General features: G+C 32.9%; 4 protein-coding genes across 7 annotated transcripts; 3 read left to right on the top strand and 1 right to left on the bottom strand.

Annotated features, from left to right (window-relative positions):
• Nucleotides 1-17796: 17796 nt before the first annotated feature.
• On the top strand, nucleotides 17797-24422 carry LOC107910383 (aldehyde dehydrogenase family 3 member H1). The gene is made up of 10 exons (XM_016838210.2): nucleotides 17797-18248; nucleotides 20117-20185; nucleotides 20284-20380; nucleotides 20486-20692; nucleotides 22167-22282; nucleotides 22361-22465; nucleotides 22541-22713; nucleotides 22808-22898; nucleotides 23148-23297; nucleotides 24025-24422. Exons 1-10 carry the CDS (start codon nucleotides 18024-18026, stop codon nucleotides 24262-24264), a joined length of 1473 nt encoding a protein of 490 aa, XP_016693699.1. The 5' UTR covers nucleotides 17797-18023; the 3' UTR covers nucleotides 24265-24422.
• A 25639-nt stretch (nucleotides 24423-50061) lies between these two features.
• On the top strand, nucleotides 50062-52723 carry LOC107910382 (aspartic proteinase Asp1). 3 transcript variants are annotated; one of them, XM_016838208.2, is made up of 9 exons: nucleotides 50084-50312; nucleotides 50473-50612; nucleotides 50985-51102; nucleotides 51186-51415; nucleotides 51498-51728; nucleotides 51840-51978; nucleotides 52063-52254; nucleotides 52350-52422; nucleotides 52499-52723. In XM_016838208.2, the coding sequence occupies exons 1-9, from the start codon at nucleotides 50310-50312 to the stop codon at nucleotides 52594-52596; spliced, it is 1224 nt and encodes a 407-aa protein (XP_016693697.1). In that variant the 5' UTR covers nucleotides 50084-50309; the 3' UTR covers nucleotides 52597-52723. The 3 variants fall into 3 exon arrangements, with proteins under 3 accessions (XP_016693695.1, XP_016693697.1, XP_016693696.1); XM_016838207.2 differs by having other exon boundaries at nucleotides 50084-50318; XM_016838206.2 differs by having other exon boundaries at nucleotides 50062-50612.
• An 825-nt stretch (nucleotides 52724-53548) lies between these two features.
• Nucleotides 53549-56454, top strand: LOC107910380 (aspartic proteinase Asp1). 2 transcript variants are annotated; one of them, XM_016838204.2, is made up of 9 exons: nucleotides 53549-53948; nucleotides 54432-54549; nucleotides 54621-54850; nucleotides 54986-55207; nucleotides 55291-55429; nucleotides 55513-55704; nucleotides 55789-55861; nucleotides 55949-56033; nucleotides 56115-56454. In XM_016838204.2, exons 1-9 carry the CDS (start codon nucleotides 53755-53757, stop codon nucleotides 56248-56250), a joined length of 1389 nt encoding a protein of 462 aa, XP_016693693.1. In that variant the 5' UTR covers nucleotides 53549-53754; the 3' UTR covers nucleotides 56251-56454. The 2 variants fall into 2 exon arrangements, with proteins under 2 accessions (XP_016693693.1, XP_016693694.1); XM_016838205.2 differs by having other exon boundaries at nucleotides 53560-53948; nucleotides 56121-56454.
• A 1971-nt stretch (nucleotides 56455-58425) lies between these two features.
• Nucleotides 58426-60045, bottom strand: LOC107910379 (NAC domain-containing protein 2-like). Its single transcript, NM_001327036.1, is given in 3 exon segments — nucleotides 58426-59152; nucleotides 59411-59685; nucleotides 59772-60045. Coding segments are annotated over 3 exon segments (897 nt in total). The 5' UTR covers nucleotides 59941-60045; the 3' UTR covers nucleotides 58426-58699.
• Between the last annotated feature and the right edge of the window lie 12044 nt (nucleotides 60046-72089).

Below are 72089 nucleotides of genomic sequence, written 5' to 3'. Positions count from 1 at the left end.
AACAGTTTCACTTAGCTAAGGAGATGATACAAGCCCAACAGCAGCAAACTGCATATTAGGCTTATGTGAAAAGTAGGGATTTAGCTCTAAGGAAATCCCTGCAAAAGAATTTTACAAAGACAATACCAGAATTTCCTATCTTCCCACCACATTACTTCCGTTTGATGATGCTGTTAAGGAGCCCACTCAAGCTATTGCTGAAGCACCCACTCAACCTGCTACCGAGGCACTTACTTAAATTGCTGCAGAAGAGCCCAAAAAGATGGCTCCCTAAATGCTGAGAATGAAGAAGAAGGAGAAAAAAGATGATACTGCCACCAATGTCACCACCAAAGGGAAAGACCTTGTTCAACCTTCACCACCATCTCCTGTATCTGCACAGGACAGTGACATTGATTGTTTGATCAATGAACTCACGAAAACTGACAAGGAAAGGGAAGAGATGACCCCTAAAAATAGGAAGTGACAGTAAAAAGTGAGCAGCCGAAAATCCATTCGTCGGGAAGAATGAAGTATCTACATGCTAGTTCAAGCCAGCTAAGTTCTTTTTTCTTTCTTTCTTCTATGCATCTTGCATTTCATTTATTTTGCTATAGTATTTGTTGTAAAAATTTCTCTTTTCATTTTTCTCTTATATATCTGATCATGCATTAAGGACAATACATCCCTTAGGTTTAGGGGTGTGTTGTGCATTTAGGTTGCATGTTATATTTAGTATGTATGATCATTTTAGTATAGTCATTTTAGTTTAGTTGAATCTATTTTTCCACGACAATGTAACTATTATGTATTGTTTTCCTATGATGAGTACAATTTGTACTTATGATATTCGATGATGAGCTAATCTCTACTTATGATATTCGATGATGAGCTTAGATTCTTCAATACACCTAGAACACGTGACATTGGATTAGGTGAATTTAGCCTAGGATTTGTTGCTTAAAAATTAATTTCTAAAATTGAAATGTCTTATACTCAGTTTTTTTAGGTTGTAGTGAGTATCTTCCAATGAACTTAGGGACTTTTGAAGCCAAAATTCAGTCGTTTTTCCTTGGCATTATTAAATAAAGGACAGTAGGCACTCCAATGCTTACAATTGTTGAGTAAGTCAGCACCATTTTGTTAGTAAGAGTGTGTAATAAAAAGTAAATAAATTAGGGGCACTCCACTATAGTAATGTGTTAAATAACTAAGAAGGTAGTTGTTTGCTCCATCTATCTTCTAAGTCAAAAGCTTAGCTTCAAGAGTGATTTCTATTTAAATTGTGATATGATTGAGTACTAGCTAATTCGGTGTATGCTCCATTGTGATTATCAAGTTGAAGAATCTTGTGACATGCTAAATCCCCTAATATACATATATTTGACTTAAAAAACACAAATGTAAATAGTTTATACAAGTATGATTAGAGCAAGAGTGACTTGAGTTTAGGTAACAATTGAATTGAGTAAGCTAGGGGAAATTTTGTTATGGCCAAAACATAAATTGAACTTAGAAAATCTTTTTTTAGGGAGTAATTTTTTGTACTACCTTTGTTAAATCAAACCTTTGAAGCTCGAACATGTTTTTAATGAGAGAAGATAGCTGAAAACTAATGTATATATTAGTCTTTGAATAGATTGACAGTACAAGATGGGTACATGCACTGGCAATGCTACTACATACATGCATTTATGCATATTTTGCTTGAGGACAAGAAATAACATAGGTTTGGGGTGTGACAACTTTTGAAAAGAATTATATTTTATTCTTTTAGACCTAGCTAATTGCTTGTACTTGGGTACATTTAGTGGTGTGTTAGGACATTTTAATAGTATTTCTATCATTTGTATTAGGAGCATGGATTGTGTTTACATGTTAGATACTTTTAATTGTGTATGGAAAAGTTGTGTTTGGTGGTTTGGTAGGTTTAGGATGTGAAGGAAAAAATAAATGAGCGAAGGTTTGCCAGGGCAAAATGTTGGACAGTTTTCCACCTTGTATGCCGTGGCAATTCTGGAAGATGGTCGAGTCAATACTCAACACATACCAGTCTCAGCCCAACTCTACTTGCACCAGAAAAATCTGCCTAAAAAAGAAGAGAGGATATCGTGGGCTGTTAGAGCTATCCTAGGAAGAAATGCTTATAAAAAGCCAATGGAGGAAACCCTAAAGGGTGTGGAGATCCGAAGGCAACAATATAGGGTAGTGACTGAGTATAGATGGAAAGAGGAAGTTGAAGGCAGTCCCTCTCAGGCACCACAGGACACTGTGCTGCTGGATTGTGGATTGGTTTGGCAATAGTTATCTTCCTAAGTTCTTCCATTATTTCTTAATTTGTTCTCCCTTAAATTGGATTGATCAAAACAATGTTGGATGTTATTTTGAACTTGAATTTTAATCATCAACCCATGAATTAAATCTCATAGGGTGAGGATTACATGATGAAACTTTTATTTTCTTTAAAGGTTGAAGCATATATTTGATTTAATCTACTATTGCATTCAATTTTTTTTATTTCCTAATTGTATGCGTACATTCTCTAGAAATAAATGAGTTTGCAGTATGCCCATAAACTAAATCTAATTCTGAAACGGTTGGATTAGTTGGACTGAAATTGAATGATACAAGTGAGTATTTGACGAAATACCTGCAGCAAACTCTAGACATAAAGCAGCGTTTGTATATAATGAAGACAAAATAGTGCAGGGTGTCGTGCTAAGGCCTATAGACATAGGCCAGGTAACTTGAGATCTTGCTCTCGAAAGAAGCAGTTTACTTTAGGTCTCTTCTAAGCAGTAGTTTTAGTATGATTTTACTGAGGCATTATTGAAAGCAAGGACAGATTCTTAGTAATCCCAACCTTCCAATCAACATCGTAGACCTTCTATCATTTGACGTAGTATCTTTACCATAGCATTCTTAGTTATTTATTTATTCGCTCGCATTTGATTCACGTAATTATTCTCATAGTTGCCATTACATTTTTACTCTTGCTTTGCCTTAAAATTTTCCAAAATTAGTCAGTATACATTTTGCATTTATCCTTATTATTTTAATTTACCACTGCGCACTTAACTCAGTTTTTTCATAACATTAATCATTATCATAACTTGACCATTTCTATACCTAATTTGATCACTATATAGACGATCTCACTTATCACTTTATTACTTATTTTGACGTGTATACTTGCACAATTCACATATCATATTCACACGCGACAATTACCCATTGGTTCAATTGTCTGACTTGAAAATTAATTTCTAAAAATATCACATTAATTTTAATTAATTTAATTTTACTTGATCAAATTTAATTTTCCCAAAAATCACTTAAATTTTTTAAATTAATTTTTCACGAAAATTCTTTAATCAAATTCTCTAGTTGAACAAATCTTACAACCACCTAATTTAACTCCACATCAAATAAATTGACTCAAGTAAATTATTTCCAAATTTGTAAAAAAAAAATTTAATTCAAATGCAGTCCGATCGAGATCGTTGAGCTAGCGGAGGGACCAATCAAACTTATATAATTAGGCTCTAGTAATTGCAATTATGTCCAGAAGCACCAGTCCAATAATTTGCAATTACTTAATCATGGAGTTAGTTTACAAGAAGTACCATGATTGAAAACTCCTTATTATATAATCTTTATGAAAGTAATTCATCCAACTGCTTTGTCTAATGACCTTGGCATGTGTGTGTTAATCCACACCATGAATGTCACCAGTGAAGTAATCCATAAACGAATTCAGAATTAATTCGTCTTGGGTCCAGTCTAATGAATCATTTTGCCAATGAATACATCTATCTCTCTACCCGTGGAGTCAACTACTCCGATAGCCAAGACTAGCAATCTCAATTGGAATTGTAGATGACATACTAATCCTTTTAAGTATTTGAACCAAATGCTCATTTTAATTCTTTTTCGAGATTACGGACTCATTTAAATTATCTATTGAAGTAAGTTGTCTTTCTCGCAATGTAAACGTTCTTACAATGTTACTTATCATCAATTTGAACTTAGACAATCAATTAGCTAATATTTTCTTGTCACAATTTCACTATGCATGCAAAATATGAAAGACAGAAATACAAAAGATATAACAGTGAAATGTGAAATTTATTTATTCATCGTTCAAATACATAGAAAACATTTACATGTTTACTATAATATGGGCACATTTCTCAATATTCCATTCAGACAAAGTCTCATCTCAAGTACCAGAAAAGTAATAACAAATCTTGTAAGTTCATGAGTACATAGGGGGCTTAACACAACGATACCTTGATAGATACTTGTAATCTTATACGAACTATTGTGTCAACCATTATTCTGCATCATTGATTTTAGCAGATACCACTACAGTTTTATCATATTTTGATACGCCAGTTATCATACTTGTATCATGTTTAATCTTCCTATCTAGTTAACTGAGGAATCCTTCCAAAGCTACCATAAATCTCTTATCACATAGTAAATTCTTTATAGACATACCCTTTGAGTCCACTTCCAACAACCATGCCTTAGCACATACTCTTATTTCAAATAGTTGTTCAATAACATTTATCATGGGAAAATACATAATGTTTGGCAAATACCTATGTAGAACTAGATACCATTAATTTTATCTTTAGACATATCTTAGTTCAACACTACATATACTTGTTTTGAAGAGTACTGCTTAGACCATTCAGATAAATTTCATGGCGTATTGTATCATAATCCCATAACTCAAGATAGCAATAATTTAGATTCAGAATAATTCTAGAAGAAGAGTCAATACCCCTCAATTTTTATATTTATAGATCATCATAACAGATACCCTTCTTAATATACAGATACACATCTCTTTTTCATGGAAACTTTTAATACTTATTCACTCTTAACTCAAAACATATCAATATATCCTCTTAACCATACTTATTACAGAACTAAAAGAATTTACTCCTATCTTACCATAAAGATAGACATTCAAACTCAAATCGTACTAGAAATTCCTGACAATTCACACCATGTAGACCTAACAAAGCACGCCATATAGGCAACCATATAGAATCCTTTGTTTACTGTCCCAGCAAGCTTCACAAAACACATTAGAGGCAAACGAATGATATACTGAACACATCATAAGTCCTTATTATAGAATACGCTCTAAAGCAATCTATACAGAGTATGCCACAAAGGCGATTCATTCATAGTACGCCACAAAGGCGATTCATTCATAGTACGCCACAAAGGTGATTCTTTCAGAGTATGCCACAAAAGCTGACAAGATGCCACATAAGTATCCCAAATTGTAATGTTTGTGATATGGATTTGCCTAAACTCACATTAATTGAGGTTTACCCATCACGTCCCTGGGATACATAAAGAACCCTATTAGATAAAATGTCGTTCAACAGTTCTTTTTCAGAGTATGCCATGGCCATGGACTTTTTTCCTTCATAGCTTCATATCAAAGTTCATGTTTACTGTCCCGATGATCTATCGTAATTCGGTGTAGCAGATTAAACTAGTTTTCATACTTAAGGAGCTTGAATACAAGCATTTTTATTATATTTTAGTTAATTTTCTTATTTTAGTTTTAATTCAATAAAAAGTGTAAAATGAGTCTTTTTATGACCTTGGGGGCCAAATGAGGCCTAAAGGTGAGCTAACGTACTTAGTGAGTATGCAGGATACCATTCAAAGCCATAAGAACTCAAGGTTGGCTGCTGTGTTACAACACGGGAAGTTCAATGTCGTAACATAGAGAGAAGAATACAAGAATTGCTAGACTGCCTTTGGTGTCACGACACACCCTTGAAACCAAACTTGAACTAGAGTATACTACCTTCGATGTCGTGACACAAGCACTGGGTGTCGTGACACTGACCCTATGCGAGAAGAATTACGAGCGAGGGGTACTTTGATCTACACAAAGAAAATTAACACGAAATCGTCAACAAACCTAGGGTTAATGATGAAGACCGACCCTAACTCTATAAAGAGGCTTAGTTAACACTTGTTAAGGACAAATTTTCAAATTCTTACACTATGTTTGGTTGGGTGTATTGGCTATGCCAATACACCCTTAATCGGTGGGCCCCACCTAATACATCTCTATTCCATCGTTTGGTTGAATGTGTTTCTAATACCCGTGTAATACAATACAGATTTAATCGGTGAAAACCACCGATTTGTAATACATCCCTTTTGCTCAGATTAGGTGCTGCATCCAAATCCCTCCCTGTTTTACCCTTCCAATTGGCTTCCCCATTCCGTCGCATCTTCCTTCGTTCTACCTTCGTTCTACCTTCGCCTCCCGATTGGCTTTCCCATTCCTTCGCCTCTTCCTCTGTTTGTCAACCTCTTCTTCTTTTTTTCTTTACAACCAGTCATTTTTTTTATTTGCCTTCTCAACCAGTCCACCTTTTTCTTTTCTTTTTCTCTGTGTCAGTCATTCGATTGCTCTCAATTGGTGTTATTGCTACTGAAAGGTAAAGGTTTCTCTCTTTTGCTCTCAATTATCCTGTAATTTAGTGTCTTGTTAGTGTTACTGCTCTCAATTGGTGTTACTGCTGTCTTGTTAATGTCTTCTTCATTGCACTTTCAGGGCTTGATCTCTGTTTCTTCTTTCTCAGTTGATGTGCAACTTTACATAAACAAGACTGAGCCCCCCATTGTTTTACCCTTTTTTCTTTCTATGTTAGGGCATAAGACATTGGCATGCAATCTGCTGCAAAATTCATTTTCGCCTAAACTTCCTAGCATGTTTCAATCCGTGTTTGTCATTAACTGTGATTATGTAATTTGGAACTTAGGTTGAGCATCTCCATAAATGGCGTCTCCCATTTGTTCTCTTTTCCTCTTGTTTTCTTTTCTGACTTTCTAGTTAGCCACCTAATTAAGATACTTCCATATTAAAATTTCATGTAAAAACGGTTGAGTTTATTCATGTTTTATTCTTTGTAGTCTCACTGTCTACATTAATTTGTGCAGTTGTTGGTTTACTCCATCTATTTTGAGTGGTTAATGTTTCTTTGAATCTTTTGAGCTGAGGTGATTAACTTAAAATTCCATATTTCAATCAGCTATTCTTTTTCTCAACTTTTAGGTGTTAAAGGAATTTACTCTTCAAAAACAATTGATCGTGCAACTCATTTTTTGCATCACTATTCAAGCTACTTGGGTGCAAGGTATGAATTATAGGTCTGATTTTATTTAATTAATTAGTTTTTAATATTGTAGAATGCAACTTGTAGAAAACTGTAAAACTTTTTCATTCTAATTGATGTTGTCTTTGACATGCATATTAGTTGGTCCAATCCTTCGAGGATGATAATATTCTATGCACTTCTTCCATGTCCTGCTTGTTGAATGCATTTGAAAGGGAGTGCACTTGGTCCTGTCTCTATAATGTTGTCATGTCCTGCTTGTTGAATGCATTTGAAAGGGAGTGACTGGTTAGTGAAATATATAATTTCAACCTCTTCCGCATTTGCTTTACTTTTTCAACATTATCCGTCTCTCTGCTCCTCTCCATGCAAGATACAACCAAACAAAATATCTCATCTCGAATACCTATCTTTGCCTCCTTCATTTCGAATAAAACCCGAAAAATTTCATCTGTCCTTCCAACTTTTCCAAGCTCCTTAATGAATACTAAATATGCTTTCCAAGTAGGTCAGATGCCCCTCTCTTCCATCGAATTGAATACTTTCCATGCTTCGGATATACGGTTTTGGCCAACATGACCAGCAACCATGGCCATAATAGCAACAGTTTCAGGCTCAACACCTTTCTCCATCATCTCATTGTATAAATCACAGCCTTTTTATACTCTTTCAATCTACAAAGGCATTGCATTAGATCAGTGTAAGTAGAAGCCGTTGGTAAGTACCCGGATTCCTTAATGCTTTAGAAAATATCAAGTGCCTTGGAAAGGTCATTTCTTCTTAAGTGCCCATTGATGATAATCTCATAAACCTTCTCACTAACCAGTTGTCTTGTCTTCAAAATATCGAGGATTTCCAAGGCATCGGCAATCCTATCGGCCCTGCACAGTCCTTTGATCAGAATCTCAAAATAACGGGGGTCCAAAGACAACCCTTTATTCTGAAGGCCCCGAATCAATTCTAAAGCTTCCTTAATTCTTCCAGAAATACATAAACAAACCATGTTGATGGAAATACTGCTCCATACAAAATCAATGAGAAATAGTATATTTTATATCAATATATAAAGCTAATTGCTGTAGAAAACATTTGTTATGGCGAAACCAAATATTGCCTAGCAGAAGTCAGAATGTAGGAACTAAGAAGAGAGGTTGGTTTCGTTACACATATGTTGTAGCTCAGGCAGGTTCCAAGATGTGTTAAGACGACTCCCTCTTTAAGATATATCACTTCTCGGCCCCCTTGGTATTTAATCAAGTGACTAAGCTGTGCTTCTCTTGCTTCTAAAGTTTTCCTTCAGTAATGCAAATTTTTTCTTGCATTGGTTTACAGTCTTCCCGGGAACAGCAGTGGCTACTCGTTCCCAATGCTGACTGGTTTCCTTTGGGAATGTCTTCAGAGCCTGAATCAGTGCTCTTTCTTGTACAGCAGACCATACATCTTGTTCTGAACTTGATGAAACACCATTTCCAGAAACCACATCAACAGGATTACTTTAATAATTCTTCCTTAATTCAAATCAAGGCTGATTTCCTTCTCAACCATCTCCTTGTAAAATTCCATAGCTAAGTGAGGCATTTTGACAAACACCTGGCCTTCTAGCCAAAGATTGTTCTATAAACTCAAGCTCCTTGGCATTGGTTCGTGGGGTTATCGAAAACCCAAATTTGGTTTCATCTGAGGTTACATTAACAACACCTAAAATGTCAGTTATTTCTTGGAAGAGTGATGGGATGGTACCAGTTTCAGCTTGGCTCTTCAAGTTAGCTTGTGAGGCTTTCTTCGTTGGTTTGGATGATTTGGAGAGTGTTGAAATCGAAGGGGACGAAGCTTAAGTCTCGAGAAATGGAGGCGAATCACTGATTGTGAAAGAAAGTGCTGGAATTTGACTAAGTACCTCATATTTGAAGCAAATTTTTTGATCATCTCAGCTTATTGTTGCGCATAAACCATAGCTTCTTATTAATGGAAGTTTGTTGAGTGAAGTTATAGTCCTACTGAGCTTCGAATACTTTTTTTTGGGGGTAAACAACGTTACCAGTTTACCAGTGACTTAAAAAATAATCACTTAACTCTAAAATAATTAGACGACTGGGAAAGAAAAATAAAACATAATTGAGTGACCAAAAAAACTTGGGTGATTATTAATGTAGTTTACCCTTTTCTCTTTACGTCATTAACAGTAATAGTTAAATTTCAATTCTAGCCCCTCTAATTTTTTATTATATTAAATTATATATTTCAATTTCATGTTCATATTTGGAGTCTGTTTGATTCACTGAAAATATTTTCCAAAAAAAAATTTCTAAAATAGAATGGTTTTTTTGAAAATGTGATGTTTTTTGGTATTTGGATGATTTTAGGTAAAACATTTTCCACAGTTTGATAAACTGTCTTCAACTCATTTTCCGAAAATTATTTTCAATGTAGGAAAATTAATTTTGAAAACTATTGTAAAATAATGTGTAATATAATGTAACATTAATGGGAAATATTTATGAGCTAAATATCTTTCAATTTAAAGAGCATAAACTTTGGCATTAATGTGCTCCAAAAATTGTCTTCTTTCTTTGAATCTATAAATTTTCTTCTTTTAACGACACAATGAATATTTGAGTGTTATGTAAACATTTTATTGGTCATGCCAGAATGAACTAACTTCATAAACTAATAAATTTTTTTAAATAATAATATAAAATATAAATAAATATGTATGATTAATACAATCAACTAAATTCGTAAAGTACTATTTAGCGAAAGCATGTTTAAAAATAAAATTGGTTTTACTTTCTTTGATAGCAGTGGCACTAATAATGGTTCAGTTTGTTTTAAAGTGTCGATGTTTTATTGATGCTGTCTTATAATTTGTTTATGTTGCAGTAATGGCCCGTCTGCCTTTAATTGCACTACGTGAGAGGTGTAGAAGAATTGGTATTGCATTGACACTATGGTTGGAAATCTGTAGAATTGCGATTTGGTTCTTATTTAGAATGGGTGCCAACCTTAGCCTACAGACTTATAGACCAAGGATTAGGTCCTATACCTTAGATTTTTATGCAAACCGGGATTATGTGAATAGGCTTGTATATGCTAGTGATGAGACCTGTATTGAACAAGTTAGGATGAATAGAACTGCCTTTTCTAAACTATGTGAGATGTTAGAATCGATAGGGGGACTGAAGTCGTCAAGGGTCATGCTTGTTGATGAGCAAGTAGCAATGTTTTTACATATTATCTCCCATCACCTTAAAAATCGAGTTATCAAGCATCACTTTAGAAGGTCTGGGGAAACTGTTAGCAGAGCATTCCATAGTGTTTTAAATGCTGTCATACGCTTACAAGATGTATTATTTAAAAAGCCAGAGCCAATTACAGCCGAGTCTTCTGACACAAGGTGGAAATGGTTTAAGGTATTAGACTGACTTTTATATAGCTTGTACAACATTTAGTTGACTTAGATTTAAATTAGTATTCTAACTCAAGGTTTTATATCACGTGAAATAGAATTGCTTAGGTGCTCTTGATGGAACCCACATCAAGATTAGGGTGCCAACAGCTGATAAACCTAGATATCGAACCCGAAAAGGTGACATAGCAACAAATATGCTAGGTGTTTGTACACCTGAGATGCAATTTGTTTATGTTCTTCCTGGTTGGGAAGGTTCAGTTGCCGATGGACGGGTGCTTCGAGATGCCATTAGTAGAAGGCATGGACTAAAAGTTCCTCATGGTACAGTGTATAGTTAGAGGAATTTTAATTATTTTAATTATAAAATAAAACTTTGTTTGCTGAATTAATCATTTTAAAAAAAATTATTTTATAGGTTGTTATTATTTAGTTGATGCTGGATACACAAATTGTGAGGGATTTCTTGCACCATTTAGAGGACAGCGATATCATCTGAACGAGTGGCGTCAGGTTTATCAGCCAAGTTCTCCGCAAGAGTTTTTTAATATGAAACATGCCTCAGCACGTAATGTCATTGAAAGATGCTTTGGCTTATTAAAACTTAGATGGGGAATACTTAGAAGTCCATCGTTTTATCCTGTACGGATGCACAATAGAATTATTGTTGTTTGCTCCATACTTTTATTCGAACCCATATGAGTATTGATCCCATTGAAGCGGAGGTGGGAGAAGGATTACCTACTAATGTGGTGGATGACGATGAACCGAATATCACAAATATTCATCCATCGGATGCTTGGGCAACTTGGAGGATGGAACTAGCCAACCAAATGTTCGATGAATGGCAAGCATCTAGAAATTAGTTAGGTTTAGGGACAAATTCAGTTTGAATTAATTTGTTGATGTTATTTTATGTAACTAGTTTATGAAACTTTGGTGGTCTTTGATTAAAATTCTGTATTGTACTAAACTTTGTTGAATTATAATTTAATTATCTTTTCATTCAGCATGTGTTATAAATTTAAATTTAGTATTGAACTACCGATATAATATTATAAACTGTTCACCCAACAATTAAATTATATTCAAAATAGTAAATAATGTTAATTTTTTTTTCTTAAGAACAATATGTCAGGTGTTCCAGCAACGGGTGCTTCTTCTCAAGCTTCTCGAGGAAGCAAAAGAAAATGGGTTCCAGAGGAGGATGCAGCCTTGGTTTCTTGCATGGTGGATTTGCACAATGTAGGAACATTTAATGCTGATACCGGGTTCAAAGCCGGTTATTTGAACGAGCTAGAGAAAATGCTAGAAAAGGCTTTACCAAGAGCAATGTTGAAGGCGAAACCAAATATTGAATCTCGGATTAGGTGCCTAAAAAGGGAATGGTCAGTCGTCTACGACATGCTTAATGGCCAAAACAACAGTGGTTTTGGTTGGGACGAGCATAGGCAGCTTGTTGTTGCTGAAGATGCAGTTTGGGAATCATATGTAAAGGTAAAATGTATTTCAAGTATTAATTTGTTTTTTACAAAACTTATAACTAATATGATTTCCTCATTTTTTTTAGAGTCACAAAGAAGCCTCTCAGTTCAGACATTGTTCTTTCCCTTACTACAACCAGCTTACTGTGATATACGCAAGAGATCGGGCGACTGGGAAAGACGCTCAAACAGCTGCTGATGTTCTTGAAGAAATACACACTGAGGATGAACGTACTACAGAAATGAATGAAGAGAGAAACACATTCTATGACTGCAAAGCTGACGTCTGTTTAGACGACATGGATGTCTCTGGTACAGATCCGCGAGGAGATAGAGACCAATGGGGTTCCTCATCTTCAAACAAGAGAAAGAAGAAATCTGATGCTCGTGATAATGTGTATGCTTCATTTGAGGAGGCTGCCACCTTGTTGGGGGAAAAAATCCAGGCCATTGGCGATAGAATCAGTATGAGTATTGCCTCCGAGGTGGTAGTTCAGCAGAAGTCTGAAGAAAAGATGGAAGAGAAAGCTTCAAATTTATATTCAGCCTTATGGTCAATTGAAGGTTTAAGCGACGATCAGCGGTATGATGCTTTGAGTAAAATTCCCGATCATCCAACTCAAATGATCGTTTTCTTTAGTTTACCTTCTGTTGCCCGATTGGAATGGGTCAGAAGATTTCTTTCTCACCATTAAATATCAATGTTCAAACTTTTTGATGTTGTAAAACTTTTGAACATATGGATTATGATGTACAATTTCATTTTCATCTAACTTTTTCTTAGTATAAGTTAATTATGTTTATGCAGAATATAATTTTCAAGTTATATATTTAATAATAATTATGTTAATTTATATTTTACAGTATCATGTATTATGATTTGAGTAAATTAATATAAGAATATTAATTATTAAGAATTTTATTAAATTATATAGTTTAATTAAAAATATATTTAATAATAATTATGTTAATTTATATTTTACAGTATCATATATTATGATTTGAGTAAATTAATATAAGAATATTAATTATTAAGAATTTTATTAAATTATATAGTATAATTAAAATATATTTAATAATAATTATGTTAATTTATATTTTACAGTATCATATATTATGATTTGAGTAAATTAATATAAGAATATTAATTATTAATAATTTTTTTAAATCAAATATTTTAATTAAAATATATTTAATAATAATTATGTTAATTTATATTTTACAGTATCATATAGTATGATTTCAGTAATTTAATATAAGAATATTAATTATTAAGAATTTTACAGTATCATATATTTTAATTAAAATATATTTAATAATAATTATGTTTAAATATGATTAAAATATTTATTACTGATAATAATAATCTTATTAAAATTTAAATAACAATAACAATAATCATTTACCAAAATAATTTTATGCTAAGGGTATTCTAGTCATTTTAGTTTTTTCCATTATGCTATTACACCTCTATTCCATTCAACCAAACACAAGATTACTATTACGCCTCTATTCCATTACATTCAACCAAACAGTGGATTAGCTATTACACCTCTAATCCAATACACCTCTAATCCAATACATCTCTAATCCAATACACCTCTAATCCAATACAGCGAACCAAACGCATTCTTAGTTTTTTCCCTGTAATTTAGGTTTCAGCTTTTCTTTCTTTTAGGCTTTAGATTTCTTTTCAAGTTATTTTCAATTCGTGTTCTTCGGGGAACTTGATTGGTAAACGTAATCAAATGCTTGTGGATTTATGCACTTCATCAATCAAATACAATCAGGACTTTCTTAAAATCTATTCTTGTTTTGTTCTTCATGTTTTATTTATTGTTCAAGTTTATTATGTTTATGGATTTCATGAGGAACTAATCCTCTTATGGGGGTTAGTGAGTGAAAGTGTGACTAACTAATTACTATGTAGGGTTTTCTTAGCGGATCAGCTATTTGGGAAAGGAAGAACTTAAACTCTAGGCTTAGTGATCCTAGAAATTCATTTAGGTGAGAATTAACCCAAAATTGGTATGACTTATCCGTGAACATCTTAGCCCCAAACCAGTCTAGACTGGGAGGTCGAGAGATAAGTTGTTCTTCTCGACTCATTAGCTTAGTGTAAGATCAAGAGATCTAACTAGGGTAACGACTAGTTGATTGAATGAAAACATGAAATAGGATTTAGTTATGACCACTGAAGCGAGCTAGTCACCCATGTTTAGATTTGGTTAAGTTTAGATTTTAGTCATCCGAAGTTCACTTTATTTTTATGCAAGTTTTTTTATTTCTTTATTATAAAAAAATCCTTTATTTATATTTAATTGTAATATTATTTATTTAAAGTACTAATTAGATCTATATTCGTTTAGGTTAAAGTTGATTTAGTACTCGCCTCCCTTGGGTGACATTGTAAACTACCTAAATTGTAAAGTTTAACGGATAGTTTTGTACTTTAATGACTTAACTAAACCAAATGTAAAATTTACTATAAAAATTAGATATAGGAGGTCCCTAATGGGTAATGGTGAAATCATATTTCAAATTGGAGTTTTAAATTGAAAATTAGATTAGTCTCGGTTTTAGAGACTAAATTGAATAAATTGAAAATTTTGTATAAATTGATAATTGGCTGTAAATTGATTTTTTATTGATAGTTCTATATGTTTATATTAATCGTAGCTAACGTTGACCCGGATTCATTGAGTGGGAAAGGAAAATCCAAAGTTGTCAATGAGTAGCTTGGAATTTTTTATTTGTAATTCTATGATTCTAGAATCTTTTAATTGCTACATATTTATATCATTCTTCATTATAAAGAGTTGGATGTGAGTATCGATGACTTCTTGAACTAAAATGATGCGATTCAGATTGAATATTAAAACAGGGACTAAATTGACTAGAATAGAGAATTTCGTGACTTGTTTGATATATGCAATTGATATGAGATTTTGTTGGAACATAATAAATTATGTATTAAATTGATGAATTGTTAATGAATTTTGTATGATAAAACATAAATGGAATTGTATATGAAATTTTAAATTTGGTTACCTTATTAGCTACTCGGACTATGACAAATATAGTTGGCATGCCATAGGATTAGAGTATTGAGTAAAGCCATCGTTGTCAGGCAATCCGGGGTGATAGATATTATACATTGAGTCATTGTTACTAGGAAAACCGGGGTGACAAATTTATTTAGTTGAGTAAACCATTATTGTCGGGCAATTCGAAATGGTATTATATATCATTATAGCGTCATTGTTGCCAGGCAACCTTGGGTGATGGATCTGTCTATCTGTACCTAGTGTCAAGTTAATGGCGTTATAAACACATGAATTGGTAAATGGTAAAGTAATGAAATGTGATGGAATTATGAAATGTGATATTATTTTATTTTATTTGAAAATAAGCCCCGGGGTCCGAGCATGTATAAAAGAGCCATTAGGCTTAAAAATAGTTGAAACATCAATATGAAAGGGATATATTTACTTAATTGATGAGGTTGAACACTAAACTAGTTGTTTATAAATTGAATGATAAATGTTATATTAATTTGCATATGCATATACAGCGGATTCTATGTTAACATGAATATAGGTATAATTGCTTTGAATTGGCAATTGAAGTATGGAATTGTGCAAAGTAATACTCATGCTTTGATTTTGAATTGAATAGGTTCAATTAGCTTATACTTGTAATCCAATATCTTGAATCATAAATTTACCATTAAGCGATTTGCACAACATAGGTTTTGTTTTTTCGTGCGTAGGTAACTTAGATTCACAGTAGATCATGATAAGGTCTTCTTAGCATCCAGAATTCGAACCCGGCTTAGCAATGTTTGTGCATTTTTTATGTTTATAGTTGGCATGCACCTAATAGGTTAAGTTTTGTTGGGATAGAATGGTATTTATAATTAAATGTTGCATTTTGATGTTTTAAAAGTGATATATATGGTTGATGTGTATATGCGTATATGTGTATGCAACTTAGAATTCTCATAGTGTGATTAATGCATGAGATATGTGATGGTACCGTGATTGAAATGTATGAATGGACCTAATAAATGGTTGATATGTCATATGTCATGATGTGCAATTTGGATTTGCTATGGTAGTATCAGGGAATGATACATCAAATGGCAGTTTAATTACAAAGTGAAGAATTAATATGTATAGGTTTGCATCTAGAATAATAAGAATACTAGGTAAGTTAGTGAGAATGATTGGATGATTGGAAGTAATAGGTAGTTAGAACATGATGTTGATATGAATTGAAAGTGTTATGGCTTATTATGGAACCTATTTTTACTGTACATTTGGTCAAAAAGAAGAAAATAATAAGGTTAAATTGAATATGCATTGGTGTATCTTAAAATTGCAGGTTGTGAGTTGGTATTGCAGAAATAGTATGTGACGTCGTGACGTCAAACGCATGTCGTTGCGATAAGAAATGGCCTATAATGTCACGTTGAGACGAGAAACACTGTCGTCTCAATGAGGCCAAACAGTGAGTGATGTCACGCAAACTGACGTTGTGACGTGATAAATTGTTTGGTGACATTACGATATGGTAATGATGACGTCACGGCATCAACCCTGTATTTTGAAAATTTTACAATTCAGTCTTGATTTGATCTCGAGTTAAATTAAAAGCTTTCGTAAGCTCGTTTAGGACCCAAGAATGATTCTATATTGTATTGTTTGTTTATAATTCTTATGAATAATAGCTTGATGATGTGAATTCATATTTAATTTGACCGTAGTTGCTCCGGCAACGAATGTGGCACATTGTAGCTCGGACCCGGCAATTGGGTCAAGTATAGGGTGTTACAGACGAACCCTAATCAGAGAGTCATGTCGCGATAATGAACTCCCCAAAGTCGTGACATCAATTCAAAATTTTGTATCATTTACAATTTGATCCATTTCGATCTTGGGTTAATAAAAGAGCTTTTGTAGGCTCATTTAAGGCCCGAAAATGATAATGCATTGTTTAATTAGCATGAATTACTTATATTTAAAGTTATATTGACATTGAATTGGATGTTATTGATTGTAGTTGCTCCGGCAATGAATGTAACACCTTGTAACTCAGACTCGTCGATCAGGTCGGGTATTGGGGTGTTACAAATAAAATGCTGACGTGTTAAGTAAAGACACTATCGACTTGTCATCATTTTAAACACGCCACATAAAATTATTTCTGAAGACCTTTTAAAATAATATATGATATTTCTTCAAAAAATATATAATATATGATATGATATAATTAGTGATGAAATTGAAAGTTTTTTAGCTTAATGTAATATTTATTTAAAATTAAATTAAATTATTAAAATATGTAAATATTGAAAACTAAATATATTATTATAATAATTAAAAAATATGACATTATCATATCCAAAAACATTTTACATCAGAACAATATTAGCGGTGAAATTGAAAGTCTTTATAATTTAGTTACCAAAAGAAAAATACACTAATAATTATATAACTAAAGATGGAATTTACCATTATTTTTCTTTTTTATATTTTTAAATCTTGCTTTCTTATAAGGACAAGAATTATATTGAAATTCACGTCAACTTAACATTCCAGGTATGATTTATTTACATTTTTAAATTCAAAATTAAATCTGAAAGTCCAAAGTTAAAAGGAAAAATTAATTTATTTATCTTTTTAATCGGTTGTATAGGTCCCCATCAGAAAGTGAAGGTTTACCTTAATAGATCACAGCTGAGGAAAACGCCAGAGGTATGGCCCGGGTCACGGGGTCTTGTGCTATATATCTATATACGATTATACGCAGTTTCGTTGTTTTTGAGTATATTGGCAGGAAAAAGAAAAGGTGACGTAAGACATCATCATTATCAACGCCGGCAGAGTCCAATCAATTCAAAATCCTCATTTTGATTTCTTGTTCTCGGCGGTTCCTTTTAAGATTCATAGTTGGAGCGTAATTTGATTGATTATTTGGACGATAATGACGAGCGAAGTGGAGAACAAGCCGGTATTTTGTACGGAGTCGGCGAAGGAGTTGGTGAAGGAGTTGAGAGCTAGCTTCGCAACCGGAAAGACTAAAAGCTACGAATGGAGATTGACTCAGTTGAATGCCATGGTGAAGATGATGGAAGAGAAGGAGCCGCAAATCGTTGCCGCTCTTCACGATGATCTTTCCAAGCCGGAACTCGAATCCTCCATCTATGAGGTCAAACCTTTTTATTTCTTTTTAATTTTGAAAATTTATTTTCCTGTTATTCTTTCTTTTTAAAAAAAAATTGATTTCGGATTAGTTTTTTAGTTAATTAATTAAAATGGATGAGAAGTAGAATTCAATGAAGTTATTTCACGTACTAAATTATAGTATTAGTCGTTTAGTGCAGAGTCTATAGGCGGCTGTAAGTCAGCTCTGGACAATTCTTGATTGGCATTTAATTATATCTAATAATAAAAACTTTACTGTTGGACTTGGTTATTGAATGAATCTGAATTTCAATTTTAAATTATTAAAACTTTGTTATTAATTATTGACCAGTCTCCAGATTATAATATTCATAAAATAGATTTGATGGGTTTATTTGGTTACTGATAAACAACTTCAACTACTTTGTCTTTAAAGCTAACGGTGCTGTTTGGGGGGTTTATTTAGTTTTTCATAAATCTAGATATACATTTGTATTAATATTATAAAATTTTATGAGAGGCCCTGTTTCGTGTCAAGCTCCAACTCGAGAATCGTGAAATACATGAAGAGAACAGTTGGGAAGTTTTAGGAATCCTCTCTCTATTGTTGCTGGTGTGCAAAGGTTTTAGAAGTGTTTAAATACGTGACAGAATTGAAATCTTGATGGGCACAAGTAGCATTTATGGCATGCTAACAGTTAACTTTGTCATGAAAACGGTTGATCATTTTTCTGACTTTAAATGATTGCTAGATATATGCAGTGTTCCAAACTACTAGAACTCAAATACTTGAATATTTATTGCTAATCCAACTTGCTCACTTGGTTAAAATCTCCAGCCACATGATGTAAATATCGTAAGAAATATTTCTTTTTTGGCCTTTTTTTTTTGTTCAGCCTCTATAGTTATTGTGGATATACTTTTATCAGTGAAGATTCCTCAAAATTATTAATTATTTGGAATATGTCTGGGCTTTGGGGTAGATAGTCCCTGCGCTTTCCCATATTTAGTAGAGATCAGGATTAAGTATAATAAGTAACGGTTAAACTTCAATGCAGGAATGTATATCAGTAGGTGGACAGGATTTAGGAAAAAGAAAGAGATAGAGAGATGTCTTGCTATTTACTGTTATTTTGAATAATTATAAGTTGGTGATTGGAGCTTTGACTGAGATAGACTACTGCTGTGAGGATAATTGTAGTTTTGATTAATTAATGTGGGGATACTTAATAATGGTATGAAAGCTAGATGAACCTTGATTGTCGCCAATGAATACTTAAGGAGGTTTTTGAAAATTTTCATCTGTTTATAGTCACAGGTGTTTGCCACTTGTTTGAAAGAAACATTATTTGAGCCAAATGCCTAAATTATATATATTCAGTCTCTGGATTTAAATGTGGAGGCTAGTGTGGTTTACTTTAAGATAGTTATATGCATCATTTAAGTCAACCTTTTGTGTTATGTTGATTAGATTTAAGAGCTAATGATAATGAATGTTGGACAGTAAGCAAATTTTCTTTTGAGGTTTCCTAAGTGGTAGTTCTTGGTGTAAGTGTCACTATTTGGCTGAAGATAAAAGTCGGTTACTTTTAGGTTTTTAACTTGGAAAATTAATATATTAGTTTACTATTGTTCTGGAGCAATTTATTTTTGTCATACAGGCAAGTTTGTTTTGAGATGTCATCCTCTTGTTAAGTTTGTGTAATTCTTGATAGTTGATATCTTTGTTTTAACCCTAAATGTCACACTAATTAGAAAACAAGAACTATGGAGAAGGCAACAATATTTGAGTTATTTATATTTGGCCTCCCGAGTGTGCTCTTCGTTTCTATGGAACTCCCACATAAAATAAGTAATCTTTTTCCTCTGATATTGACATGGTTGACACTTCAGATAGCGATGCTAAAGAACTCATGTAGATTGGCAGTCAAGAACATGAAGCATTGGATGATGCCAGAAAAGGTAAATATTTTGGATACCTCTCAAATGGGTGGAAGCTTTCATTGAGTTTTCTTTTTGGCATTAAAGAGTTGAATATGATTAACCTGCCTTTCTTGCAGGCAAAAACTTCATTGGTTACATTTCCTTCCTCTGCTGAAATTGTATCTGAACCATTGGGTGTGGTGTTAGTAATCTCAACTTGGAATTATCCTTTTTGTATGTTAAACTCCCTGGTGAACTTGTTTACAGTCATGTTTTCCTTTTTCTTTTAATTCCTAAATTTTGTCGGAATGATGACTATAATTGTATATCTTCTTTCAGTGTTGTCTCTAGATCCAATTGTTGGAGCTATTGCAGCCGGTAATGCTATAGTCTTAAAGCCGTCAGAAATTGCTCCAGCCACATCATTGTTGCTTGCAAGGCTAGTAGCTGAATATTTGGACAGCTCTTGCATAAAGGTTGTTGAAGGGGCTGTTCCTGAAACAGCAGCACTACTTGAGCAAAAGTGGGACAAAATACTGTATACAGGTCCTTGCTTATTATTGTCCTTCTCCTCCAGTTCAATCTTTTATGTCTTAATACATTTGGGCAACTTTATTTAAGGTTCATATGTGTATGCTTCGAGAAGTTTGTGATCAAAGTGGATGTTATCTTTCTATTACTTGTTTTCAAACCACAGTTTGGGTCCTATTATTTAATTTAATATTATTAAATATTGTATTAGATTAAAAATAGGAACTTTGAATCTTTTTCTATTTACTTTATGTATATCAGAAAAAGATTCGAAGTGGATTTCTCAACCAGTGAAATGAAAAAATAGCCTCTGGAGTTTTTCTTCTTTTTTTTTTATATTCATCTGAAGGAAATATGAGAAAGAAAACAATAAATAAAAGAAATAAAATGAAGGAAATATATATATATCAGACTATAGTAATTTAATACACATAGAAATTATAAAAATACATAAAAATATTGATTTTTATCAATTTCACAAACAAGATCCAAGAATAAGATTAGTTGATGGAGGAGGAGGGGTAGATCTGGGGATCAAGCTTTGAAATCTTAAATGTCTTCTGTGTGGATTCGAGACTCTTTATCTATCATAGATTCATGGTGAGAGCCATATGGTGTCATGGTGACATAGATCATTCAAGATTGTTTCCTTTTAAGCATTCAGTGTAGATGTTTACCTGTAGCTTTGATCTAGTTTAGATGACTCTATGAATGAATGCAGTGTTAGATGCAAAATCAGGTCTTATTCATTTTTGGCCAGTATATAACTCGGAAATCTTTTTCAATGGCTTATCTTATAAACATTCGTTCTAGATTCTCCTGGCTAGCTTTTTCTCTCTCTAGGAGTTATAGTGATGATTTCAACACTGGCTCCCTGGTCAACATACTGTAACTTTTATCCCTTTTCTGGTTTGGAACCTGTATGAAGCAGAAAACATCAGGGCTTAGTGAATTTGGCTCTTTCCACTGAAATCTCTCTTCAACATGAACATTTTCAGATCCTTGGTTAGTTGATTAGACGCACACACAAACGGAAATTAATGGACATTTATAAGATAGTTGTATTGACCCTTGGTTGGCAAAAGCTACTGTGTTCCCCTGATGGTTGTATAGAGAAGTGTCATTGAGACTATCTAGACTTTATTGGAACATGTAATTCTTCACTATGGAATATGGAAAGAACTGAAGCAGGTTTTGAGGGATTTATCTGGGGTTTGCTTTGGTATTTTAATTGGATCCTCTATTGTTATGCTGTCTTCAGATTCTTTTCTCAGCCATGTAATTTCACAATGTCTTAAATTGATTTTTTTTTCCTGTTTTTCATAAAGATGAAACATATTGCAAAGTTTTAGTGCTCTCCCCAAAGTTCTAATTTTTCAGTGCGTGGTTATTAATAGATGCTTTAGACATTGTCACACTGATGGTATTTCTGTTCTCATCTCAGATCTGATAAAAAGTCTTATGAACTAAAACATACTTGAATCTTTAGGCAATGGAAGAGTTGCACGCATTGTGATGGCAGCTGCTGCAAAGCACTTAACACCAGTTGTTATGGAACTTGGAGGAAAGTGTCCGGTCATTGTTGATTCAGACATAAATTTACAGGTAAGCATAGCGATATAGCATTTAGTTTGCTACCAGGTCTGTTGACTTGCTTACTGACATGTTTTCGTGTATTGTTAGGTTGCAACTAGGCGGATAATTGCAGGAAAGTGGGGGTGTAATAATGGGCAAGCATGTATTTCCCCTGATTACATTATTACAATGAAAGATTATGCTCAGAAGCTGGTAAGGTTGCCTGTATATGTTGACATTTGTTATCCTTTTATTCTCAATCATTCCTAAGCATTTTTCATCCTACAGATAGATTCTTTCAAGTATGAATTGGAGCGGTTTTATGGAAAGAATCCGTTGGAGTCAAAAGACTTGTCTCGCATAGTGAATTCTAACCACTTTGCTCGCTTGTCAAAGCTCTTGGATGAGGATAAGGTTTCTAGTAAGATCGTCCATGGAGGTGAAAGAGACAAAGAAAACTTGTGAGTTCCTTCTGACAAGGGTCTTGCTTCTTTGCATTTCAAGTTCCCTGAGCGTTTTACATTGTTAATATGCATTTCTTTCTTCCAATGGCAGGAAGATCACTCCCACTATCTTGCTTGATGTCCCACGAGATTCTCTAATCATGAATGAAGAGATATTTGGTCCGTTGCTTCCAGTTTTCCTGGTAGGAACTAAAAGGAACAACATTTCGCTATTTACTTTTTAATTTTCTATTGTTCCTGTTTGTAGCGTTGTCCTTGAAAACCCAGTTTATGAATGTTCTAGATGAAAAATTGCCTAGCAGAAACAAACGAAAGCATTTATTCCATCCGGGAAATCAAAATGAATAATTAGCTCGGTACCCTTCTACTTCAATTCTAGAGATTAAATATAGGACATTTACTATAACTTTCTTGTGGTTGGTTTATAACAGGTTGACAAAGTGGAAGACAGCTTTGATGTGATAAATTCAGGAACAAAGCCACTAGCAGCATATCTATTTACCAATAAGAAGAAGCTGAAAGAGAAGTTTGTTGCAACAGTCTCCGCAGGGGGTTTGGTCATTAACGACACTACTGTACATGTAATATACTACTAACTTATTGCCTTGATATCCACATGCATGCATTATTACAGTTTAAATTTTAGACATATTTTACGTATGTTGCTCCAACTTTTTTATTTTCTTATTTGCTGGTCAAAAGCATTGATTCATGGAAAGTTGTTTCTTTTGATACTTGTACCTTTCATAAGCTCATACATGGATTTGGTGCTCTTGAGCATTGTATTTGGCATTAGCTGATAGGTTGTACGTATGGGTTTTGGACTATATTACTTGGACTGAATGTGAGTCTCAGATACAAGTATGCTCATTTTTTTCCTAATTTTTTCATATATTTGGAAAATTATACCCCTATGCCTATGTTGGATTATGTGTCAAATACTAAGTGTTGAGCACGGGTAATTTCTATGGGACTTGTGTCTAACAGTGTCCTACTCATATTCAGATTTGGATACAAGAGCATGTTCTTCTAAATGTATATATAAAAAAAATTATACATAATAGTATTTGACGCTTATCACAAATCCGGGTATCTTTAACTAGATTTTGATTTCAAGAATTAATGAATGTTCTAATGAAGTTCTATTAGCAGTAATTACTAATTTCTTCTTTTTGATTACTCAACAATGTTGAAATCAGTTGAACACATATGGTATGTTCCTACTTGTTGAAAAATGCACTCTGACAAATTCATTTTTATTTAATATGAGAAGTTACATATTGTGATACGTACCTGATATCATTTCAGCTGGCTGAACCCACACTACCATTCGGAGGAGTCGGGGACAGTGGAATGGGTGCATACCACGGGAAGTTCTCCTTCGATGCTTTTAGCCATAAGAAAGCTGTTCTTTATAGAGGTTTCGCTTGTGATGCATTTGTCAGATACCCACCATACACGAGGGGAAAGCTGGGATTGTTGCGGGCTCTTTTTGATGGCAGCATCTTAGGCATCATCCGCGCTTTGCTGGGATGGTCCAAGGCTTGAATGACAATAGGTATGGGTTGTTTTTGTCGTAGATTTTCATGATGTGATTTAAGGCACTCAATTTCAATGTATTATATATATAAGCATCAAATCAGCTTTATCAAGGTAGGTTGTTTACAGGACAGGAAAATAAGTAAATGACCTTTTTTTTTTAAAAATCAGTGTTTATGAAGGGTCTATGGATCAGATTGGGTTTAGCGGGTTTGGGACTGTATTGTTTGAATTGGATCGGATTGGTCAGTCGGATCGGTTGGACCGGGAACTAGTTGAGGTATCGGTTCAAAGAGTGACTTTGAACTGGTTTGATCCGAAATTGTTCGAACCAGTTAAACCAACAGTTAAACCGGGTTTTTTTTATTTTTTTAAAATTTTTAATAATTTTTTAATTGTACCAATCGAATTGGTGACTTGACCAGTTCAACCACCAGTCCACTTTAAAAACATTGGTTTGGGATTGAACTTCAAGTTTTGTATAAATGGTTACTGTTGGATATTAACGAGGTCCGAGCTACAATTTAACAAACGAGACAATGGATACAGTGAATTAATATCCATTGACGAGTAGAAAAATATATTTTATATCTAAAGTTTGATTGTTAGTGTTGAATATCAAAGAAAAAAAGTTATTTGAATTTTAATTCACAGATTTGTGATGTTTAAAACTATTTCATAAAAAAATTTGAATTGTAGAAAAGAAGTGAAAAGGGAGAGCTTTCAATTAGTATAGGCGATGTGAATAGAGATGATTATATAGCAACGATTTAACCGTCCAATAATTTAAATGAAAACATTCTTATGATGTGTAAGTGCACACAATCCGTAGCAAGTAATATAATAGTGAATACTAGAGTTATTATCTCCGCAAGGATTTATTTTAGAACATAAATTGCAAAATTATCAAATGGCAACTTAGAAAGTAAATAAAAATTCGATTGAATGCAAAGCAATTTAAAAACAGTAATACAAATTAATAGTAATGAAATGAAGAGCAAGAATAATTATTTCCCCTTAATATGCAACTACTGGTAGCAATGTTGCAATGATGTTGCAGCATTATGACAATTTATTAATTCAGAATTGACAGTTTATAGGCTTCTTTCGAAGTCACTATGTTCAATTCTTTAACTAATTTAACATATGTCTATGCCGATTAATTGGCAACAATCCAATTGCAAGCATATTCCTATAAGATTATGCTCAATAACAATAGATGTCTATATTATTACACATTTAAAATCAAGAAATTAAACATGTACTATTCAAGTTTTACGCCCATTAATCATAACCTTTTCAGAATTTGCAATTAGCTCAATTACCCACTAATGTTGATCAAGAGATAGCAAGCATTAAACATGAATAACACTTGAATGAATATGTAACACCTTCATACCCGACCCGATCGCAAAGTCCAAGCTACGGGATGCTACATTCGTTGTCAGAGCAACTACGATCAGATACATTCAATTTATAACATTAAAAGGGCTATATTCTAACAAAACACACATTAAACATGGTATTCAATAGTTATCGTGTCTTGCTCAAGCTTATGAAAGCTCAAAAATCAACACGAGAATGAATAGGGACAAAAATGTAAAAATTTCAAATTTGCAAAACTAACGCCACGACGTGAGGGTGTTCCTCTTCGCAATGTGACAAACTGACTTGGCCTCATTGTCATGGCTCAGTCCCATCTCGATGACAACCATACAACATCGCAATGTGAAACTCCGGTGGTGACATCTTTAGAACGACGTCGCAATGTCACATACTATTTCTGCAAAAATCCTACAATCTTCACAAGTAACAAACCATAAGCTTCAAGTAATTAATATACTCATTAGATACCAATCCTACCTAAGTTAAAGCTCACTAAAACATGTCAATCTAGATCATTTACTCATTTCAATTTAAACCATTCCAAATCGTCACATACAACTCAGTCTTTTATCAAAGTTCACACCATAATTCCAAACATTTCCATTTGACCAACACACCATATCATGAAACACTTTTATACTAATCCAATCACAAGTAAACATACATATTCAAGACTTAAGACAACTAAGATACCAATTTCATACCTAAACATTATACATAACATCTAACTAGCTTACATACCAACCCATCTACTTAACAAACTTACATATCAAATAAGGTGACAAGCTTACACCTAAGGTTACTACCAATAATACCAAGCATAACTTATTAAACATTGCATACAATAGCTTCACATATATGTATGCAAAATGAAGTTCTCATAGTAACATTCATATTCGACGCCATTGTCAACAAAATACCAAAATGACTTCACTAGGTACATGCTGATTTGACCAACAAAATGAGTTCACAAACTTTATAGAGCCTGGGGTCTCAATTGGATGTTGAAGTCGATACTCGAAACTTTGCTTTAAACTGAACTTGCGCACAAGAAATAAATTGTATGACGAGTATATCACTCAAAAATATTCCTATAAATCCGAAACAAAATAAGGATACGATATAATTCACAACACATAGAGTTGTTATCTAAGAATCTTTTTATTTATATCTCAAGCATGAATTCATCGTTCAATATACATTTCTAATACGTAAAATCTCAAACTATGTTATCTTCTCGACGATATTCCGAGCTCACAAGCTCATTTTCAACTCATTTATATCTATTATCCTATATTGCTCGGCAACGATGATCTACTACCCCAGATTGCCTGGCAATGATGGCTTACCACCCTAGATTGCCCGGCTATGATGGTTTTCTCATTCAATTCTGTCATCCTGGGTTGCTCGAAATAGTGACTTACCCACCTCGGATTGCCGGGTTACGATGGTTTTCTCATTCAATTTTACCATCCTGGATTGATTGGCAATGATGACATACGACCCCGGATTGCCTTACAATGATGGTTTACCACCCTGGATTGCCCAACAATGATGGTTTTCACTATTTATTTTAATTGGTCCAATCGCCTTCTTTAACTTTTAAATTCCCATCATCAAATAATCAACCTTTATCAAATCTAAATTACGCCAAGTCAATTCAAATTATTCTTACTAACTTGCCTCAACAATGCACAATATAGACTAACATGAAAATGCGAAAATTATATAGGTTTTAAATCATAAAAATACATACTGGAAACTTCGAGTTATTCGTCAACGGCTTTAACTTTTCCTTCCCTCTCGAGGAATCTAGACCAACATTAGCTACGAATTAATATAAACACATAAAACCATCAATATACAACCAAATTCATACTCAATTGTCATTTTATACAAAATTTTCATTTTATTCAATTTAGTCCCTAAAATCAAAATTGTCATACCTTTTGAATTTGAGCTTCAATTTCAAAATTGATCTCAATTTCATCCTTCTACAGCCCAATATTATCTATAATTACAGAAATTTCATACCAATTTCTAAATATTTACACTTTAGTTTCTATGTTCAAAATTAACAATTTTCATTTTACAAATTAGTCTTTTTTTCATATTTAATCTTAAAATGTAACCATTTAGCACCAAGAACTTCAAGAAATCAACAATGGAAACTTTTGAAAATTTTAATAGTTTTACGAATTAATGCACGGGTTAGCTAAATCAAACTCCCAGAACCTCAAAATCATAAAAATTACAAGAAACGAGGTAGAAATTGCTTACCACTCAAAGGACTAAAGTTTGGAAAGTTTCAAAATCTTTCTCCTCTTTTGTTTCGTGAAAATGGAAGATGAACATAAGAATGGTCATGTTTTTTTTTAAATTAATATATATGCTTTAATTAAAATTAGTTAATCATGTTGTAACTTAATTAAACTTAGTTAATTAAAGCTTAATCATACTTACCCAAGTTAGTGGATGTCAACATCCATTTCCACCATCCACTTAATTGAAATTGGCCTATTTTTTCTTTTGGTCCTTTAGCCATTTAAAAATCTATAATAATTAGACTTTTACAATTTAGTCCTTGTATCTTAATTAATCACTAATTCGGCTAAATTGTCTATCCAAAATTCAATTCACTAATATAATAGCTCCGTAAATATTTTTGTTAAATATTAACGAACTCGATTTATGAAAATGGAGTCTCAAAATTACATTTTTCGATACTATTGACTTTCGGGTTGTTACAGAATAAACATTATATTATAACAAGCATCCTTGGTAAAATACCAATAATCCTATATTAGTGTTCCATAATTATTCTAGCTAATAAACATTTAGCCCATAATCACCAAATTAAAAACGATTAAAAACAACTCAGTCATGGTTCAAAATAGCAAAAGAAAAAAAACAAAAAGCAAAGAGAAAAGTGAAGAGATTTCAAGTCAAATAAGGTGGTTCTCCTCAATTCGTTCTTCTCTTTCTTCCTCTTCTTCTCTCATTCTTTTCCAACTTGCTTTCTTCTGAAAATTGATGTTTTTATTTATGCACCAGACGACCCTCTCTCTCTATGTTCTGAAAGTGTGGTCTTTATATCCTCCAAAAGATTGTAGGCTAGGTCAACTCCCCTTTCTATTCTATTTTTTTCATATTGGGATTATTTAGGTCTTTACATTTTTGCATAGTCCTAATCATTTTGATTCTTGGTCATCTTCAACACTTGCTTAAGAGAAGGGTTAAGCCCAAAAGCTAATGTGGCATTCTTTAAACGTGAGGTCTCCAATCTATTCTCATCAGGCTCGATGTTTCACTTTTGCTACAACATGGGAGCTTTAAATGTCGAAATTTAACATCTTCTTTTCTCTACATTTCCAATTTTCCATTATCCCCACCTTCAAGAATAAATTTCACATTTTCAGTGTCTCATTTGACAGAAATACATTGTTAAAATAAAAATTTTCAAAAGTAGACTACTTAATATAAACATAATTAAAACAACTATAAAAACACTTTAAACCACTCTAACTTGATTGAAATATAAGCTTAAAAGTAATAAAATAACTCTATATCCTAGAGTTGTCACACCCCAAACTCAATTCATTGCTCGTCCCGAGTGATGACCTTATCTAACCTAAGAAACACAACCCAAATAACAAATTACACCCAAGAAACACACCGAGACTCAAAAATAAAACGAACAAGAGTAGCCAATCATAATCAACTCTCCTAAATAGTCATGCAACAATTATATAATGCTCTCAATTCAACTTTTCAAATATCTAACTCATATATACTTATAAGTCAAATTCCTCAAGAATTAAAATGCTAACAAACCCATGGTTTGAATGCGTTCCCTGTAAGTGTATGAATAGTTTTTCCCAATCAATCTTTATTCCTTAGATTAAGCTAAGCATCAATTCTAAGGATCAATTCATGTCTTCATAGTTGAACTCAATAACCCCTCTCCACTAATGTAGTTGGCATAGCGATATAGATTAATAGGTCTTCACATGGTTGTAAAGTGGCTAGGTTCAAGTTATGGATTAAGATGGAAATTTATAGGCTAAAAACCTTAGAACTTAGCTTACCTTGGAGCTCATGAATAGTTATGCGCAAACCCTTTACAAATGGAGATATCTTTCAAAGTTATCTAATTCTTCCTAATTTTCCCAATTACAATTATATGCTCAATAGTAACAATACAAAACAAACTGTTCACAATTTCTTTTCTTTTTTCTTTGTTTTCTTCTTTTGTTTTTCTTTTTTTGAAATAACTAAAAATAGTCAAAATTAAAGCTAAGATAATTTGAGCATACACTAGCATATGATTTAACACTAGGAACATTCAATGAGAAAAAGATATCTCTCTCTAAACTCCTTCAAATCTTTAACAAAATGATATCCAAGACAAACTAAGTGTAAGATTTGGTAGAAAATAAACAGGAATACTCAAAAAAGGGGGAATAACTACTTAATGTATGGTTAAGTCAATAAAAATAGGTCATTAAGCTCAAATTGGGGTTTATAGGGGTTTATGGGCATATCCGAGGCCGTGTGAATACTAGGTTTGGAATTTTGAATCGCACATGGGTTGAGAAGGATCCACACGGGCGTATGACACAGCCGTATGTCCCAATACGATCCCTTACACGACTGTGTCACCCTTTTTAACCCAAACCCTAATCTCCTTTTCTTTTTACTTTGTCTTTTTCTCACCCCAACACCCTAGCTATGCCGAACCCCCCATTACCCGTCCGGCCAAGTTCCCCTCTATAGCCCTCGACATCACCGCCGAACCACTCCCTCACCAAATCGGCCACCTCCTATACCCCTATTGCACGAACCCCTCGCCCCCATCCACTTTCCCTTTCCTCTTTTTCCTTCCCCATCTCCTCTTCCTTTCCCTTTCAATTTCCCTTTCTCCCTTCCTTCACCTTTTCATTTCCCTCCTCCGACGCCCTTCTCCATCATTGAGCAACCCACCCGCACAAATCGCCCCGTACCACTATCTTCGAGTCGCAACCCCACACGGCCCCTCTCTCTTCCACCCCAATCTTTCCCCCCTTACCAACCAAGCCCCTCTCCTTTTCAACCACCCCTCAATACCTATCACAATCCTTACCCCTATCGACCATCGTCTCATCGCCAGCCAGTCGTGTTCGCCACATATGCCACCACTTTGCCCTTTCCCTCTTTATTTAGTTATTTTATTTATTTATTTATTTTATTCTTATGCCTAGATTTATTTTTATTTTATTTTATTTATTCTAGTTAGTAATTTTATTCTTATTAGTTTTAGTATTTTTATTTATTTTTATTTTTATTATTCTTATTATTTCTATGTTTATTTTAATTATAGTAGTATTGTTTTGGTGACTTGAATTAGTATGTTCTTTCTTTTTTCTTTTAGTTTTTTTTATTTTATTACTTTTATTTATTATTATTAATTTTTATTATTACCTAGTTTGATTATTGTTATGATTTTGATGACTTATTGTTTATTCTGTTAGAGTTTTGTTTTTTTATTATTCTTCTTTTTATTATTATTTTATTAGTATTATTATTACTCTTTCTATGGTATTGTTACTTATTTCATGTGCCGTTTGGATTCAAGTATTTAGTTGTGTGTTCGATCTTGTGACTGTGGATTTTCACGCAATACGACTTTCATTTTATGATTATTTGAACTAATCAATTGTGTCGATTCATTTTTTTACCTTGAATATTGAAATTTTTATTTGGTCCTCTTTTATTGCAGATACACCAAGACCAACACACGCAGCAAATCTAAGGTTGCCATCCGCGTTTCAAAAAATAGAAGACTCCAGGCACGACCTCTTCCTCTGGCGCTTCCGCCGATACTCATCATCCATTTTTACGATTTCCACAAGGTCCCCAGGAGTACCTATTTCAGCAGCTCCGACAGCGGCCGTTTAAATTAGGCCGATGTATTGATTGGGCCACTTTAGAGTAGGTCTAGTTAGCTGATCAAGTCTGCGCCATCACTGCTAAACCTCCTTGGGACTGATTCTTCTCCATCATAGAGCCCACTTACTCGGAGCTTACTCTCTAGTTTTGTTCGACATTCCTCTTACAACAGATGAAGTCGACCCATAAAAAGTCGAGCACTATTACCTTCAAACTCGGCGATACGACACATCATATGAGCATCCCATAGTTCGGAGCTAAATTAGGACTATGCACTACGGAGTTCATGGGTACCGAGAGGTTTTTCTGATTATACCAGCACATCCATTACTCGTCATCTCTTTGCTGGGTAGACCTCACAGTGAGTACGATGCTTTATGACTCGAGTCGTTCGAATGTGACTTCTCTTCCTCCGGCCTTGCACTATATTCATGCCATCTTGGCTCACACATTGATCGGTAAAAGAGAGCACCAGATTCATCGGTACAACCAATGCATATTTTTTTGTGGAGCATGGCTACGAAGCGCACCTTTGATCTTGCTTATTTTATCGCCCTAGCTATTCGCCATCAGACAGAGCGCAGTAGGAATGATCCTATCTACTTAGGCCCTTACGTGACTTGACTCGCACGTCACTTTGGTCTCCTCGACACACTAGTGCAGTCCTCCTCCCTTACACTAGTTAGATAAATGTCCCCACAGGGATTATCTAGTATGAGTCACACGAGGATGATCGAGTGACTACATGAAGTGGATCCTCCTCAATACCGATTATCTCATTCTGACCCTCAAGATGAGCATGCGGAATTCATTGATGATGTCTCCTTCCACCACGAGGATCCATCTCATTCTCCATCTCAGAGTCCCCGTCCTATTACATCTGCTGCCACCTTAGCAGACCTTTCTGAGCGGTTCACTCGCTTCGAGCAGCACTGCTTTCAACGGTTCGACAGTATTGATACGACTTTCCAGCAGATCTGCCAACACCTCAAGATTTCCTCTTTAGCATCGACAACTTACGATACCGATGCCTCTGAAGATAAGGATCATTGATTTTATTTGTTTTCTTTTTAGTTCTTTTGACTATATGTTTATGTTTATTTTTATTTTTAGTTGTTTTATTTTTATTTTCTTAGACTTATTTCGTTTATTATCTTTTGAACTATGTTTTTATTTTTTATGGTTATTCTAATCGAATTTGTAACCTCTTAATCTTCTTCACTATTTATGTTTATTTTCTTATTAGTCGAAACCATGCACTATACTTAGATTTGCCTACAATTTTGGTTTTCACCATTTTGGTGATTTCATCTAATATTCAGGGCAGTTTTAGTTTTCTTCCTTTCTTATGATATCTTGCTTATATTGTGCTTATATCTGTTTGTACATTGAGGACAACGTACATCTTAAGAGTAGGGAGATTATTCATGTAATTATTAGAAAATCTCTGAATTATTTCTTGTATTTAAGTAATTTTCTCATACTTCCATTATAATAATTTTTTGTTGATTTGAGATTTTTGTTGATGTGTTTATTTTTTTGTTGATTTTTGCATTGATTGATTTAAACTTTAAGACATGAGAGAATCAAGCATGATAAGGTTTTTTTTTTCAAAAATAAAAAAATTTAGGTTATTTCCCTAAATTGAGGTATTATCTTGAAGTTTTAAATTTGCAAGTTTGACATCAAAACCATGATTTTTTGTGAGATTTTGAGCATATAGAGCATGCATTTTTCATGCTCATTCTATTATTGGTTATGAGTATGTCAACTTGATTTGTTATTCTAGAACTTGCTTCGGTTATGCATGTCGAGATCACACCTTTGATTTGATATACTGAGATGATAAAGGTCATTAGGTTTTAGCCCGCTTATCCCATAAAAAGCCTACTTTTTACTTAACCCTCAATGAATCTCGTTCAGCCTAACACACTGTTTCTTGATTAACCCGTTAATTTTAATCCATGACTCATTTTTTGTCATTGTAAATCTTTCTTGTTTTATTGACTCCCTTTTTTATCAAAATTTGATTTGGTTAGTTGCCTAACTATGCTCTTTTGTTTGATTTGCTGAATTATTTATTATTGTTCTAAAAAAAGATCAAGAAAATATTGATTAATAATTAGTTATTTGTTGATTGAGTTTGAATAGTTAAATTCATATTTTGAGAAGAAGCTCATTTTTGTTCTTGAATACTCTTGATTGATGCACTTGTTTTAATTCAGCATTTGTTTATTTTTTCTAGTTTGCTAATTTATCATTTCAATCTCAATTATAAATAACTTTTCTGGCATTTCTCCACACCCTTAACTTAAGCCCCTTTACAACCTCTTAAAGACCTTTTGATTGGTGTGTTATATCATTTTATAGTGGTGGAGATTTGATTTTTAAGCAAGCTTATGGTAATGACTGTAACAATCCATTTTTAGTGAAATCAAAACAGTGGTTTCGGGACCACAAATCTGAGTTCGGAAGAATTTTTTTTAATATTATTTCATGGTCTACATTATGATAGAAATATCATATGACAATTTCGTTAGGAAATTTTTACCGATTACATGATTAATTTGATGAAAAGGACCAAATTGCATAGAATGCAAAAGTTGAATTCTAGTAGCTAAAAGGATCAAATAACTATAGAATTTAAAATTTGAGGTCCTTATATGGCAAATAGACGAATTAGTGGAGTTAGTAGATAAGTATGATTCGTCATCATTCGAAATTTTAATAAAAAAAAGGACTAAATTAGAAAGTAAATAAATAAAAGATGATAAATTAATTAAATAAGGAAATATCATCATTTTATATCATCTTTCCTAAAAAAACATGGAAACCCTAGCCATGGAAATTGAGTTTTGAGCAAGCTTATTTGGCTTAATTGGGTAAGTATTCTTGTCTCATTTTTAATAATTTTTATATTTTCGATATAGTAATAGCTTAATCTAGCTATCTCGGGGATTAATTTGTAAAGTTATCAAAGTATTAGGGTTTTTCCATGGATGAGTATGCATGAATTATGAATTATGAATTTTTATGGTAGAAAATGAAAGGTTGTTGATAGATAAATAACTTTTGTAAAGGGAATTTTGATGAAATTATGATTTAGGGACTAAATTGAAAAGATGTAAAATTTATGGAAAAATTATAAATTTTTTGAAATGCATAGGCTTCTATTGTTAAATGTAAAAATCAGTTAGGCTTGGAATAAGGATTAAATTGCATAAATTTCATTTTCCAAGCCTAGGGATGAAATTGTAATTAATAAAAAGTATAAAGGCAAAATGGTAATTTTTCCTAAGATGTGAGTTGGATTGAATTGAATATGAATTGTATTAAATTGATGTTAAATTCATTCATATAGATCCGGATAGATCAAATACGAAGATAAATCGAGGAAAAGAGAAAGTAACGAATTAGTAGCTTACAAATCAACTTACAATCATCGAGGTAAGTTCATGTAACTAAATTGAGAATTTATATGTGTTAGTTAAATTGTATGTATGTGATTGTATTATTTCCATGTATATGAAATTAATCACATATTCATATCCGACGATGACCGACAAGTATTAAGTCTCGTTTGAATAAACGAAATTCGATGGATACAGGGTTCCCAAACTGGTTGTGGTCTTTCATGTGTTGTGGGCACACCACAGCTCGCAAAAGCGTCCCGTTATTAGCTCTCATGAGTATCCCGATATTGGCTCTCTTTAGCTTCTTGATATATGGCTCTCACGAGCTCCCCGTTAATAGCTCTTTTGAGCATCTCGTTTGGTTGTGATTCTGCATGTGTTGTGGACACACCATAGCTCTTATGAGCGTCCCGATATATGGCTATCTAGAGCTTTCTGATTAAAGGCTCTTTCACAAGCTTCCTGATTAGTAGCTCTCTGGAGCTTCTTAATATTGGCTCGCATGAGCTTCCCGATTATGACTCTTATAAGCTTTCCGTTACATGGCTCACATGAGCTTCCCATTATATGGCTCAAGAGGGAGCTTCCCGTTTATGTGCTCGTATAAGCATTCTTAGATATGAATTGACAGATTACAATTTTGTGCACTTAGTGTGTACTACCCGTGTATCCATCGATATTTTAAATGGTTCAACGGGCAAAGTTCTGAAATGAGATAATATGAATTCGAGACGAATTATGTCAGACATATACTTAAATTATATGGACATATGATGTGGAAAGTATATGAACATGGAAATTTGATTGATGTTGAGCTCATACATGTTTATTGACATTCATGTAAAATACATTACTAACATGGTTGATGAGGATATGTGTACATGCTATTGGCTAAATTGCTTTGGATGTATCTTGTATGCTTACCTTATACGTGAAATAATGGCAAGTTAAATTCCATGTTATACAAACTTACTAAGCTTTAAAGCTTACTTTGTTTCATTTTCCCTGTTTTATATTAATTCGAAAGCTCGTTAAGGTTGGAAGCTGGTCGGAGCTACATCACACTATCCATCGGCCTATTTCAGTATACATATAGAAAACTAATTTTGGTTATAATGGCATGCATAGGTTAAATTGGTCATTGTTGGCTGTAAATATTTTATTATGAATAACCATTGGAATGGCTTGTGTTTGATACATTTTGATGTGTATATATATGTGGTCTTATCATGCTTAATATGTGTTTGAAATAGTTAAATGATGGTTAACCGATAGGTATATTTAGGTATGGTTTGAGTTAGTGTAATTGGCAAAATGTACATATATGTGCATATGGTTAAATTGGTAAGTTTAAATATTTGAATAAAAGTTATGAAATGTTAGGTATAAAACTTGATTTTGGCTTGAATTGAAGGTCTTGTTGTGACTTGTGAATGTAAAAATTGTTGTATGTAGGTTGTTACCAAGTTTTAGGTGAGAAATGTGGCTTGGAAATGGCCTATTTCATCCACATGGGTACAGGCGCGGGCTTGTGTCTCAGCCGTGTGTCCCCTATATTTTAAAATTTGCACAAGTCAATATACTCAGAATTGTTCACACGGCCTAGCACACGAGCGTGTGGTTTGGCTGTGTGTCCCCTGCATCTTTAAATTGTAAAAAAGAATACTCAGAATTATTCACACGACTCAGCACACGAGTGTGTGGCTTCGCCATGTGACCCCTATACCTTATTTATGCAAGTCAGTATGCTCACACGGCCTAGCATAGGGGTGTATGGCTTGGCCGTGTGACCCAAGTCAAAGAGCTCCCTAATTTGGACATGGGCTGGGACACGGTTGTGTGTCTCTATTTCAAATGTCCACACGGCCTGAGACACGAGCATGTCTCTTGACCGCGTGAGACACACAGCCTGGCCACATGGGCATGTGTCCCCTGCACCTTAGAAAATTTTTGATGTTTTCTGAAAAATTTTTTGAACACCCAGTTTAGTCCTGACTTATTTCGAATGTAAATTTTAGGCCTTGGGGCTTATATAATGGACAATATGTGTGATTTTGATTAGTTTCTGTTATGAATGTTAAGCAATATTAATTTTCTGTATTTGATCTGTAAATTTTTTATAATGCTTCGTAACCTTGTTCTAGTAACGGATATGGGTTAGGGGTGTTACAATGACATTTCTTGTTCGACTGTTGAGTGCTTATTCTTAAACCTTAAACACTTTGAGTGATTTAAGTGAATCTTTAGTGAGGATGTCAATTCTAGTCGATTTTGAAATAAAGGTAATTACTTAGATAAGGGGAGATACCTATATTTTCGTGCTTTAAAACTTTTCGACTTGGATTGTTTGAATCTTTAGTGCTCTTTTAGTTGAATTTGCAATGCATGATTATTTGTGAATTATTTCAAAACATATTGATGATAATTACAAGTTGAGAAAGATTAATTTTAATGTGAGTTGAGGATTTTGCTTGAGGACAAGCAAACGCTTAAGTGTGGGGATATTTGATAAATGATAAAACTAACATATTTTAATCTCATTCTTAATGGATTTTTGGATGATTATTTATGCAAATTGGTGAATTTGATGCTCCTAATGCTTTGAATTCTTGTTCTTATACTTAGGTGAGTATTTGGGAGTAAAAAGAGCAAAAATCAAAGAAAAAGAGCAGATTTCATGAGCCACACGGGCTGGACACACGCCCATGTGCCAGCTCGTGTAGATTTCCCACCTTGCTTCCCAAACACGTGGAAAAACACAACTTTTAGGCTTTATGAGCATTCTAAAGTCTATAAATACCAAATAGAAGAAGAGATATTGGAGCCATCAGAGAAGATCGTAGAAAACACTCAATGAACACCATTGGAACCACTTCCGAAGTAGATTTCCATCAAGATCGAGGACCTCCTTTTAAATCTGTTTGATGTTTTTATGAGTTTCTTTGTTTCTTGTGGTTTTTCTAACTTTGAGATGTTTTTATTCAGAATTTATAAGTTTTTGTGAAATGTTTTTACGAATTCTATTATTTAATTTATGTTTTACATGATAAATACTTTATTCTTGTTCTCAACTATGTGTGTTTATTTCTTGTTTTAATATTTACGGGATATTAATTCATGTTTAATGTGCTTAATTCAGTGGAGCAAAAGTCTTTGTTTAAGAGTAGATCTAACATAATTGAGTGGAGTTGCGTGCAATCCTAGAAATAGGACGACATAAATCTACCGGATTAGAGTCAAATCTAATAGAGGAATCCATGGATCAAGTTAATGCGACAATAGGGGTTTTAATTAGAAAGAGATTTCAAATCAACCTAGGGTCAGTTGCTTCTACTCTCGAAAGAGATATTAGCATAATTTAGGGTTTCTACGGATCAAGACACCAAGTGAATAAATCGTTTAAATTATATTAATAATAATAGAAGAATACTAGGTGAATTCTTTCCTGGGTATTGTCTCTCTCATTGGTTATCTTTCGATTATTTTCCTGGTTCGTTCTCTGTTGCGTTCTTAGTTAAATTAGTTTAGTAATTTTAGATTAAAACTCATCACTCCAAATTATTGGCTAAATAATAAGAAAACAGTAATTACTAATAATTTTAGTCCTCATGGATACGATATCTCTACTTACCGTAGCTATACTATTGTTCAATAGGTACGATTGCCTTTGTCATAAATTTTAGTTAGTACAGAAAACACACATTAGTGCCCGTAGACATAAAACTACGAATGTGATTCCACAAGTGTGTGTCTGGGGCATATTAGTCATGTATGACTTTGCCAAGATAATTCAACCTGTATAAGTTGCATTGGGTAAATCCACCAAGATTTATCGTAACACACATGTTCGCAGAGAGTTAAGGCGAACTGTTATTTGAATAAAGTGTATTGTATGCATCTTGCTTATATTCATACGTGAACTGTTAGTTGTCTTTATGCGTAAATTATTCTCCATGCAAGTTTTATGCGTGGGCGAGTAAATAATATGCGTAGTCCCTAAGTTTATCAAGAACTTATCATGTTTCTCGATTTATTTCTTCCAGGTATTAAAAGTCATTTTGAACTTCAAGGAATGGACTAATCCAGAAGTTGTGGGTTTTAGTTGTGAGCCTTGTATTTTTATTTAGTAACATGTACATATCAAGGTGGTTTGCAGGCTAGTAAATTAAGAATCTGGTTTCACTCTACTTAACTGAAACTCTTTTGAATTCAAGACAGTATTTATGGTTAGATAAATATACATTTTGTAAATTTTTAAGTGCCAACTCATGCCATTGTACATTCCAATATATTGAATATTTCAAAAACTGTTTAAGTTTCAGTGGTGACATCATCTAATTCAGGTCCAATGATCGGACTAAGAAAGGGGTGTTACAATTTGTGTTATAGGATTTTTACTGAAGCATTCTATGATGTATTAGTTAAATTTAGTATGAATTGTGAGCTTTGTTTGTTCATCATTGTAAAAATTTAAAGCATATCATGTGGCTTGTCAAATAGTTTATCATACAATATTTAATAGATTATTAAATTCTTGATAATTATTATGTATCTTATGTCAATTTTATTGAATAATTGATGCAATTTTAATAGAATTGCTTAATTGTTATTTTTGGTTATATGATCATAGGAAATAAAAATTGAATCTTTTTCTATAAAGAAATGAGTGTTTAAAAGTGATAATGAACCACCTGCTTTTTTTCATGAAAAGAGTGATTTTCTTCTGATTTACTGGTAACATACATTAAAAAGAAAATAACTCGACAATTTTTAACTAGAGATCCTGTGTTTGAGCTCTTAATAGCTTGTTAGGATAACAATTGATTAAATTTGATAATATTTGATTAGTTAAATATTCTTTTAGTATTATCTGTTTCTTTTAAATAGAATTTTTGGGAAAAAAATCCTTAAAATTCATCCTTTGTTAACCGTCCAACTCCCCCAGTCCTTCCATATTCTCTATTATTTATTTTTTTTCCATTTGGACTGCTTAATTCTTTTGTTAATTTTCTCTACTGCCGATTTTTTATCTCACTTCTTATCTCCATTTTTGTTTTGATGCAATTGTAAACCAACTAAAAATTTGACTAAGGCAAGTGCATCTAGCAATTAATAGTATAGTTACAGTTATCAAAGATACCGTTCCCACAAAGACTAAAAGTACTAGTAATCACCATCTTTCTATTATTTAACCAAGAAATTTGAGTGATTGATTAAAACTAAAATTAACTAAATTAATTAAATATGAACAAGACAAAGAACAGTTCAGGAAATAACCGATTAACAACCAATAAGCAAAACAATACCTAGGAAAGAATTCACCTATACTTCATTTGTCACTATCAATCTAAATTACGTAATTTCTTCACTTAGTATCTTGATTCGTAAAAATCCCTAAATTATGCTAATATCTCTCTTGAAGAATAAGAGCAACTGACTCTAGGTTGATTAATTGAAATTTCTTTCTAATTAAAACCCTATTACTACATTAACTCGATTTATGGATTCTTCTATTAGATTTGACTCTAATCTGGTAGATTTATGTCGTCCTATTTCTAGGATTGCATGCAACTCCACTCAATTACACTAGATCTACTCTTAAACAGGGTATATTCCTCTTATGATTTAAACACATCAAACATGAATCAATACTCTAGAAATATCAAACCAAGAATTAAGCACACATAATTGAGAACAAGATCTAAGTATTTTTTATGTAAAATAAAAATCAAAAGATAGAATTCATCATAGGATTCATCTCCCTAGGTATTTAGAAAATTAGTTCATGCTTGAAAATAAAACCTTCTAAAACACAGTATAACCACAAGAAATAAAGAAACTCATGATGGCTTCTTGAGAAATCAACTGGGAGTCTTCAGTCCTGACAGAAATATGCTTCAGAATCTACTTCAATGGTGTTTTTCTAGTTGTTTTGTTGAATATTCTCTGTCGGCTCACTCCTATCTTCTTCTTTTTTTTGTCATATATAGGTCTCAGAATACTCAAAAACCATAAAAAATCTCATTTTTTTTGCTGTCTGGAATGCAATTCATGAAATCGACACGGCATGCCACATGGTCGTGTGCCTCGCATGACTGTGTGTATAGGCCGTGTGGAATGTTTCAGCCCGTATGGCTCCTGTAACTCACTCTGATTTTTGGTTTTCACTATTTTTGCTCCCAAATGTTCTCCTAAGTATAGAAACATGAATTTAAAGGATTAGGAGCATAAAATTCACAATTTACATCAAATAATCACCCAAAAACACATTAAGAACGGGATTAAAACATGTTACTTTTAACACTTATCAAATATCCCCACACTTAAGCGTTTATTTGTCCTCAAGCAAAATTCTCAACCCATAATCAAGTTAAGTTCCATCAATTTATTGTTTTCATTGATAATGTCTTAGGATAATCTATAGATAATCATGCAAAGGAAATTCACAGTAAAATGACACTAAACAGCACAAGCAATCCAAGCAGAGAATTTTAAGTTTTAAAAAACATTAGGCATCTCCCCTATCTCAAAAATTACTTGAAATTCAAACTCAACAAGAAATAACATCCTCACTAAAGATTCACTCAAAGCACTCAAAGTGTTTAAGGTTCAAACAATGTGCACCCAACAGTCAAACGAGAAATGTTATTACTATAGGCTTTCTAGAAAATCAAATCTCCACCACTATAAATGAGATGACACACCAATTAAGAGGTCTTTACAAGGTTGTAATAGGGCTTAGGTTAAGGATGTGGAAAAGGTTAGAAAAGTTTGTTTTACAAAATTTTCATTACCATAATTTTCTTTCAATTTTAACTCCATTACCGTCCATTATCTATCAACAAGGTCTAATTGCCTTATAAACCCTCCCTCCTTTATTAATTAATCTATTAAGTCACCTAATTGCAATAATTGCTAGGTTTTTCACCTTTTACAATTTAGTCTTTTTTCATTAATTAGTTATCTAAACATTAAATTCTCTTAACCAAATTTTAATACAACTCTAATGACTCTGTAAATATTCTATAAATAATATTTACGGGCCGATAAGATGGAAATTCATAGTCTCAAAACCACTATTATGCTACCACTAAAAAATGGGCTATTACATTTGGGGTGTTATATTTGGTAGTATCAAAGCCTAAATTCTAAACTCGGGCTGTAAAACTTTTGGTTCAAATTGTTTTTTTTTAATTTTTTTAAGTAATCAAATTTGTTTATTAAATTTGATATTTTGATTTTTTTAAAGTGAAACCGAGACTTCGGTGCTGGTTCAAGTAAGCAACTTCAAACTTTAGATACTTTTACATTAGTTACTTTAAGAAAAGCTATTTGCCTCTAGAGACTGTAGCAAATTAAACATTCTTTAAACTCTGATAAGTAACTTTGATAAAACTCTAAACTTAGGATTTTCAATAAACCTAAGCTAATTCTTAAAAATCTAAAATTGTAAATAAGATAATGAGTATGCGGGGAACTCGAGAACCTGGTAATCATGGGTGTGATGGCCATCGCAGGGGTTCAAGCTAAGCCATCTTCTATGGGCAGCATACCCAATTTAAATACGAGTGAGACTATTGGGACACCTACTATTGAGACCGAGTCTCAGGCTCAAACTATTGGGGACGACGTACTGTCCCAGGCTATGATAAGGATTTTAAAGAGAGTTGCTGGGGCCCAATCCGTATCAGGGGGCTGAGGGTCAATAACTGAGCGACTCCGGCTAACGGTGTTAAGTTATTTCGCGATGTTATTGCGGTCACCCTGATTGTGGTTGAGTATTGGTTAGAGGCTACAGAGAGAATTATGAATGATTTAGGCTACACTTTTCAGTAGAAAATGAAGGGTGCAAGATCTTTGCTTTGCGATGAAGCATATTAGTGGTGGCAATTAGTTGAGCGGGGCACATGGGCTGAGCGTGTGACTTGGGCTTTGTTCCAGAGTGCGTTTCAAAGAAAGTATGTAGGGGCGAGGTATATTGAGGCATGTAAGTTGAAGTTTATCGGGCTTAAGCAGGGTGAGAGGTTAGTGGTCGAGTATGAGGTCGAGTTTTTTAGACTGAGCAAGTATGCTCAGAGTTTAGTAGCGATTGATTACAACAAGAGTATTTGATTCAAGGATGGTCTTCACTGTGATTTGAAATTTTTGGTTGCTCCTCAATAGGAGCGAGTCTTCAAAGTATTAGTGGAAAATACCAAAGTGGTTGAAGAGATTAAGCGCGGGACGCAAGAAGAGGGAGGAGGAAAAGAATCTAAGTAATGGTAAAAGGGATTCGGATCCTTCTAGTTCAACTTTGCGACCTAAGAAAAATGCCAGACTTGATAAACCTCAGCAAGTCGAGGCAGCTGTCAAGGTTGAGTGAGTTTCGATTTGTGGGTATTGTAATAGACGTCATTCGGGCGATATGTGGGTCTACTGAGCATCAGATTAGTGAGTGTCCTTGTTTGGTTGAGTCGGTGCGAGCTCCGGTTCACGATCATGTTCAGCTTCAAAGGGCAGTTCAATAGCCTGCTAAGGGTCGCGGTTAGTTCAGTAGTGGTAATAGAGGTGGTCATGGACAGAGGGCACCGTGTAGAGGTGTGATTCAGACTGAGATGAGATAACCAATTTTGGTATATGCAGCTAGGTGCCACAAGGATAGAGATATGGCTAACTTGATAGACAGTACGTTTGCTATGCACTCGCATTTTTATTTTGCTTTGATTGATAACAGTTCTACACATTCATACATTGCTAGTAGTGTGTCTAGTAATTTGGGGATTTTGGCTGAGGATACTAGTAGTGAGATTTTTATGGTTAGTCTATTAGGGCAATCAATGTAAGTCTATAAGGTATTTAGGAGGTGTTCATTTGAGATTTAAGGGTTTGTGTTTCTGACTAATTTGATGGAGTTTTCGTTTAGAGAGTTTGACTTGATATTGGATATGAATTGGGTGGTAGAGCATCGAGTCTGTTTGGATTATGTTTCTAAAAGGGTAACTTTAAAGGTCAGGAATGGAAAGGAAGTTGTGATTGTTGGCGAGCTTCAAGATTACCTCTCTAATGTAATCTCTGCAATGGTAGCTGATAAGTTGGTCCGAAAAGAGTGTGATGCGTATTTTGCATTTGTGTATGACACGAGTGTGGTAGGTTTAGCTATGAAAAGAATTCAAACAATTAGGGGTTTTTCAAATATCTTTTCTGAAGAGTTGCATGGGTTAGCATTGGATAGAAAAGTTGAGCTCGAAATTGAGATTTTGCATGGAACAGCTTAAGGTGTCCATCGCACCATATCGCATGAAACCGAATAAGCTAAAAAAATTAAAGGTACAACTTTAGGAACTTATCAATAAGGGGTTCATCAAACCTAGTGTGTCCCCGTAGGGAGTACTGGTTTTTTTGTTAAGAAAAAAGGTATCGTGAGAATGTATGTAGATTACCAATAGTTGAATAAGTTGACGGTAAAGAATACGTACCCCTTTCCAAGGATCGATGAATTGTTTATTCAGTTTCATAGGGCATTTGTGTTTTCAAATATTGATATCCGTCCTGAGTACCATCAATTAAAGGTTAAGGAGTCCGATGTGCATAAGACCGCCTTTAGGACTCGTTATGGTAATTACGAGTTTCTAGTTATGCCATTTGGTTTGACTAATGCTCCAACTGCATTCATGAATCTTATGAATCAGATGTTTCAGCTGTATCTGGATCAGTTCGTCGTAGTGTTTATCGATGATATTCTGGTATACTCTAATACTAAGGCTGAGCATAATGAGCATCTTAGTGTTTATCCAGCGTAAGCGCTCTTTTGTCCTTATCTTTTTGTCGTTCCCATCTTTTGTTACCATCGTTTCCCTGTTTTGGGTATCGGCCCATTGTGGATTGAAGTTTTGGGTTAAGGTGTTATATCACGGGTAAGAACAATGGCATTTCTTTTAATAGTATAGTATCACTTTTGCTATTTTGTTCTAATAAAAAGTAAGTGATCTCTTAAATTATTTATCATGTCTAATTTGATCGTTTTAATGTACAGATAGGAGATTATCGTGCGATGCTCAACGATCCCTCGACGAATTAAGTACGGGTTAAAGTTGTTGTTTTCCTTAAGGTGAGTGGTGAAACATCAATCATAGGGATTGAATTTTTGGTGTTAAGCGTTGAATTCGCGTCTTGATTTCATATTAGATTTTTTATTAATCTTAGATGTGTACATTGTGTTCAAGATCTCATTGTTGTGTTAGTGTCAATATTACAATAGCATCAAGTGTGTGTTTCTAACCTGAAAACATCGATTTAAAACTTGAAAAATTTGGAAAATTAAGTTGTTTTTGAACTGCAGCATGCGCCACATGGCTATGTAGCAGGCCGTATGCACCACACGGGTATATAGTTGGCCGTGTGCCAGGCCGTGTAGAGTACAATGGTGTGTGCGATTACACGTGAAAATGAGATAAGGTGTGTGGACTACACGGTCTGGCTTGTTGGGTCGTGTGGGCCCATTGTAGTCTATTTGTGGGGACCATTTTGGGCTGGGGATAAGGTTTTAAAATCGGATCTTTAAGTACTCTGTAAGTATAGAAGACTATAATTTTATGTACTTGTATGTTAGTAAGCATGGTTGTGATTAGTAACTCCGTTTAAGTTTTGTGATAAGCTTGTATTAATGACACTGATGAACATGACATATTTCTATTTCGATACTATTATACGTTGCATGAGATATTAGTATGATAATGCATGTACATTGGGGTGGGATAGGATATTTGCTGGAGGAAGTGTGTTTTTGGTAGTATTACTGCATTTCTGGTGGTATATCCGCAATATCTATCTGGTAGCTCAGCTGCATAATTTCTAAGTGGCATGCAACAACAACATGGTCTGATGGATAGATGGGCTTTTGTAGTCCTAATTGGTGTGATAGGTTGGACGAAGATGATGTGTAGCGGAGGGGGTAAGATTGTTATGTTCTAATATGTTATTCTGATATTTTCATATAAGCATGTTCTGTATGATTTCTGTATGATTTTTGTATATGGGTCAATGCACTCACTGGACTTCTAGCTCACTTTGTTAATTTAAAATTTTTCAGGTAATCCTCAGACTTAGGATTTGCCGGCAATCTCGGAGCTCGGTTTGGTTATTTGAACTTTAATTTAGTTTTGGAACTTTATTTCAGACTTTACGAACTTTTTAAATTGTTTAATTTGGGGACATTTACTTTGGTTTTGGGTTTTGCAAAATATTCTTTTAGATGGTTATTTTTGATAAGTCAGCATGATTTATGATCGACTGAACAAGTCGAACGATTTGTTAAATTTAATGTTTTCCAAAAATAATAATTCTATGAGATCTTTTCGCTACATATATAATCGGAACTTAGTGTTTTACGAAATAAGGAACTATGGCAAAATGGTTTCAAATAACTAATTATATAAGCAAATATTTCAAAATACTTTGGGTATATTGTGACAAATACTTTTTGTTAAAATCAAAATGATCAAAGCTTTGGGTATCATTGTAACCTTCATAATTCGGTCATAACGTCTAGGCCGGGTTTGGGGTGTTACATATATCGAGGGTGTTTGAATTGAAACAAAATGGTCGATCGAATTAGTTGGATCGAGATTCGGTCAGAATACCGTTCAAAGAAGGACATTGAAACAGCTAACTCTAGAATCGATACGGACCAATTGAATAGAATTTTTAATTTTATTTTTTTATGAATTTTTTAAATAATTTTTAATTGAATCGAATAGACTGGTTGAAGTGATGAACCTATAGTTTGACCAATTCAATCACTGATCTGATTATGAATATGATTGAATTTAATGTTTTATATATTTATATAAAATTTAACAAATTAATCATTTATATAAAATTATTAACATATTCGTGTTTGTATTATTTTTATCTTATATTTTTATACTTGCATTTGATTATTTATAGGTAGGTGAAAATTTGTATTAGTATTAAAATAAAATTATTTATATAGATTGACTGAATCAATCAAGTCTCAACTTAGTTAAAAAATTATCAAAAATTCTTTTCTTTTATAAAATAACAAATATGATTTTGAGGGTATTTATGTTTTTTTTTTGTATTTGATAAAAATAAATAAATATATATATAGTGGGAATATTAGGGATTTGAACCCAAACCATAATATTTTTATTAATTCAATTTTATTATTTCAACCAAAATCATATTTAATTTTTATATTATTTATAAATATTACAAGAAGGTTTTCACCTATGGAGGTATCATAATCTAATAATATTTTTAAGATCTAAAGTTAAAATTTTTATACTAAAAGATTCAAATTATATTATTAAAATTTGAAAGTGAACAAAAATATAATTTCTTTATTTAATCAAGGATGGCGAAGGCTTCTACGTGCCTCACGGCTTCTTCTTTAGTAGCATGCTCAAAATAATAATAATAATATTATGAGGGATGGAAACAATTACAATAACCAAAAAAAAATCATAAAAACAATAACAATAAAGTTTAATATACATGTAATAATTAAGTAATGTTTAAAGTAATTTATAATATAATTTAAAAGGCATGGAGCAAAACAGTAATTTATCCAAATTAAAAATAAGTGCTTCAAATAGAAGTATCGAGTGTAAAAAAAAAATTGTAATGTGAGTATGCTTGTTTATTATTATTTTTATATAGAACCTTGTAACATAATATACCTGTATATATGATATGATATTTAATTTTCAAGTATTTGTTTTGCATACATAATTTAATGTTTTTAATTGTCAATTTTTTATCCTCACCTCATGTGCGTCTAAATTAAAACACACATTAAATTTAATTTTACCGTTACAATAACTAATTTCACTATCTATTTGAAGAGACAATTTAAATCAACTAAAATTTATAGTCAAATATAACTTGAATGAATTGATTAAATCTTAATTTAATTAACATTGTTGTTGCAATAACTTGAAGTACATCGATTTAAACAAGCTTAAGTGCATAATATTTTATATTATATTATAAAATTTTAAAATTTTAAAATTTTGTTGTCCAATTTTTCATGTTTATATTATAAAAGAAAAAAAGTTAACTAAAAATAAAATCATTTCACTTTAAATAATTGCTTAAATCATAATTCGATATTTAAACTATATTTTTTTTCAATTTGGTACCTAAATTTTTTGTAGGTAAACTACACTCAAAGTTACTAAACTATTAGTAAGTTTATGTGTTGTTCACTCAACTTCAAAAGGCTATAAAATGGTCACTCAAATGTTCGAAAGTTTACATTTAAACAATTGAGTTGTTAAAATCGTTGTTGTATGGCCTTCTCTGTTCGTATCGCCTACACCAATCGAAAGTTCTAATTCCCCTTCTCTTCTACAATTCAATTTTTTCATAAAATAGCTTTAAACGTCACAAATATGTGAACTAAAATCCAAACAGTTTAATTCTTCGATCTCTACTGACTATCAAATCAACTTGGATCTAAGGTATATTTCTAAACTCGTCAATGGGTATTGATCTATCGTATCGATCGTCTAATCTTACCTGGTGTTCGCTAGCTAGGCTTTAAAAAAAAGCTTAAATGCTTAGTGATTTAAATAAAAAAAACTTTCAAAATAGTTCAATGACTTAAATGAAAACTTTCGAATAGTTCAATGACCATTTTGTAACTTTTTGAAGTTTAGTGACCAAAATGTAAAATTACTAATAGTTTAGTGATATTGGGTGTAGTTTACCCTAGAGGTGTTCATGGGCAGGGCCGGGCCGGGTTCGGGCCGAGCCCAGAAAAAAATTTCAGCCCGCGTCCTAGGCCCTGGCCCTGCCCGAAATATTGACTTGAAATTTTGTCCAGGCCCGGCCCGGGAAAAAATTCTTAAGCTCGAGCCGGACCCAGCCCATTTTTTAATAAACACCAAAAATTTATTTTAAAAATAAAAAATAAAAAAGTATTTTAAAATATTTTAAAATTTAAAAAATAAAAATATATATTTATTATATTCGGGCTGGGCCCGGGCCAAAAAAGTGGTGCCTGAGGCCCGGCCCGTTTTCTAAATGGCCTCGTTTTTTTGCCCAAACCCATATTTCGGGCCTATATTTTTACCCGAACCCTCCCATATTTCGGGTGGGCTGTCGGGCCGGGCCGCCCGGCCCATGAACACCTCTAGTTTACCCCCATTTTTTGTCATAAGTGGTACCTAGACTATACCATTTTTCCCTAGTTAGTACCTAAACTTTTTTTTTGTCACAAGTGATACCTAAACTATTTTCTGTTGCCCAAGGTGGGGTACCTAAACTATACTCCGTTATCCAAATTACTCGAACCATTAAAAATTTTTTCTTAACCAATCATCTTGTGACACGTGACAATTTTAACTAAAAAATCCAAAAAAAAAAACTTATAAACACATTCTTTTTTCTTTTTTTTTTCACCTAAAAACTTTGGTGATAGAAAATTTAAGAACCAATAAAAAAATTCATCAAAACCTAGATCTTACGAGTTTCTTTTTTGTTTTTAAATCTCGATTTTAATTCATTTCTCATCCCGATCAAAACCTATGTATTGTTTTTCTTAAAAATAATTTCATTTATTCTTTTTTACATACTTTGCATAGAATAATTAATATTGTGCCAACCTCTATAATAAAAAAACTTATATAAATCATGAAATCCAAATACCAAAAAGAAGTTGAGAAGAAAATTTTGGTAAGAGGATTGTAAAAAACAATTCCCTAACAATTAAAAAGAATACATTAAAAGAGAAGAAAGAATGTGAGGAATGAGAGTGCGTAAAAAATTTAAAAGTTTTAATGTAATTAAAATTAATTTTTTATATTTTAATTTTAATTTTAGTTTTAATTTAAAAATGTCACGACAAAATGATTAACTAATAGATTTTTTTTACGGTTGGAATAATTTAGATAATGAGTATAGTTTAAGTGACACTTTTAGATAATGAATTTAATATAAACTTAATTAATAATTAAATAAAATTAAAGCCAATTTAATAAAAATAGAATAAAAACACTATTATTGAAATCAATTTTATTTTATTTTCTCACCACTGTAGGAATAAAAATTTTCCAGTTACAAAATCCCTTAATTTTTTCATCTTAAGCTTTCCGCGTAGAGAAACGCGTAAGGCATAGTAGTTGAATTGAATTGAAACTGCCAAATCCCTAAAGATTCCATTCCCCTTTCTAAATCCTCTCTCATTTTCCATTTTCTTACGATATTAATAATTTTTTATTTCAAAAAAAAAAAAAGAAATTGAAAAGAGCGCGCGTAAAAAGTCAAAGGAGCCCAAGCAGTCATCTTTCACACCTTCCTGGCCAAGTTTTTCCAGACTTTTCAATGGTTTTGTTAAGTACCCTTTTCGTCTCTGATTCCCACAATTCCATTCTTTCTTTTCTTTTCTTTTTTTGCGATTTTTTTCGATTCTATAGCTGAAATGGCTGATCAGAAAATGAAAGAGAGAAGAAGAGTGTCATTGATGATCATGGTGTTGATCTTTCAGGTTCTTTCTGCATCTCTTCACGGCTGTCTTGCAGCAATCGGTCAAGGTCAACCTCCTAGGAAGCCTACCTCAATCCATCCTAGGGCCGGTTTTCGCTCCTCTGTTTTTCTTCCTGTTTCTGGCAATGTCTATCCTCTTGGGTACTGCTTTCTTTTTTTAATTATTGTAAATTTTTTGTTCTCTTGAAATGTTGGTTTTCTCTAGTTTCTTGGATCTTTCCAAGTTTATTTATTTTGTTGGTTTCATCAATATGCTGCTTTTGTTCTGAATTTGATCATCTGATAAATATGTTGGTTAATTTTGTTTAAATATGTGTCATTTTGGATCCTTTGTTTTTCCAAGTTGAATTCTTTGGCCAAATCACCAATACCCCATTATAAGTTGATAGCTTTCTTGGGTTTCTAATTGTTTTGAAATTTGATTGTTCATCATAATTTGGGCTTGAATTTGCTCTTTTTGTAGAGTACAACATTACTGAACTTCATGGAATTTGTGTTTCTATCAATCATCAGGTATTATTCTGTGACAATTGATATAGGCAACCCACCTAAGCCATTTCAACTTGATATTGATACTGGCAGTGACCTCACTTGGGTCCAATGTGATGCTCCTTGTACTGGTTGCACCTTGGTAAAATTTCTCACTCAAAATATAATGATATGCACTGCTAGGTTCTTATGATGATTAATGCCTTTGATTTTCATGATTTGCAGCCTCGTGATCAACTTTACAATCCGTCTAAGAACAACTTTGTGGACTGCAAGGACCCCATATGTCTTGCAGTTAACTCTCCCAATCCACCTCAATGCAAGAACCCTAATGAAAAATGTTGCTTTCAAGTTCAGTATGCTGATCATGGTTCAGTTCTTGGTTTCATTGTCTCAGACACCTTTCCCCTACGACTTGTCAATGGCACCCTTTCTAAACCTCATTTGGCCTTCGGGTAGTTATTTCGAACTCTTCCTCTCATTTATGAATTCTGGAAGTGATTTCAACCATCTGTGTTTTTTTCCCCTCATCCATAGGTGTGGACATTGTCTTCAAAACCGTGGTCTTCACCCTCCAACTCCTACTGCCGGAGTCCTCGGGCTTGGCAAAAGTAAAGCAAGCATCTCATCACAATTGAGTAGCATGGGTGTAACCAAAAATGTGTTTGGCCATTGCCTCGGTGATAATAGAGGGTTTTTGTTCTTTGGGGCTGATTTCGTCCCAAAATCGGGAATGACTTGGACACGGATGTTACAAAGTTCCTCTGAGTAAGCACAATGAATCAATATACTGGTTCTAGTAAGCACAATGAATCAATATACTGGTTCTTTCTTATTGCCTCTTAACATATGTTTCTTTCTTCTTGATTTTCATTTCAGTAAACATTATTCATCCGGTCCGGCAGAACTTCTTTTCGGTGGGAAGCCTACTGGTATTAAAGGCGTTAACGTTATCTTCGATACTGGTTCCACTTACACTTACTTGAATTTAAAAGTTTATGAAACCGTACTTAATCTGGTGAGACATCAACAAACATCAATGCATAAAACCTTATGAATGCAAACACATTAAGGGAATTTGATTGCTCGCTTCATTTTTCAGATAAGGAAAGATCTCAGTGGAAAGCAACTACATGATGTGAAAGATAAAGCTCTACCGATCTGCTGGAAAGGCACTAAGCCTTTCAAATCCATGCGAGATGCTCGGAACTATTTCAGCACCTTTGCATTGAGTTTTACAGGCTCAAGTAACGTTCAGCTACAGCTACCACCTGAAAATTATCTCATTGTCACTGTAAGTACCTGAAAAACCCCCTGCAAACAGTCAAACTTACCGGAAGTAAGATAATAAATCCATAGAATCCAATTTAACAAGTTCATGCTTCTCAGGAACAAGGAAATGTTTGCCTTGGAATTCTGAATGGCGCCGAAGCTGGACTAGGAACTACCAATGTGATTGGAGGTAATAAGAGCGTGTATGTGTATATATATTCATGTTACTTGGAATATATGAACATTGGGTTGTTTGTGCTGTGCAGATATTTCATTGCAAGGCAAACTGGTGATATACGACAACGAGAATCAGATGATAGGATGGGCTAATGCGGATTGTAATCGCAAGTTTGGCTCATTTTGAATCTTTCTCTCTTGTAATATGCTACAGGAACTTGTTTGGAAGAAAAAAAAAACTAAATAAAATGCAGTAAAAAAAAATACATAGCTTCTTCATTTAGCAGAGGCTGGAGGGGCCTCTCTTATTTCCATGATTTCTTTGCAGTTTGGTCATTTACAAGAAATTGAGTAATTATCAGAAATATATGATGTCATGAATTAATTTACTAAATTAGTATCAAAAATAATAAATCAAAATATAAACGATAATTCTATAATATTAAAAAAAATTCTTTTAAAAAAAGACACGTTCTAAGAAAGAAAACCCTATCAAGACTCAAGTATTCACTATTTCATTTTGATTTTCTTTTCAGCTAAAAAATTATTCTTTCTTTAAAAATTATTCTTTCTTTAGCCATTAATTTTTATAACTCTTTTCATATTTTTAATAATTTTTATTATTTACTTTTCTTATTTTTTTTATAATTGGAAGAGAAAAATAAAATTATTTGAGATCAAACTTAAATTCTCGTATTTACGAGGTTAGTAATATACCTTTTTAAACTGTTCATTGAATGTGTGAAAAAAACTTCCACAACAATAAACATTTGATACATATTCCAATAGTCAGTTTTTATTTTTATTTATTATTAATAAAAAGAAATCATTGCCATATTAAAAAATATTAATGATTAATATATTTTGTGATATTTTTATGAACTTAAAAAATTAAATATATTTACATTTAACATATATTTACATCAATCTAAAACAAAATATTTGAATTTTATATGTATTTTTAAAAAATTGTGTTTATTAATAAGTTTTTTTTATCAATCACTCTTATAATAATAATCATAATAATAATAATAATTGGCTTTTCCATAAAACAGTGTATATTTTCCAAAAGTTCCGAAAATCGATGACTAAAAAACAAATATTTTATCTGCAAAAAAGAAACGTGGAGGCTGTAGGAAGCTGCAAACTCAAATTTATAAATTCACTTAAAACCCAGAAATTAAATTCCTTTTTTAGCTGTTTCCTAAATCCTTTCCTTCACAAAAATCCCCTTTCTTAATCCAAACAAAACGCCCTTTTGCTTTCTTTTTTTTTTGCTCTCTTTTACCTTTTTAGCTTGTTAGATTCCCAAGAATCCAACTTTCTGTCCAAGTTTTAAAAAAAGATGGATGTAAAGAAAAGCAAAGCAACAGTGGCACTGATGATGATGTTCATGATGTTGTTTCTTGTAAATTTTCCAGGGTGTTTCTCGGCTGCCAGTCAGCAACCCAACAATAAAAAGTCAACCCATCTTAAGCCTCATAATGGGTTTCATTCATCTTTTCTTTTTCCTGTCACTGGGAATGTTTATCCTCTTGGGTACGTTCTCATTTTCTTTTAAATGTGAAAATTGTTTATGTTTGCTTCGCTCGATCTTTGGGTTTCTTTTAAATATTTTTTAAGTCCGATAATTGTTTGTTTTATTGCATGAATGAGATTCTTTATTGATTTTTCTTCTCAGTCTTTGTTTTCTACTGAGAAATCTTAGTACCATTTGATCAACTTGATTAGTTCTTGGATAAGCTCTTTCTTTGAATTAGGTTTCTTGAAGTTTTAATTTTTGTGCATGTTTGGCTTTATATGTACATGTTCTTCCGAGTTTTGTATATTAATTTGGCTATAAATTGGTCTCTTTTTAGAGAATATTTAACCTTTTGGAAGAAATTCTTGAAAAATTTCCTTGGGTTTTTTATCTTAGGGTTGTAGTTTCATTGAAATATAGTTCCTCTGTTTGTCTCTAGAATCTTTAGTGCTATTGTTTTGCCATTGTCTCAAATGATTGAAAATCATGCTTTTGTGCAGGTACTATTCTATATCACTGTCCATAGGCAATCCACCCAAGGTTTTCGAGTTCGATATTGATACTGGCAGTGACCTCACATGGGTCCAATGCGATGCGCCTTGCACTGGTTGCACCAAGGTAAAATTTTCGATAGATGTTGAATCCTATCATGTCCTGAATTATATCTTGCTATGTCTTTGTCTCTGTAGCCAATCGATCATCTTTACAAGCCCCAGAAACACATCCTTGTAAGCTGTGAGCATCCTTCCTGCGGCGTGGTTCACTTCCCTGAAAGTCCTCACTGCGAGAAACCGGATGACCAATGTGACTTTGAGATTGACTACGTTGATCATGGTTCAGTTCTTGGTGTGGTGGTCGCTGATGTCTTTTCTCTTAGATTTATGAATGGTTCTCTTATTCATCTCCCATTGACTTTCGGGTGTGTATTTTTTGCTCTTTACCTCAACAAGGAACCTAAACCATAATGAATATAATTTCCTGATATGTTGAAATGGCTGCGGAAGAGCCTATTTCCTTATAACCAATATCGTATTTTCTTATCCTTTTTCAACAGATGTGCTTATGATCTGAAAAATCCTGGCCCATACGATCCTCCAGCAGCTGGAGTCCTTGGGCTTAGCAATGGCAAAGCAAGCATATTGTCACAGCTGCGAAGCTTTGATCTCACAAGAAATGTATTAGGCCATTGTTTAAGTGGGAAAGGTGGAGGATTTTTGTTCCTAGGAGATGATCTCGTCCCTTCTGGAATGTCTTGGATGCCTGTATCGGCCAACTCGTAAGTACTATTAAGTTCCAGCCACTCCTCGTACCCTTAACATTTGTTTTCTCATCTCTGTTTCATTGATCATTTTGTTTCAGTAAACATTATTTGTCAAGTCCAGCAGAAGTCTTCTTTGATGGAAAGCCGACTGGTATAAAGGACCTTAAAGTAGTATTTGACAGTGGGAGTTCGTACACTTACTTTGGCTTCCAAGTTTACGAAGGAGTTCTCACTCTGGTAAGTAAACGAGTGGGAGTGTTCCCATTGAGAGTAATCTTTAAGCTTTTCTTAAGGAACTGATCTCGTATTTCATGTCTCAGGTAAGGAAAGGCTTAACCAAGAAGCCGTTGGACACAGTGCAGGATAAAGCTCTCCCGATCTGCTGGAAAGGAACGAAACCTTTCAAATCTGTTCATGATGTCAAGAACTATTTCAGCACCTTGACACTGAAGTTTAAAGACACCCAGAATATTCAGCTGGAGTTACAGCCGGAAGCGTATCTTATTGTCACGGTAAGCAGATCCCTGGTTCTCCAACAAAATGATATTAGTGGACACAGTTACAACAACACTTCTAACATGCTCTTCCGTTCTCAGGAAGATGGCAATGCTTGCTTTGGAATCTTGAATGGCACGGAAGCAGGATTGGGAGACTTGAATGTAATCGGAGGTGATAAATAACATTAAGAATCGTTTCCACCATTTTCATGGTTCTTTGTTATCGAACTCTTCCTCATTCGTTGTTTTTTCTCCTCAGACATCTCGTTGATAGGCAAAATGGTGGTCTACGACAATGAGAAGCAGCGGATTGGTTGGATATCGGCAGATTGCAACAGGCTTCCGTAATCCTGAAACCCTTTCATTCTCTTAGCAGTCACTTATAATTGCATTCATCATTTTCTTACCCTTTTTCTTTCTGGCAGTAACAGTTTGGACGGTAATTACAAAGAAGATATTCAACAACCATATGCTGCAAATTTTGGTATTTTAGAAGAGAATCATCCTAAAACACAAGGTTCGAGTGAGAGCAATGTTCGGGTGCGCAACCGAGAGCTTTGATAACAAAAAGGAGTTGTAAAAGGTAGGGTAAAAAGTATGTTGGGAATACATATATTTATTCGGTAATACAAGGTATAAAAATGTAAATGTATTAATGGCAAATACAAAAAGGAAATAGTAATTTTTGTTCACATATAGATGTTGCTAGAAACCTTGATGTGTCCTTGTGGAATTTAGATACAAGATTTTGCAATATTTGAAAGATGCATCACTGTGTTTAATTTGCTTTTAATATATAATTGAATGAATGTATGTATGTACAACAAAATTTCCAATCATGAAACTCTATTTTTACTTTGTTTTATTGCTACTAAAATTTGATTTCGGATATAATAATGTTATTAATTATTTACTTACGCAAAATCCATGCTTATAACCTATTATAATTTGATTGTCGATTGTATCATTTTATTTTATAAAAAAGATCAATTTAATCCATCTTTTGTTGAAAGGAATAACATATAAATTATTAAATTATTGATTTTTACCAATTTTTATATATTATTAAATTATTTATTTTTATTAATCTTTGCATTTACATCTAAATTCTTGAATTTCTATTTTTAAATCAATGTTTAACAATGTTAGTCAATTAAATCAACTTCTCAATTTTCATAAAATATTAACACCAAATTTTAATATATACTGGTGTAAACCTTAAATAGTTTTACATCTTTCCATAACTTGATTGAAATTATTATTTATATATATATAATAGTTGGAATTTTTTACATAACAAGTAGTTAAAAATTTTTAATTTATTTCAATCTAGATATGTATGAACCACATGAATAGAGTATAAAATATGACAGTTGAATTGTTAAAATATAAATATTAAAACAAGTTATGGAATGGTGTAGATCTCACCCCATATACACACACATATACAATATATTAAGTGGTTAACTGAATTGGTGTCACCTATTAACTAGATTCTAACTCAAAAAATTATTAAATACCAAATCATTTTATAAAACAACAAATATACCAGGAGATTTTTTTGGATTTTTATATTTATATATAAAATTAAAACAATACACATAATGAGATTTGAACCCAAAATACTATGATATTTGATATTTTAATTTTATTATTTTAACCAAAATCTCATTTGTTTTTTTATGCAATTTTTTATAAATACATTTTATATATAATTTCTTTTTCATTTACATCGTGGGTGTATTATAATATAATAATATTTAAATGCTTAACTCAATTGGTGTAACTGAGTTAATTGAATATCAATTCAAATAAAAATGATTAAAAATTTATTATTTTTACAAAATAACAAATATAATTATGATGATTTTTTTATCATTTTATATAAAATTTATAAAAATCAATTTAAAAACAAAATAAATTTAGAAGAAGAAAAAAATACTCACACTTGATCTTCAACCTAGAAAGCCAGTCTCCAAAATTTCTAATTTTTCTATTTCAACCAAAGGGCGATTTGCTAGATCAATTCTTATAAATATACATTTTATAAACATAATTTAATTTAAAAAAAGAAATAATATTTTTTCATTCTCTTAAAAAATATATTTTTCCTTTTAAAAAGCTAATATTTTAAATTTTGTAAAATAAAAAAATTAGAAAAAAAACTATAAAAAAAAAATGAAGGTATGAAGGCCTTCCTATATGTCACATATGCATTATCTTGAATTTTCTTTTTTACATTACGGGAAAATGGTTAAACCTAAGTGTTAGCCTCTTTATTATGCTTAATTATAATTTTGATTCTATAATCTTTAGTTGTTAAATGGTTAACTTTTTTAATTTATATTTTACCTGGTTAAATATAATTTAAATATATTAAAAAGTGTTAAAAAGTTAACATATGTTTTAAATTTGCCTTGCTATTTTATTTCACATTATAAGAAAATGTCAATTTTTTTATTTGACCTCTATATTATGTTAAACTTTAAATTTAATCCATATATTTTAGTTTTTTATGCAATTTGGTCCATTCACTTTTAAAATATAAATTAAAATGTTGATGATTTTTTTTAAATATTAATTTATTTTATTATGACAAGTTTAAATTGATGTTTGTTAAGAAAAAAATTGCATGAGGATTTTTAATGTTATTTTATCATATACTTATTAAGTATTTTTTTAATTTTAAAATGTTAAACTAATAAATATAATAAGACTTAAATTTCAAATTTTTAAAAATAAAAAGAAATTAAATTCCGAAAATACAAATATTAAAATCTAAAATATATTTTAATCATCAAATTTTAGCTCTCTGATTTTATATAAACAAATAATCAACAACCTCCCCCCGGCTTTCCCGTTCTATCTACCAATTTCAAAGTTTAAGCAGCTTCTTTTTATCTACGCGCACGCCCACCGGTACACTCATGGACTTTCAGTCTCGTGTTACCCAGCGATACGCCAAAACACAGTATCCCTTCAATTGCAACGCCCAAATTTATTTTCTCCTCTAAAATGGCTTCTGCAGGTACATAAATATATCCTGGTATGGCGACAGCTGATTACTACTCTGCATCTGTGAAGCAAATCCGATATCCATATTGGTATCCAAGTAATTATAAGCGAAATCCAGGGCATTATTGTTGGCCATTCCCAATTCTTCCTTCCATTTGGGAACGCTTTGAACCTCAGTCATGAATTCCCGAGACACCGCATGTTCCGAACAGCTCGAGTCCGTGTGAACCCTCGGGACCGACTCCGACGAGTCGAAATATACGTAATCGTTACCCACCGCCGTCGCTGCCGGCGGAAATTCACACGCCTCCACGCCTAGTGTCCCATTATCCGGCTTACTCTCCTCAATCTCCGTCACGCTAGCTTTTTTCGTAACGCTTCCTCGCGGAGGTTGTTTTTCGATGCAACCTTTCTTATTGTAAATCCGGCACAGCACCCAATCGTCCAACTGAAGGAAAAAAAAACATTTGATTAATTAACTAACTACTGTTATTATTAATAATTTAATTGGAGTTATAATTGTTTGGTCTGTTTTTGTATGTTGCTGGACCACACTGTGTACGACCAGCGTTTTCTTTGTGTGGTTCAAGTAGGGTAAGGTCACTTCGCCTTCACGTCCCAGTCCAAACAGTTATCATGCATGTAAATCACCGCTTTACCCCTAATATTTTAACCATTGAGGTGAGAAAGTGTATTTGTATTGTACCCTTAGGCTGTTCTTCTTGCGAACCGACCGGTCCACGTCGGCTAATCGATACTCATGCATAATCCAATTAGTTTTCTCTCCTTTCGGAGCTTTCCCGGAGTAAAACACCAAAGCCTTTTTAATACCGACCGGTTTCGGTTGCCCAATCGGCTTATCAGCTCCGGTTGCCTTCCAGTACCCAGACCCGGCCGCACGGTTCGGCCTTGAACCGTTCGGATATTTCCTGTCTCTCGGTGAAAAGAAATACCACTCTTTCTCACCGTACAACGCCAAATCTATAAATTACAAACCAAATTAATATAAAACCCATACGAAAAATGAAAAAGTTTTACGGAAATTAGAGAAAAGATAAAAAAATTACCAGGAAGATCCCAAGGATCGTATTTGTAAAGATCGAGTTCGGCGATAATAGGGACGGCGATAGACTGAGACGCACATTTACGGCAGAGATAGTGCATCACCAGTTCCTCATCCGTTGGATGGAACCGAAAGCCAGCGGGTAACCGTAACTGTAACTCCGTTGCAGTCATTTTTTTTTCTGACGTTTTTAACCTTTCAGGTATACCTGACCCCTTTTTTTTTTCCTCTCCTCTCTCCTATCTTTTATGTGGCGACGGCGCTTGAAACTTTAGAACATAAGGGAGGAGGAGGAATTTATAGGAGAAGAGGGAGGGAAACGTGGCGTAGAGAGATGGAGAGTGGTTCTAGAATCAACGTGGGTGATGAGGTTTTAATGTTTTAATTCATGGAGTGATGAAAGCATGAAGGGACACGTGGAGAAGGTGGAAGTGAAGTGCGTGCGTGTGGACATCTCACGTGCGCGTGATTTTGTCACTGCTTACGCTATTTATTTTGGACGGGAGTTCTCAGGGTCGATTTGTGTAATGAGATGGGTATGTTTTTTTCTCTCCATATTTTATTAGTCTATTTTTGAAGGGTTTAGGTTGTGAGCCGACAGTTTAACCGTGGATTCGGACTAACGAGTCGGCTCGCTCGCCCAGTCATCGCTATTAGCTGAGCTATTATTTTGACTCCGCAGTGCACCTGTTTACGTGCCGGCGACGACCGCCCTCCAAAAATAAAAGATGCATAATTCCGAAAAAGGAAATTAGCTTCGCTCTTGCATGCTGGGTGGTCCATCTGATTTTAGTTAAGAATATTTACTGCACCCGAACTTGATATAATAAAAATTAATTTTAAACTTAAAATTAGTTATAAAATATAAAATATATTTAATATTTTATTAAATGGACAATATATTTATATATAATTAGTGTAAAAACAGAAGTAGTTGTGAAATTAAATATTATAATAATATTGTAGTGTGATATAATAAAAAAATTAAACGCAAGGAACTAGAAATAAACGGTTTAAATTGTCAACTTACACCAAATTAAAATTTAAAAGAAAAAAGTGAACATACTGTGACTCGACCTTGCTCATAGACAAATTATTAAGTAGTATAATTAGTGTTTATGAAAATAAATAAATAAAATAATGACTTCAAACTTTCTTTACTAAAAACCTATTGATTTATTGAATTCAGATATGATTTAAGAGCTAAAACATATTTGAATTAGTATCGCAGTGGTATTTATTCTTTTGAAAATTGTATTTATGATTCAAATGAGATTTAAAATTTTATTCTTTTAGTTTATATTAAAGATAATGACATAAAGTATTTCAAAAAAAAATAATGACGTAAAGTTGGACTTTTTTTATTAACTACCAACTACATTATTAGTATATGTTTGAAATTTTAGTTTATATTATAACAATATTTTTTTCTTCTTAAAGTAATAGCTTTTTTATGAAGAAATTCCTAAAATAGTCTGTAAGTAATTTTTTTAAATGAGAAATTTATGACAACATGAAAGATGTTTTTGTAAGAAAAAAAACTTTATTAAAATATAGTAGATGCATGTTTGAATCTACTTAATGTTTGAATTTTCTGACTGCGTTCTCCGCTTAGATATTGGTAGTTGTAATGAATTTATAAATGAAAAATATTGATTGAGAAATATATTAAATAATTAATCTTTGAATTCTATCACGTTATTTAAACATACTTTTATACTTTTATTATACCTAAACAAGTCTTTATACTATAATTGGTACTTGAATAAGCTTTTAAATTTTAATTGGCACCTAAATGAGCTTTTTAAAGTTGAATCACATGTTTCAAAGTTCAAACATAAACAAAATTAGTTTGAATATTTGTAGTTTATTAAGATGTTAAAATATATAAAAAATTCAAAATTTGATAGCAATGTTATTGGACAATGAAAACGAAAATTCGAGATAGAATAATTAAAACATAATATGGAATATATATTTATATAAATAACATAAACAAATACATAAATTTTTTAAAATTCATAGAAAATTTAGGATTGGTATGTTATAAATTATTTTTACATTAAAAAAAAGGAATTTTATACATAAACAACAAGATAATTTTTTGTTTGTTGTGTCTAAGCTTTTGTACTCTATGGTTACTATTACATCTCACGTTGAGTTAATTATTTTTTTGGGTTTTATTATAGAATAAATATTTGAAGATTAAAATATATTTTAAGTTTTTATATTATGTCAAAAAATAGAAGTATAAAAATTAAATATTATACTTTATGTACTATAGAGACTAAAATTGAAATTTAATACTACTGTATCATTTTAAATTTGAGTGTAGCATAGGGACCAAAATTGAAATTTAATCATTTTCCTATATCATGCAAAACTAGAGAAGAAAAGATGACCCACGTATCAACAAAGAAAGGTCCAAATATAAATGTATATAGATTAAGAAATTTATTAAGATATAAATTAAAGATTAAGGTTGATTAGACTAGGTCTATCTGTGCGACGGATAGTTGAAATGGGTCATTTGGTATTTTTGCAAGGTAGAAAACACGTTGGAGGGCACCAAAGTTTGTACAATAGAGCACCCTTCTATGCTTAAGTCAATAAGAATCTAAGAGAAAACTAAAAGAATGGGACAAGGTTGTTAAATGGTCATACTTGATCTACTCCATAATCTTGGTAATTATAGATCTCTTTGGAGTTGTCAAAAGCTGTGTGAATCTAAGTGTCACTCTTTATTGGCTAGTTTATCCTTCCATATTTTTATGAGGGTTAGCCAATGCTTTATTTTGTTGAGTGACTAAGCTAATAGAGTTTCTTGTAGAAGCTTATTTGGTTATCAGTTGAAAGGATTTGTGGTAACAAAATGAAAGGTAAAGAGAATACTAAGCAAACTGAAATTTATTCTTATTTTCATATTTGTGGATGAACATACATTTATACACTTGATTTTTTAATTGTTGTATAATAGCTTAACTGCAAAGTTGTTATTAACAAAATTCTAAAGTATCTGTAACTACTTAACTAATTTGTGAACTCTAATATTCACCCATCTATACCCAATCTTCAAAACTCGTAAGAGCTGTCAAAGTTTACAAAACTGTGAAGCAGACAACGGTTTAGTAAGAATGTCATCAACTTGATCACAAGCAGGAACTTTTCCGACAATAAGAGACCTATCAATAACTTTCTCGCAAACAAAAAACAAATCAAGTTCGGCATATTTAAACTTTGAATGTAAAATCGGATTAGCTGCTACTGCCACAGCACTCGAATTATCACACCATATTATTGGTGTATCAACAGATGGATACTGAAGTTCACACAACAAAGACATCAGCCATGTAACATCCGCAGTGGCGGCCGCTAACCCGTGATACTGTGCCTCAGCGGTGGAGCGAAACACAACCTGTTGCTTTTTAGAACACCAAAAGACAGGGCTATTACCAAAATAGATACAGTACTCTGTAGTAGACCATCAATCATCAAAGTCTAACCCCAAATTAGCATCAGCATATCCAACCAATGACAGCATATCAGACGGTTTGACAAGCAGACCATAATTAACCGTACCGCACAAATAGCTTAAAATTCATTTGAGTTCCATAAAATGAACATCTGTAAGAGTATGCATGAACTGACATATACTGTTCACAACATAAGTAATGTCAGGCTGAGTCAGCACGACATATTACAAAGTACCGACAAGACTACGATATTCACCATGATCGTCAATCGGAGTACCCATAGTTTTGGACAAAAAAAAAGAGCTAACCATAGGTGTATGAACAACCTTAGCATGAACTAGATGACAACGGTCAAGCAAGTCAAGTACATACTTACGTTGACATAGATAAAGGGTTTCGTTAGTCAAACGGGTGACCTCAACACCTAGGAAATAATGGACATCCTCTATGTCTTTAAGGGAAAATTTAGAATGAAATTATTTAACAAACATGTTAATATTAGGAGTCAAACTCCCTGTAATGATAATATCATCAACATATACTAACATATACATACGAGCCACATCAGTAACACATATAAATAAGGAAACATCAGATTTAGACCCGACAAAACCTATGGAAAGAAGATAAGATTTCAACTTATCATACCATTCTCTTGGAGCTTGTCGTAACCCATACAACGCCTTCGTCAATTGACAAACCAGAGGTCGCCCATCGGTATCATGTTGAGCATATCTAGGAGGTTGATACATGAAGACTTCCTCAGTGATCTCACCATTAAGAAATGTATTATTTACATCTACTTACTGTAGCTGCTACTGCTAGGACACAATAATCAATAGAATGGTCCGAATGGTATTTAGTTTAACAACAGGACTAAAAGTTTCTTGAAAATCACACCCTGGTACTTGAGAATAGCATTTCGCTACTAATCTTCCCTTCCGACGAGCAATAGTGCCATCAGGATGTCATTTAATTTTAAATAACCATTTACAACCAATTACCTTTCTTCCTGGTGGAAAATGAACTAACTCCGAATTGCAATTACGAATTAATGCATCATACTCAGCTTGAGCCATTACTCTCCATTCCTCATGAGCAAAAGCTTCATCAATCATACGAGGCTTATGTTCAGCGGTTTCAACAGCTAAAAATTTGGGTTTAAAAATACCAGATTCGGATCGTGTCACCATATGATGTGTATTTCCAGTAGGTTGAGGAAGATCTACTATAGTGGTGGAAAACTCTGGTGTGGGAGAAGAGGTGTTTCCAAGTTGTGGAGAAGGATTGACCATATTAGAAGAAACCACTGATATGTGTGAGAGAGTAGTAATATAAATCCAAGTGAGAAGAATCACAAGGTAAAGCTACGGAATTTTCTGTATTCTGACAAGGAAAACTAAAAAGAAGATATTGCAACTATACAAGAGGAACATAAGTGGTAACACAATCATTTGTTGCGAGAGATGATGAAGGATGCTCAAGATACAGAAACCTACTTTCATAAAAAATACCATGTCGAGAAATGATAACCTTCCCATCAAACGTAAGACATTGGTAGCCTTTATGATATAGACTATATCTGAGAAAAATGCACGGTTGAGATTGAAACTCCAACTTATGTTTATTAAAAGGACAAAGGTATGGAAAACAACAACCAAAAATGCCAAGATGATTATAGGTTGGAAATTTTCCATAAAGTACCGAATATAGAGTCTTACCTTGCAAGATTGAAGTGGGTAACCATTTATAAGATGAATGGAACAAGTAAAAGCATAACCCCAGAATCGCATTGGTAAATGCGCTTGAACAATGAGGGTGAGATAGACCTCAATAATATGCCGATGTTTCTATTCAACCACTCCATTCTGTTTTGAAGTATGTGGACACAAAATCTAATGAATAATCCCATGTTGTGCGAGCAACGATGTGAAGGACTGAAACTCACCACCCTAATCACTTTGAAATTGTTTAATGTCTTTCTTAAATTGTGTTTTGACCACTTTCTGAAACTGAATAAAATAGTCAATTGCTTGAGATTTACGTTGAATGAGAAATAACAAGGTAAAACGACTAAAAAATTAACAAATGACGCATAATACCAATTACCACCACAATCAATAGTTGTAGGTCCCCATTAGTCTGAGACAACTAATTCAAACGGCACGGTATACACAGTAGTGGAATTAGGAACAACAACTTATGTGACTTTCTTTTTTGACATATAGTACAAACATGAACAAGATTATTTTTATTTGTAACAACATTACAATATTTCAAAAATAATTTGAACAATCCAAGTTAAATGATAACCCAAACGAATGTGCCAAAGTTTGAATATACCATCAGTCAAGGAACACGATCGTACGACAAAGTGATGTGTTGACGGAGTACCACTAGTATTATTAGAAGCAACTAATGAAAACCCATAAAGTCCATCATGCGTGTGGCCTCGTAGCAAAATGTCCTGAGTTTAGATGTTCTTAACCACATATTAAAAGGGATGAAACTCAAAATAAACATTATTCTCTCGAGCAAATTGAAAGACATACAACAAATTTTTACGAATATGAGGCACATGTAAAACGTTAGACAAATGCAACAATTTAGTCTATGAATCTAATGTAGAATTACCCACAGATACAATTTTAGCATGCATTCTATCACCCATTAAAAGTAGAGTAGTACCTGAATACAAAGTAGAGTTGTTTAGGGTGGACGCATCTTTACACACATGACGAGTCGCTCTCGAGTCAGGATACCACAAAGTTTGAGTTACTATTCCCAATAGGTGTAGGAATGTACAGCTCATCAGAACCAAACGTATGAGCTCTAAAACCTGAGTCAACACTATAATCAATCGTAACCGTATTAGACTAATTACCATTCGAATATTCTAACCATGAAACATTGAGAATTTATGGAAGACTTACACACTCGAAAGAACTCATAACATGACTAGAAAAGAACGACCCAACACCTACCTCATGATTCGGGCATTGAAAATACCTCGCTTGGGGTTTTCTGTATCGTAGACCATCTATTTCAACTACAACATGGGACCCAATAGGATTATAGGAATTAAACGCAACAGGCTTACCCAAGTGAACATTATGAACACTTGGCCCATTAAATGGCCCGCCCACATGTCTCTTTAGGTAATAACCCTCACCATCAACATCCATATTAGGGTAAAAACCCTCTTGTGCAGCCGTCAGTGAAGGAGCACCATGTACTTCTCTTTTCCTAGGCATCGGACTACAAAAGTGCCGCCAATTAAACCCTCACATCACCAAAGAAGCCTGATCACAGCCCATGGAACGATAGGTGCACCAGGCTGTGCACCAAACACCGCGCCACACCCAAGCAGTGGTTGAACATAATTCGGCCGATCAAGAGGCTCCCGTGAAACAATCGGAGCTAGTGGACCGCCATAACGACGATCGAACTGATAATAACGTCGCTTTGTTAGATACCCAAAACGGCCACAGATTTGGCACTGCATACGTCCTCAATTATTCCGTCAATAACCACCAGAGACCTTATGGCCTTCTCTCATAGCCATCACCGTCCCTAAAAATGGAGAATCTGAAGTCGTAGATCCAACCAAATTTTCCTGAAACAAGGATTCTAGTGTCATCTTTAACTACCTATTTTCGTACTATAGAAAGATATCAACTAATTTCCTCATGGGCAGAGGTTTAAACGAGAACGATGTGAGCATAACCATAGAGTTGAACTCCAGTGAAAGCCCTACGATGACTATCTCGACTCTTTCAGAATCTAAGATATGGTGCCCTAAAGCCTCAAGTAACACACAAACATTCTGTATTTTAGCAATATATTCTTTAACTGTCATAGTACCTTTTTAATTGAATGCAACTCATGTTTGATTCTGGACAACTTAGCTCCAATAACAGCAGCAAAGAGACAATTCATAATGCTCTAAACATTATTTGTGATAGTCATACCAATAAAACAGAATAACAACGGACTACTAATCGTGGATAACAACCACGATGTCAGTAATTTATCTTGTTGATGAAACAAAAAACCTCAAAGTTGAGAACTAACTTTTCTTCTTGGTCTAGTACAAATCGCGACGGAATCAGCAGCATTCCATTCACAAATCTAGTAAGCTCGTACCCGTCAATTATCTGTTTTACATGATGTTGCTATTGAATGAAATTACTTTCATCGAACTTAATTGTATCATGTCGAGGGAAGCTGTAGATTAACTGAGGTTTACCAAAATCAACATTGAATGATGATGTTGGAAGTGAGCCAAAGGAACCGGCTGTGGATCATGAGGAGTAGTGGCAGATTCTTCTGAATTTGTCATAGTAGGTAGTGGAAGAATGTGCCTAGGACTTAGGCGAATGATACCATGAAAGGATTTATGGTAACACAACGAAAGGTAAAGAGAATACTAAGCAAACTAAAATTCATTCTTATTTTCATATCTGTGGATGAACATACATGTATACACTTGATTTCTTAACTGTTGTATAATAGCTTAACTGCAAAGTTGTTATTAACAAGATTCTAGAGTACCTGTAACTACTTAACTAATTTGTGAACTCTAATATCAGTTCATTAAGTTTGATTAATGGAATCAATTGAATTTGATTTTTGAATGTTAGTTTGATTATCAACAAAGCTTAATCTTGTTAAAAGGTTTCATGATTTCTTTTTATTTGTTTAAAACTTTAATTTGTCAATTTGATATTAGTTTGATTAGTTAGCAATATTTTTATTATGATTTGCTTTTAAATTTTAGTTATCGAAATTATTTTAATTTGGTTAATAAACTTAGATTTGATTAATGGTTCATGAATTTAAATTTATCAATTAATTTGATTAATGAAAATTTAGTTTTGTTATAATTATGTCCCAAGTACATTTTTTATTGAAAGGTTTCACCCAAGCTAAATAGAAAGCCACAGTTTGCTCAATCTTGATGTATTAATCTCTCACCAATTGCCTAGGAGCCATCCACATGAATTCAACATTTCAAAAAAAAAAAACCAGGTATAGAGGCAAATGAAAACCGGCTTCAAATACATATAAGGGTAAAAGAAGTCAGCTATTTTTCCCTCTTATGGTTGTTCATCTCACAATATCAATTTTTCCCTTTCACAATATCAAACTTATATCTGAAATTATCGAAGCATGTAATTCTCCTGCATTCTAACAGTTTTCACATCTACTCTAATGATGTAGAATACTCGAATTCCTCACTCTTAGTGGGAACACTAAACATCCTAGGGCTATGTTTCAATAAAGGTAAAATTAAAACTAAGAATAGTATAATAAAAGTGAAAACAGTTGAAACCTACCAAAGAAAATCACACCACAAGCACAAACGAGAAAAAATGCAGAAATCAGGAAACTCAGAAAACAAAGATGAAATAAACCACAAACCATTATCCCTATGTATAAGTTAAAACAAAACCCTTCAACTCCCTCGAAACATATTAAGTATGTTACCATGCACTCACTTGTGCACCATTCCCAATATACAAAAAGTTGCTCCAATTAGAACTTGGCATGTGCATTCAAATAGTAATAGTAATGACGGTTTCATTGGAAATATAATAAATACATTGTAATACATTACACGTTTCAATAACTTCATCAATAAATATATACAAATTTACATACATGAACCTATTTACCTTGCCATAAAATCAACAAAGTTAAAACTTTCAATCATTGAAAATTCAAATTTCAAGTTTCAAAAATAATCTTATCAAAAGATAAAATAAAGGCATCAATAAAATATATAATACTGCAAAACGAACCTCCCTAAACCTTCACCATCTACACCTATAGTGCGACCTTCCTTAGCAGGCTCGTGAAGGTCACTTTACAACCTTCTCTCGCGTGGGGGGGACAATTGTTATACCTTATGTAACAAGCCTCACGAACCTCATAGTTTACCTCGCGAACCTGACAATGTACCCATAGAGAACCTGATACGTGTTTCTCAATTAAGCTAACAACATGGCAGACTTTGGGTTAATTTGCAAACCTCAGGTTGGCAAACTTTAGGTTAGGCATCTCCACTAAATTTAAATAAGGACCACGTGGAGACTCAGGGTAATTGATTGCTAGTAATTCTAAAACGTCTTATCCTAGAATACAACATCACTGTCATTGCTAAGAGTACCAAATTAGACTTCAATGTTAGTACCTCAAGATACGTAGCTAAGCTTGTCCCCACTATAAAAGGGCCTTGCAAATTGCTTATAGACACTACGTGCTCACTTCCTCCCCTCCAACTATTGAACTCTTCCTAAAATAGATTTCTTACCCAACCTTCACCTTACCTTTCTCCCTTCGGTTAGTGTCTTCTTCCCTTGTTCATTTTACTGGTTAACAGATTTAATAATAATTGAACCAATTGAATGAATACTCCTAATTTGGATACAAATTAAAGATTAACAACTTATAATTTGACAAATTAAAGATTAACAACTTATAATTTGAATGTAACTTAAAATTTAAAAACTTATTTGAGTACTAATTAAAATTTAAAGACTTATTTAAATATAATAGAAGTATAAAATCCTATCTTAATAAATGAAAAAAAGTTAAAAGATTTATTTATCAAATTAGTTTTACTTTTTTAACAATTTTTGTTAAAGAAGTAAGACAACTATAAGCCACTTTCTTTCTTCTTATTTTAGACAAATTCTTGACCTTAATACATACCGTCAAACTACAAAAATATGTATATATTTTGTTATATAATCCCTACTTTAGTGTAATTAATCAAACCACACCAACTCAGCTATTTGGGGCAAATTTAGAATTTTTAGGGTTAAGATTTAATTATAATTTATGAGAGGTCAAAGCATAATTTTATCATTTATTAATTTATAATTTTATTATTTATGAAAAGATTGAATTGACAAATTTTCACTTTTTGGGAGGGCCACAACCCTTGTTTGCCCTTAAATTTGCCCCATTATTCGTTCAAATTAAGATAGTCAGTATTGTACCGATAGACGTGCTTCTTTTCTATTGGTATTGGCAAGTACTGATATCGATAAATTTCAATGTACTGTTTTGGATTTGTTGCTATTTTTGAAAAATATTTTATATATGTGTATAAAAGTATTTAAAAACATCAAATAATGAGATTAAAAATCTCAAATATACAGTGCTCATAAAAAATAAAGTTTTGGTTGAAATGACAAAGAAAATATTTTAAAAATGTTGATGACATAGGTTCAAATCTCACGATACTTAAATTTTAAGATACAGAAAAAAATACATTAATTATATAAAATATAGTTTAATAAGCTTCACAAATACAATCCATGATTAATCAAACTTAAAAAAAAGAAAAAAATTATTCTACAAATTTAATAATAAAATCATCTCGTACTATGCATATAGTAATTCTTAATTCAACAAATCCAAAATAAATAATAAAAATTTAAATTTAAAATATATTTTAAAATAAAAGTTTTTGGTACCGAGCGATATAGGTAAAATCAACTGGTAGTAACCAAAATTTATACCGGAATAGAATCTAAAATTTATTATTCTAATTTATCGAAACGAAGTATTCCAACCGACACGAGCAGGATCGGAACGATACCGACTCCCATAGTGAGTGCACGTTTTAACATGTGGTAGTGTCTTAATCATAGGATGACGTTTCAAAGAAAGACCATGAATCATGTCTATCCCCAAAACACGTGACCCATTGTATTTTCTTTTTCCCTTTTTTTGGTAATAAAACCAAATCCTTATTTGTTGACTTGGAAAATTATTACCACAAAAATGGTTGAACACAATTTTACAAATTCCGATTGAGTATTACAACATTTTATTGAAAGAACATAAATAAATAAATAACGAATTATAAAACAATAATTACGATAAAGTTTGATTCATTTAAATGGATAATTATCACGAATAATGTTATTATGTTCCATTATTTCAAAATCTATAAACTATAATTAAAAAGAATGCTTCACACTTTCTTACAATCACACACATCTTAATTTTCTTTTTTACAATTTTAGATAATAGTAAGATTTCAATTTTTTTTCTGTTTTTAAATTTATATAATAATCGTTAAATTTTAATCTTGGTCATTATATTATGTTCAAATTTTAATTTTGATTTTAATATTTTAATTTTTAACAACACTGCCCCTTTTACAAAGTCATTAGTTAATCTAAATACATTGTTTTAACTAAAATATTGATGTAAATTTCAAGCATTGTTAACATCGTTAAATTTTTTTGTTAAATTTAAATCCATTACAATGTCATATTGGTGGGCGTCGAAACTACCAAATATAAATTCTTACGACAAAATAATAGTAATTAGCAGTATAAAGCAATAGGGTGAAATCCATTACAATATCATATTTTATACTTTTTGTTAAATAGATTATTATAAATAATCATAATTTTATTAAAAAACCGATATTAGTTCAACTATAATTTTATGATGGTGCTTTCAATAAGTTAATTAAATCCCCACGGATAAAACTAGAAATTTTGTTTAAAAGTTAAAAATGAATTGAATTATATAATTAATTTTTAGGAGGAACTAAAATTACAAAATTTCTATCTATTTAAGTGATTGAAGGACTTAAAATGAATGATTAATACTTAACAGGAATTACTACTAACAATTATCCATTTTATAAGAAGAAAAAAAAACCAAGGCTTCCAGCTACCTCTTTATTAATTTTAAAAACTTGATTCATCACTTTAAATTGGAACATCAAAAAATTGGATCTACCACCTTAAGTAAAGGGTTAAAATTATTAGGGATTTTGTTGCAAATGAACTCAATGGGGCCAGAAGTAATAGTTTTCA

Source organism: Gossypium hirsutum, chromosome D02, assembly GCF_007990345.1.
Source record: "Gossypium hirsutum isolate 1008001.06 chromosome D02, Gossypium_hirsutum_v2.1, whole genome shotgun sequence".
Classification (NCBI taxonomy): Eukaryota; Viridiplantae; Streptophyta; class Magnoliopsida; order Malvales; family Malvaceae; genus Gossypium; species Gossypium hirsutum.
The sequence above is the reverse complement of the archived record's forward strand: the minus strand, read 5'-3'. Positions and strand labels throughout refer to the sequence as shown.

Excerpts from the sequence above, each read along its gene's own strand:
- LOC107910383 (XM_016838210.2), top strand. The coding sequence starts at position 18,024 with ATGACGAGCGAAGTGGAGAACAAGCCGGTATTTTGTACGGAGTCGGCG. Across the intron at positions 18,249-20,116 it reads TCGAATCCTCCATCTATGAG|ATAGCGATGCTAAAGAACTC; the intron begins GTCAAACCTTTT and ends TTGACACTTCAG. Across the intron at positions 20,186-20,283 it reads ATTGGATGATGCCAGAAAAG|GCAAAAACTTCATTGGTTAC; the intron begins GTAAATATTTTG and ends CCTTTCTTGCAG.
- LOC107910382 (XM_016838206.2), top strand. The coding sequence starts at position 50,407 with ATGGCTGATCAGAAAATGAAAGAGAGAAGAAGAGTGTCATTGATGATC. Across the intron at positions 50,613-50,984 it reads GGCAATGTCTATCCTCTTGG|GTATTATTCTGTGACAATTG; the intron begins GTACTGCTTTCT and ends ATCAATCATCAG. Across the intron at positions 51,416-51,497 it reads AAACCTCATTTGGCCTTCGG|GTGTGGACATTGTCTTCAAA; the intron begins GTAGTTATTTCG and ends CCTCATCCATAG.
- LOC107910380 (XM_016838204.2), top strand. The coding sequence starts at position 53,755 with ATGGATGTAAAGAAAAGCAAAGCAACAGTGGCACTGATGATGATGTTC. Across the intron at positions 53,949-54,431 it reads GGGAATGTTTATCCTCTTGG|GTACTATTCTATATCACTGT; the intron begins GTACGTTCTCAT and ends GCTTTTGTGCAG. Across the intron at positions 55,862-55,948 it reads AGACTTGAATGTAATCGGAG|ACATCTCGTTGATAGGCAAA; the intron begins GTGATAAATAAC and ends TTTTCTCCTCAG.